We start from the raw sequence: 60,392 nt of genomic DNA on the forward strand, positions 1-60,392 counted from the left end.
CCCGGTGAGTGAGTTAATCATTCGATTGTGAGTGAAATAACCCCACAAGTAAGCGAAACCCCAGAATTTGACCAGTAGTCCAGACGCCACAAGAGCCGTACGAGCCATTTCCCCGACCGTGCGATGGAGCCTTTCGGCAGCTCCATTTTGCTCAGGTTCATAGGGCATCGAGTGCTGATGTTCAATACCCTTGTCCTGTAACCAAGCCAGGAAAGCTTTCGAAGTAAACTCGCCGCCGCCATCCGTCCGGAAACGCTTAAGTTTCTTCCCGGTTAATCGCTCCATTCGTTCGATGTACCTTTTGAAATTCAGACAGACTTCGCTTTTAGCCTTCAGTAAAAAACCTTCCGAGTAAGTGCTGGCTAAATCCCTGAAAACGACCAAGTACTTGACACCGTTGAATCCCTCAACAAATGGACCCAAAACATCAGAAACAATGGTGTCCATTGGTTGCAGTTTCTCCTCATCTGACAGGCGCTGACCCCGATTTCTCTTACTCTTGCTTACAAGACAATCCTCGCACACAAAGTCCTTATTAGTTAACTTGTCGGGTAGACCAGGCAAACTTCCCAAGCCGCACATGCGGATGATTCGCTTAAGGCTAACATGACCCAGACGGCGGTGCCACATGAGAGCGTCGGAGTTTTTGATCGAAACATCACAAACGGTAATTGCATTGGGTGGAGCAGACAAAACATCATGGCCTTCAGGGGCAGGGGGTACAAGGATGGTAGGAGAGGGAGATGGCCGAAAAATTACCGGGACTTGCCACCTTCGATGAATCGGAAGAGATCAAAAGTTGAAACCATTGGGAAAATGAACCGCTGTAATTCCGCGGCCAGAAACGCGCAGGGTACCGCCGCCGAGTCGCAGAGTTTCAGCTGACAGAAGAGTGCAAGTGGCGGAGGCGCTGTAATAGACATTGTTGAGAGTGATCAACCCCGAGGTGTTCTTAAGAGTCATCTTCCCAACTGCAGTGACGAATGATTGTGGGCCATGGGTTGCCACCGTTAGCGGAATGGGATTAGAGAGGAATTTGGGATCAGAGAGCAACAACAAGTCGTTGGTAAAAGTATGAGACGCGCACGAATCCAAGCCAAAAAGACGGCCGCCGTGCTTAAGGAAGTGATCAAGCTCCTCCTGCGTCACTTCTGGATTGAAGTCGTCCAAGGTGACCGACTGAGCGATGGGTTGTTCCACCAAGGTGCTGGGAGTCGCCGATTCATCAGCCTCGGCACTGTTGGCATGAAAACCTGTGCGAGGCGGGGCCGTCGCACTACGGAAGGGGTTGCTTGCGGCATTGGCGCCGCCCCGAAACGGATTGTTGTTGCCACCGGTCGCGCCACTGGTCGTAGTTGAGCGGTTGCAATCGATAGTATTGTGAGAGTTGGACTTGCAGCGGTGGCACCATTTGTTGGTACCCGAGGCACTGGTCTTCGATTGAGAGTTGGATTCAGGTTGGCCTGATCGGCCTCCGCGGTCATTGCGCTTGTCGCCGGTGCCTCTACGATTTTGACGAAAAAGAGTGAGCTCCGTCTTGGCGAGGCGGACCAGCTCCGTATTTTTGACCATGTCTTCCCCTCGGTCCATACGCTGATCGATTTGTCTCGCAACGTTAACGAAAGGAAACGATTCGAGATTCGGCAATGAGAGATGAAAGATGAGGCCCGTGAAGGACTCCTTCGTTAAGGTGAAACCGGACCTGAACAACTGATTCACCTTGTTCTCTATAAGACGGAAGTGCGCATCGAGATCGGCGGATCGGTCGTGGTGATTGAACTTCAGATCGAGCATATCCTTGACCAGTGCGATGTGTGCCGTGCGACTTCGCAAGGTGAAAGTCTCCGAGATAAGCTGTAGACCCGCCAAACCCGAGGACTCTTGAGCAATGCTGATCTTGATGTTATCGTCAACAGTGGCGAGGATGGCAGTCTTGAGGAGCATGTCCTCGCTGTCAACAAGGATAAGTTCGTCGTCCTCAAGATCAATCTTCTTTCCTACCGTTCCCTGGATAGCCTGTTGGAGCATTACTAGCCAGGTTTGGTAGTTGGCGCCGTTAACCTCGAGTTTAGGGACCATCGGTAGCCATTTATGCAAAGCGATGTTGAGTTCACGGAAAGATGGTTGGGGAGCTGCGGGAGCAGGAGTTGTGGAGGTGGAAGGCACCGCCGAAGCATCGATCGCGCGTTGGAGCTTGCTGAAGAAGACGAATTTACGAAGTGTATCGTCATCCAGCCTGAGGTTGTCGTCTACCAATCGGGATGAAGAATTTGACCCGCTTGCGGAAGATCAAGAAGGATTCGCAGAGGATTTTTTTGTCTTGGCCGACTGCTGAGGCGTACCCGGGTCGACCACGACGTCAGGTGCAGCAGATTTCCCTTTGTCTGCGGGAGCTGCACTGGTCGATGAGGAGGGGGGTTGTAGGTTGGGTGTGGCCTTGGATTGCTTCGCAAAGCGATCGAAAAGGGCCTCCATCTCTCGAGCCCCAGAAGATTTCGCTAGGCTATTCGCACCTGAACTAGCGGAAGGGTTTTGAGAGGGTAGGATAGGTTGAGAGGCGTGGCGACCTTGAGAGACCGATCTCACATTCAAGGCAGATCGGTTTTGATTCGAGTCTTGATGATGACTCTGTCGGCCGCGGTCGGAGTTGTCTGACATGATTGAAAAAGATGCGACGAGTAAAAAGGCGTCGATAGGTTGCAAGTGATAACGCTAGCAAGCGGACTCTAGAAAAATTTATTGCACCGTGGTTTGATTCAGCGAGAAAGAGGGCTCATAACCTCTTATGCTCTGGGGTGCCGGTGAATAGAAGGCGAAAAGGAGTATAAGATTTCGGTCAATAGAGAGCTAAAAGAGAACAAAAAGATAAGAGAAAAAAAGAAAAAGAAACAAGACTAGAAAGGAGAGATGAAAACATCAGGTGCTTACCTGGGGTGCCGGTGAATAGAAGGCGAAAAAGAGTGAAGAAAAAAAAGGTTCACCGGCACCACAGGAGGAGGCTTTTAGAGTGAGAGGGAAAACAGGATACAAGCATAATCTAAGTACATATGTCAATAGTGAGATATAACCATACTCCATAACAGTATTGAGGGGGGGGGGGGGGTCCTTGGGGTGCAGGTTGGGGAGATTCTTCTCTCAACGTTAAACGACAAAATTTGCCGCCTCAAAAAAGCAAGACCACCACGTGAGGCCCACTGGTCCTCACTGGATCTGCCGTCAATCTAAATCACCCCGGACGGATACCGGAGCTCCTATTTATGTCTTTCGAGGTCCTGTATTGTACGCATTTGTCATGGACGGGCCGGCTGGACATTTCTTCCGCTACATATGTACCCCAAAGTTCCCAAATGCAGTGCTCAGTTGTACGCATTTGTCATGGATGGGCCGGCTGGACATTTCTTCCGCTACATATGTACCCCAAAGTTCCCAAATGCAGTGCTCAGTTGCTCTAACAAAAAAAGTGATCAACAAAAGGCGTCTCGATAAAACAATATAACTTTCATGATTCTCCCCTACGTCGATCTTTTTCCTGCGGGCTGTGAAGTCTCGCAGGTTTCTGGAAAGCGGAGAATGCAAGAGAACTAAGTTGGGGTCTGTATTGCACGGCTCGGAGCCTCCTTTTATAGGCGAGGGGTTGGTAGCGAAGCATAGCAAAGGAGTAAGGAAGACTCGATAGGAAAGGGATATATCCCATCGGATGGGATGGTACAAGAAACGGGGTAAAGGACGGATAAAGGTAAAGAGGATGGCCGGACTTGGAGAAGTCCGGTCGCGGCTTAGGTCACTAATATACATGCTTTGGAGAGATAAGCTATAACAAGGCGAGAGCGCCGTTTATGGAGGTATAAGAGATATAGGAATATAGAGCCAAGGACGGCTGAGGATACAACATGAGTCAGAGAATCCGGTCTTGGATAAGACCAATGAGAAGACCTAGTAAGAGAGCAGCCGAGAGCGGCTGAGAAAAGGAGGAGAGCCCGAGAGCGGGCAGAAGAGATGCCTATAATGGGCATAAGGTAGCATACCGGGAAAGGGAAGACCGGTGAGTCTTCACATCATCCCCTCTGAAAATCAATCCTCCGGATTGTATCAGGCTTGTTGTCGGATGCAAGCATGTCGTGCTGCGCTGCTCTTACCTGACAAGAAGCCAGTGCTCTTGGTCACATTATTCTTGAAGAAGAGGTTGTTGGAGTTTCCATGATAGAGCTTCAGTCGATTGCCGTTAACCGTCCCTCGTAACATGTGCCCGTTTGGGGTTTTTAGTCTGAAACTACCGTTAGGGGACGCATATTGAATTACAAATGGACCATCCCATTTGGGATGCAGTTTGGATGGTCGGCCGTCGAACAGTCGCAGAACTGAGTCACCAGCCTTTAAGTTGCGCTCGGTGTATTTGTTTTCGTTCTTTGCGGCTCGGATAGTAGCTTTGTTGTTTAGCTTGTTGATTTGTTCTACTCGTTCAGAGACAAAATCATCTGATCTGATAGGTCGATCTTCGACCCGGTGTCCTTGACTGTTTACCGCTATGGTAGGTTCGAAGCCGTAGCACATAAAGAACGGAGATCGTTCAAGACCACTAGATCGGGACGTTCGGTATCCAAACAGGGCTAGACCCAAGTATAGATCCCAGTCAGCCTGCTTGTTGGGTACGCAGAGTTTTCTCAGGCTGTTCATTAGCGTACCATGGAACCTTTCTACCAGACCATTAGATTGCGGATGATAGGGAGAGATCCTGTTATGGATAATTTTGTTCTCACTAAGGAACCCTTGGTAGACGTGTGAGTCAAACTCCGCGCCGTTATCGCTAGTGATTGAGTGGGGGAAGCCGTGGTTCTTGATTATGGTTTTGACCAACTTGACAGCGGCAAGACCGGATCGTGCTCGCAAGGGAACTGCGTAGGCCCAACCAGTGCCGTAGTCAATAGCTGTCGCCAGGTATTGGTTGCCACGCTGCGTTTTGGGTAGGGGGCCCACGAAATCCATGCCCCACGTCACGAAAGGACCTTTCCGTTCAATCACCTGCAAGGGCATCTTATTCTTGTCAGTGTTGTTAGCGCAGAACTGACATGAAATGCAGTCGCGTACCGCATCCATCACGATCTTATTCATGCAGGGGAAATAACACTCGTTTCGAAGCTGGTGTAAGGTATCCTTAGCATTGCGATGACCAAGACGGATGTGAGTTTCTTTGGCAAATCGGGAGGCTTCATCCGTATCAGTGATGATCCTTACTTTTTTTCCGTGGTGGTTGGATTGATATAACCCACCATGTTCGAACACAAAACCCTTTCGTTGAAGTTCTTTGGGGTGGTTGATTTTGAGTTTCCTTAGTCGTTCGAAGAAGGATTTGACTACTGGCTTGATTAGAAACAGAGATTTGGCGACCTCAGGGGGCTCTTTCTCCAGTGGTTCGTCTGGTTTCCTGGATAAGGCGTCAGCCGCCATCTGTTCTTGACCGGGCCTATAAACTATGAACACATCAAAGAATTTGATCTTGTCGACAAACCTAGCCAATCGTCTGTTAACATGGCGTTGGGTCTTGAAGTATTTCAGCGATTCATGGTCCGTGCGAACCAGGATAGGTGAACCCTTGATGTAACCGCGGAAGTGTTTTAACGCGTGTACTATTGCCAGGAGTTCTCTCTCCTGTGCCGAGTAGTTTTGTTCGGTTTTCAAGAGCTTACGGGATTCGTATGCGATTGGTCGAAGATCCTTGGTTTTGATGGTCTTGCTGTATTTCTCCAGGGAGAAGTTCAGGTCTACCGGTTCGCCATCAGGGTTTTGTTGCAAGACGGCGCCGATGTTTTGGCCGGAGGCGTCTGTGTCGAGGACAAATGGAGCAAAAGGTTTCGGATGTTTTAGCGGTATCGTTACCGCTAACTGCCTCTTGAGCTCTTGGAAGGCTTGGTCCTGATCCCCCTCCCACGCTATCCTCGAGCGTCTTCTTGGCGATCCCTGTGTCAACTTGTACATTGGTGTAGCAATTTTGGAAAAGTCTTTTATAAATCTTTTGTAATAAGTGGCCAAGTTCAAGAAGCCTCTTACCTCCGTGATATCCTTCGGGACAGGCCAATTCAAAATCTTGTCGACTTTCTTTTGTTCCACCCGGATACCATCACCGCTGACTAAGTGTCCAAGGAATATTAAGTCAGATTTTCCCCAGACACATTTTTTTGTTGAAACAACCAAGTCATATCTTTTCAGCAGCTCGAAAATCTTACGTAGGTGATTGATATGTTCTTGCGGACTCTTTGAGTATACGATTACATCGTCCAAGTATACAAGTGCGAATTTGCCCAGTGCTTCCCTCAAGATGGTATTCATCATAGATTGAAAGGTCGCTGGCGCGTTGCACAGACCGAAGGGCATCACCAAAAATTCGTACGATCCATTTCAAGTTGCAAACACCGTCTTTGGGATAGAATCGGCTGTTAACTTTACTTGCCAAAATCCCGACTTCAGGTCGATGCTACTAAAGATTTCGGCCCGATAGTCTACGCAGACCCGATTTGAGCCATCCGCCTTTTTTACCAAGATTAAGGGTGCTGACCATGGTGACTTTGATGGCCGGATGATCCCGTCGTGTAGGGCTTCTTTGACAAACGCTTCGATTAATTGGTGTTCGTGTGGGGAGTAAGGACGACCGTGAACTTTAACAGGCGCATGGTTACCGGTATCTATGACATGTTCAAACTCTTTGTTGCTTGGGAGTCCCACGATTTCGCGGAAACACTCTGGTGCTGTTTCATATGCGACTTGGTGAAACTCATTTGTGAATTCCTTCCCGTCCACGATTAAAGAATTAAGGCCATTTCGGGGGCGGTTAGATGAGTTATAAGGTTGTACATAAACAGCTTTACCTTCATTGTCGATGAAACTGTAGCTCAGATCGTCATAGTCCGGAACCGCTTTGGTTAGACAGAGCCATGGCAAACCTAGGATCAAGTCCATCTCAGGAAGACAGATCAAGAAGGCCTCGACTTCAGTGCAGTTGTTGTCAATACACAATCAAAAACGACCTTTATATTTAACAGTATCCACGGTGCCGTTGGCCAACCAAACGTTCCGTGCTGGGATCTGAATCAACTCGATTTCCCGTCGTTCATGTAATTCAAGGGCAACTTGAAGGTCCAAATAAATCGCTCCGGCACCGGAATCAATAATTGTGTCGCAGATAATACCACCGATACCAAACTTGTAGCGGGGAAGAGATTTTTCAGGGCCAATGTTGTAGAGTGTTAAGTCAGAAGATACTGGTAATTCTGCCGGCGAGTCTCCCATCCAAATGATGCTGGATTTGTCGGATAAGGAGCTGACTTCACTTTTATAGGACTCTGAGTCGGAAAACAGCTGTAACCATTCGATGTATTCGACATCAGAACTTTTCAGTTTCTTCCGTGTTAAGTCCAGCGAGTCCACCATTTTCCGTTTCTTTGATGACCCAGGTAGTGCCTCGATATTGGCGTAGTTGAGTTCGAGTTCACGAGTTAGCCCATGCGCCTTAGCGCCTGGGATAAAGTATCGGGCTCGGGGGTTCAATTTGGATTCTAGTCTTTCAACAAGCAATTGGCTATCCTTTTCGCGTTCAACCGAGTCCCACAGGATTCGATTCATTTGGGCAATCGAGGCATCAAATTTCTTCTCAATGTTTCTGGCTATGGCATCCAAACCTTCCTTGATGTGATTCCGAGGTTTGGGGAAGGAGAGGCTAGGTGGCTCGATAAGGAATAACTCGTTCCGGGGCGACTCTTTGCTGGAGTCGTGCTCATCAAGGTCGATAAGATTGAGCATTGGTCGAGATTTGCCTTTGTCATTCTTATATTTTATTTTCCGGGGAGAAGGGCAGTCTTTAGAAAGGTGCCCTACCTTATTACAGTTATAACACCGAGCTTTACTCACATCTACAGCGTCCAAGTCCATAGGGACCGTTTGGTTCACCGCAGAACCTCGTCGGAACTGAGAGCTGGAGGCGGTACTTGCTGATCGCAAGTGGTTAGGGGTGAATGGTTTCTTGAAGGGAGAGAACGGGGCGGAGGAGCGGCTAGCAAAGCCTCCGTAGCTTGCGGGCCCATGGGAGCTGGTCCGCGTGATGCGCTCATTGTCCCTTAAGGACTTACATAGCTCCTCCAGGTTCTTGGTTTTCTCCATCATCACACATTGTTTCAGGAGGCCGGGTAGGTTTTGAGTAAACAGGTAGCTGATTTCGAATGGAGTGATTTTGTCGCAATGCAATTTAATAATCAGTCGTTTGAAGGTATCGATATATTGTTCAGGAGTGCGGTACCTAAGTTCATCGAGTTTTTGTCTGATATCCAGTTGCTTATAGGTATAATTATACTGGTCCAGGAGCTTCTCCTTGAATTGGCTCCAGGGGATGTCGCTGGTGCCTTGTTCTTGGATGAGTTGGAACCACCACAATTCCGCTTCGTCCTTCATGCACTCCGCTGCCGCCGAGGCCCATCGGTCTTCCGGGTAGCTTCGACTGTGGAGGGCGGTCTCGATTTTCGATATCCATATCTCGGGATCGTTCTTTCCGTTGAACTCGGGGAGCCTGGTGCTTATGGTTTCCACCCTGGGGGGAGCGGGGGGAGCTGGTGGCTGGTGGCGGTTAGCTTCAGCAACACTAACACGCATATTGAGGTTGTTTAACTGACCTCGCATCTCAGCGATGATTTGGTCTCGGGGGTCTGCGGCGTCCATGTTGACGTTGACGTCCATCCTTGTTATCACGGTATCGGAGGAGGATTCTTCGGAGCTAGCTTTGTAATAATAGTAAAGAAATTTTTCTTTAATAGAATATGATTCAGGTATTAGTTTTCGGTCCTATCGGATAGCTATAAGGATATGAGAGAAAAAGAGGATCCTAGGGGTAGAGAATCTTACCGGTTTGCGAGGCCGGCAAGGGGTAGTTGGGGTTAGATTTTAGAGTGGATGTTTTAAGGTTGGTACGGGAGTAGTTCTATAACTTTTTTACTAGTGAGTCAGTCTTTGATCTTACTGGGGCAGAGTAGGAGAGAAGATAAAAACTCACAGAAATATTTCTGTGAAGTCTCGCAGGTTTCTGGAAAGCGGAGAATGCAAGAGAACTAAGTTGGGGTCTGTATTGCACGGCTCGGAGCCTCCTTTTATAGGCGAGGGGTTGGTAGCAAAGCATAGCAAAGGAGTAAGGAAGACTCAATAGGAAAGGGATATATCCCATCGGATGGGATGGTACAAGAAACGGGGTAAAGGACGGATAAAGGTAAAGAGGATGACCGGACTTGGAGAAGTCCGGTCGCGGCTTAGGTCACTAATATACATGCTTCGGAGAGATAAGCTATAACAAGGCGAGAGCACCGTTTATGGAGGTATAAGACCATCCGCACCGGGCGCTAAGTTAGCCCGGATTAGGGCACTTAGTTCGACCCCGCACCCGCATCGGGTTGGATCAACCGGGGATCAACTTAGCCCAGAGCTCCGTTTGGAGCTAGTGGGGTCTAAATTTAGACCCCACTAATCCTGGGACTAATCCCAAAGTGAATATGCATCATGCTTGTTAGCATGAGCTTTATGTGTTTAGGTGCCAAACACATAACATATAGGCACCTAAACACATAACCTCCGACGGCCTCGGACTTGCTAATCCCCACCCATGCAGATGGCCAATCGGATTATCCTATTCCAATCGTAATCCAAGCTAGTTAGCCCAGGCTAATCTAGCCACGGATGCGGATGCTCTAAGAGATATAGGAATATAGAGCCGAGGACGGCTGAGGATACAACATGAGTCAGAGAATCCGGTCTTGGATAAGACCAATGAGAAGACCTAGTAAGAGAGCAGCCAAGAGCGGCTGAGAAAAGGAGGAGAGCCCGAGAGCGGGCAGAAGAGATGCCTATAATGGGCATAAGGTAGCATACCGGGAAAGGGAAGACCGGTGAGTCTTCACAGGGCTATACTGTCTGCATTTGCATGGTTGATGTGACTCTGGCTGGACTATTGCCCCCTTCCTCTGTGCTGCATTCCACAGAAATGCAGTGTTGCTCTCCCAAAAAAGGCGCTTCGCACTATCCTTTTCTTTTTACTCGTGCTAATGCTCTGGAATGTGGCTTCGCATGTACCAAATCCTTTGTTCCAATTCTCCTTTTTGGCATCGAAATCGAGCAAGATGTAAGTATCAACTCTTAAGATCACGAGAGGAAACGTCAAATGTGAGTTACGTCTGAAGGCTCTTCATTGAGGCTGAAAAGTCTGTCAACAGCTTATGTTCGTTTGCAGTATTTGCTTCAATCCCACTAATGAGGCAGTGGACACAATAGCATCGACTTGGATCACGCATATGATGAAGGATCAACCAGATCCTCAGACGAACCCGTCCACAAAGAATGCGGCTGGCCCTACGCTAAGTGACACATCCGAGACCAATGTGCCTCTCAGTGGTGTTGCAGCGGGCAAGAAGAGAATGAAAAAGAATTGAAATCTACTTAATATGGTAGCATTTGTGTTGTATTTTCCTTATCCGTCGTGCTTTTACTACCGTAGGATTGTACTTAGACAGATTAGACTCGTGTCCTTGTTTGAATTCTTTTGTGTAAACAACTCAAGACTCTATCCCAACATCACGACTTCATCAGGATTTGTCCATCAATTCCACAGCCTTCTCCTCTCTTTCTGTGTGTTAACATCCAATCTCAACTCAAACATTTAATACTCGATCAACAAAGCATCATTCCTATTCGCATACCATTGCTCGATATGCCGTACACTGGACCAGCGTGCTCATCCGAAAAGGAGAACAATGAAGGTTCATTACTATCTCGATGTATTCCTGATGGACCCCACCGTCTTGGAGCTTGTGATATGGTCTGCTTTCATTGTGGGGCCTTCCACTGGCCTGAGGAGCGAGCGATTATCGATGTAAACGGAAACAACAGCGTGTTCTCAATTTGTTGTCAAAAGGGAAAAGTCAAGTTGCCTGACGACTTGGTTCCTGGACCTGCATACCCGCCTCTACTCGAAAATTTACTGACTGGAGACTCAATAGGTATGGACTCTTTGTGACATCTGGAGGGGTCTCCCGCTGAGAGCGCTTGAAATTGTTTGTAGATGCGAAGAACTTCCAGAAATATATCAGGACATACAATAATGCTATATCCTTTACTTCACTCGGATTTACCCTGAGTGATCAAGCGTCAAAGATACCAGGAGCTCATGTTTTTACAATTCAAGGAGGCCTTTCTCACGATATTGGTCCAGTTCAACCAATGAAGCCATCAGAAGCTCATTTTTCCCAAATCTTTGTCGTCGGCGATGGAGGTTTAGATGAGGCGAAGCATTGCAAAACCTGCACTCTTGGTTCTTTTGCAAGTAACGCGACACGTGATGGTGTTGATGTGAAAACAATCATGAAGCTTCAAAATTTTATGTACAACCATAATCCGTACGCCAAATTATATAGAATGGCTGGAGATATTATAAAACGCGGCAGCCACATCTCGATGATACTGAAAACTGTTGAAAACGCGCATAATGATCCTAGACGTTACAATGCCCCTACAGTACAAGAGGTAGGAATTATCATTGAGGGAGAGGGGATTCCCAAAGCGCCACGTCAAATTGTCTTACATCAAATAGGCGGGAGGTTGCAGCGTATTTCCGACTTGCACTCGAGTTATTTTCCATTGCGCTATCCAATATTTTTTCCCTATGGTGGTCAACAATGGAAACCCACATATTGTGTTTTGGCAAAAGATGGTGTGTAGTTTTCTTGATCATGATTAAGATTGAAATTGACATGAATAGAAATATAGGTAAATCTCGGGGCGTCAGTCAACTAGAATGGATGGCTTAGTTATTGTTTGCGAGAGAACTCCGTTTCTCACCAATTCTCGCAGGCAAATCTCTGTTTCAAGAGTTGATCGTCGATATGTATGCCTGTGTCGAGAGCTCGAGGTTAAATTGGTTCAAGCACAATCAGGATACACTGAAGGTACAGATGTACGCGGGTTTAGTTGAAGCTCTCGGCCAAAATTCAGAACCAACAGGGCGAAAGATTGTGTTACCTTCGTCGTTTATTGGAGGTCCGCGTGCGATGAACCAGCTGTACCAAGATGCGATGGCGTTGGTGGCAGAATTTGGTCCCCCCGACTACTTTATAACAGTAACGGCGAATCCGGGTTGGCCGGAGATAGCCAAAATGCTGAGGCCGGGTGAAGAACCCTCCAATCAGGCGACGATCATAGCCCGAGTTTTTAAACTGAAGTTGAAACATCTAATGAAACTATTGGTCAAGAAGCAGAGGCTTGGCAAAGTCATATGTTATGTCTCATCCCAAATCATTTCTGGTGGGACCCTACAATCAACGATTGGAAACCACGAAAGAAGGCAATGGCAACAATTGGTCGAATCTATTTTGCTTCAATCCATCAAGGGGAAAGGTATTATATCCGTCTATTGTTGTTGCATAAGAAAAACATTCATTCCTTTGAGCACCTGCGGACCGTTAATGGAGTCGTATGTGACACGTTTCGTGAAGCTGCGGATCTGATGGGGCTTTTACTCAATGATAACCAATACGATAATGCTATGATTGAGGCAGCGTCGTTTAAAACCGGGTATCAGTTGCGATTGATGTTTTGCATCATTTTAGTTCACAGTCCGCCCGCTGGACCAATGTCTCTGTTCAACAGGCATTGTATAGCTCTCAGTGACGATTTAAGATACATGTTGAATAACATTTACGGCGTGGACAATCCGACTGAAGAGGAACTTAAAGCCTTTACTTTATATTACTTAGAAAGGACACTTGCATCAATGGGCTCATCGCTTGTGGCCGTGGGGTTGAGAGTCGATTTGAATCAGCATCAATTTTTGGCTCAACTACAGTCCAGAGGTGTCAAGATTGTTATGACTGTTGATATTGTAGATCGTTGGTGCCTCAATGTTGAACTTCTGAACCCGGCGCAGATGGATTTTTATGATTGTGTCACAAACTCGATTGAAGCCGGCGATGAAGGGGGAATGTTCTATCTTGATGGTCCCGGCGGCACAGGCAAAAAATTCGTGTTAAATACGCTCATTGATTACTTTTCGATGCACGGCTTGAATCCTGTAGTGGTCGCGGCGACTGGAGTGGCAGCATTGTTATTGAATGGGGAGCAAACGGCACATTCCAGCTTCAAGATCCCTCTCAAGTTCACAGACGTTACTACATGTAACTTTACCTCAAAGGATAGCGTCGGAGGGAGGTTGATTGGAGCGAGAGTCATTGTTTGGGACGAGGCCGTAGCAATGCACCGGCAAGCAATCGAGACGGTAGATAGATCAATTCGTGATCTCACAGGAGATCAGCGACCGTTTGGTGGAAAGTTCGTGGTCTTTGCTGGTGACTTTAGGCAAACTTTGCCCGTTGTCAAGGACGGTGTCTTTCCTAGATTTGAATTTGCCACCCTCAAAAGCTCACTGCTATGGAATACAATAAGGACGTTTTCATTGAAAGAAAATGTCAGGTTGGGGCTAGGCACTGGACAGGGTTCGGAAGATAATAGAAGATTTGCGGCTGAGCTCCTGCGGATAGGGGAGGGACTCTTACAAGATTCTGATTCTGCCCAAATAGGTTTAACTGGCATCATGTTAGAATCATTTACCTCTCCGGCAATCTGTGAAAAGAGGGCGATGGAATGGTGTTTCCAAGAAATCAGGTCGAAGGGGAGAGGTGATATTGCCACATACACAAATTACCTATCTGAGCGCTGTATTTTGACACCACTGAATTCGGACTCGAAGGTTATCAATGATCAGATTCTGAAGGCGATTCCTGGGGAGCAGGTGGAATCGATTTCAATTGATAAACCAAACGACGAAGCAATGGAAACCACATTTCAGCCAGAGGCGTTGAGCAAGATCAACTTCCCTGGCTTTCCCGACCACGTTTTAAGACTCAAGGCAGGAGTTCCGGTCGTGTTGTTGAGGAACTTGAGCATTGATGATGGGCTTTGCAACGGCACAAGGTTGGTGTTGCTCAAGGTGACAAAAAATACAATATGCGGCCGGATTGTCACGGGACCTCATAAAGGAAAAGAGGTGACAATTCCAAAAATTACCCTTTTGCACGAGGGTGATTCTTATGTAAAGGTATCATTCTATAGATACCAATTTCCTGTGGCATTGGCGTTTGCTATGACCATTAATAAGTGTCAGGGTCAAAGTATGAAATGCATTGCTTTAGTCCTCAGGAATCAAGTCTTTAGTCATGGGCAATTGTACGTGGGGCTTTCCCGGGTCCGGGATGTCTCAAATGTATTAGTAGTTCAATTGGCGGAAAAAGATGAAAGAGGAGTAGTTAATGTTGTAAAAAAAATTGTATTTAAGTAGTTGTACATGAACAATAATATTAAAACTTGTGAGCTGGAACAAAACTTGAGGCAGGGCGGCGTAGCCGCCCCTGGACTCTAGTTGTGAACTTACACTACATAAAGTGACCCCTGCAGCGGCGCAGCCGCCTTGGCCTCTAGTATGCTGTAGAGACCTCAGGGAAATGCGCGCAGAAAGCAGATGATTTTTTATTTCTGTCTAAGCCATGGATATATAAGCTATTACAATTGAGGGGCCACATTGTGGGACAGAAGGCAAACTTTGCATATGCAATCTGGAGGGAGAGAAAGGAGTGACAGTGAAGGGAAAAGGGAGAAAAGAGAGACCAGAGAAGATGGAATTTCAACAGCCATTCAAAACAAATTGCACAGAAAAATGACCTTAAAAATCAAGAATAAAAGAAGAGGACCAGAATCAGTGGAATTTACTATAAAAATTTGCAAAGTTTTTTCTTGATGTGTTTTTTTGAAGTTTTTTCTTGAAGTTTTTTTGTATGTTTTTTTGTATGGTTTTTGCCTATGTTTTTCATGTTTCTTATTTATTTTCTGGATTGAGATAAGAGTAATTTTATTCATGATTTTGATTGTTAAAATGTTGAAGAACAGAAAATTTAAACCTTTTAATCAAGAAATCAGGAAACAAAGAAATGTGTATTGAAAGATCTTTTCAATTGAAATAGGTGAGATAAAGCCAGATGAGATGGGTTTTCCTCAAAATTTAATGGTCTTGAACTTCTCTCTTTCAAAACAATCATCAAACCCAAGAATTTTTCATACTTTCTCCAATCAACCTGAAACAGGTTTAGTGCTGCTAGCACCTGTTAGATGTAGATTAGTAGAAGTAAAACATAAATTTGAGGGGAAAAGATATTTCCATACTCACAGTTAACAGGTGCTAATGTGACTTTTTCTTAGAGGCCCATCCCTTAATTTCACGGAGACTAGTCATGACATGAGAGTGCTGGATTCTCTGCCTTCTAATTTTTTCTTTCAAGTTCTTAAATTGGACTTGATAGTCTTGTTTACAGAACTTTTGCTCATTTGCCCTCTCATCCAAAATTTTCACATATTCATTTTGAAAATTGGAGTGTTTTAGGATATATGAAATTAGATCAAGTTCTTTAAGAGGTTTTACTGGTGGTTTGACTCCATTTATTTCCTTTAGAGGAAATCCATCATCCAAGTATTTGGAAATATTATCTAGTTCTGAATGGGCCTTAGTCCCAAAGTTCATCATCTTGATTCTATGCCTCACTTCTGTATTTGCAAACTTTGTGTGAAGCATTTTTATTATTGGTGGTTCGTCTGGCTTCAATTCAACTGGAATAAAGTTTTCATCAATATATTCCAGGAGGTTGTTCATGGCTCTTAAATCACCATGGGTTTTCCAGTCACCTTGCCAACTACCATTGTCCAAAAAGAAATCAATGAATTCATCAAGATTTTTTGTCACAACATCAGAATTCATCTCTCCTCTTAAGCACCCAAGAAGCTTATTATCTGGAAAAAAGAAGCTATTCCAATTTTTGATGTGTTTCCTGAGCATATGATTACCAGTTGAATATTCTTCAAGGTCAAGTTTAATAAAAAGGTGTAAAATGTTTATTTTTGATTCAGGATCCACTTTCAACAGAAAATAAAAAATCAAGCAATGTCAACCACCCAACCTGGTAATATTAAAGGGAGAAAGAATGGCTGTGATTTGTAACATACCTTGGAACATATTCAAAAAAGGTGATTGATGCCAGCTTGTCAATAGAGTCTTCCTATTTCTAAAAACACTTTGTTTGGTTTGTTCACCAAGGTAGGAAAAATGGTGGAACATGTTATGAGGTGTATGTATGCCAAATTGGCTTCCATTGTATCTGCACCACTTCTGAAAATATTTATTGAATTGATTATCATCCAACAAACCATGTTTGTAAACTTGTTCAATGGTTTGTATAAAAATCCTTTTGGTTTCTGTTACCAGTGGGTTTGCATTATTGTGAGAGTTTCCCAATTTATCCACTAAGTGGGATGATATATTTTCAAGTTTTTCTCTGGGGAAACAAGAATGGAGAGTTCTTATGCCAACTCTGGATACTGATTCTCCTGAACCAACAGAAGGAGATCTAATTTTTGAACAAGAATTGGGGATAATACGTCAGCATATCTGGGCAGTACTCTTTTTTTGAAACTGAAATTGACTGCTTGGTTAGCCCTGGTAAAATATTTTTTTGGACAGAATATGTCCAAGTAGTTTTGAGATATATTTTGTCTGATAATTTCTGCAATATTCTGAGTCCATTATATTGCAGAAGTTTTGGGCAAGCTCTGTCTTGAAGCAGCCTCCCACAGAAATTGTTTTACACAGTGTGGAAATAATTGGACAAAGAGAGTCCAAAAAGACTGCCAACTTGGCCTTTCAAAGAAGTCTAAGAAAACTAGTAATCAAAAAATCACACAACGTACGCCTTGTTTGAGTTTTGTTTTATATTGTCTGCATGGATCAAATCACATTTAAGACTCTTCTCATTTGCCCAATTCATAACCCAACCCTTGATGTAATCGGATAAGCAGTTGTGAATAAACTCCAAATCACTTGAGACAAGCTCAGCCAGAAATTTTGTTGTTTTTTGGATAGGTTCGGTAGCATCCAGGTAGTTTTTAGATTTCATTGTGGTTTGAAATTTCTTTTCAAGACAAGAACAATCTTGGGCCAACTTGTGAAAGTCCTCCCACATGTATTTTACTTGTATGAGCGCCCAGTATGAATGATCAACTGGGTGCACTCTGGAGGAGCTTGGGGTTTCACTCTTTTCAATTGAAACAACATAGTCCAAATCTATTGAAAGAAGATATGAATTCATTTGGGATTTATATTTTCCAAGAATGTAAATCAATGGCTTACGATCTTTGTGTTTTCCAGGAATTGGATTTCTAATTGGCCTAACAGAGTTGGAATATTTTGAAGCAATCTTTTCCAGTTCAGTTTCCTTGATGGTTGATGGCAGAGGTACACCAAGATGATTGAATGTCAGATCTCTCTCTTCAGGCTCTGCTCTTTGCATTCCTACAATTCCTGGTTGGCATAATTTATTTGTGTTAGATGGCTGATAAAGATATATCATTTATTTGGTTTTAGAAGATGAAGAGGGATAACAAACTTTCTCCCCCAGGATTTGTGATCAGAACCTCTTGTGCACTCTTTGTAGATTCAAACATACATTGAGTTTTTTGGAAGTAATATGAAGCAAGAACAAATAATTTCAACATCTTGTGTCCAGAGAACACTGTCATCCTGAATGGAAATCTTGAAATCAAAAGAGAATTATTGTGATATTTAGCTCAACTATGCAAAGTGAAGCAAGAAGATGCTAATATGACTTCTCTATAAAAGAGATCCTAGACAGGGAAACTGATGAGTGTGGTAATACTCCAGAATTTGACAGTCAACCTATCAGAGGAGGTGGATAAGTACAAAAACCTGTTGTGACACGTAGATAGCTCTCGAATGCAAAAACTGTCACAGATATATTTGTACATAGTATTTAGTTGAGATTCTATACTATGTAATAGAGTCATTCATTCCTGTAAGTTCTCACTCCAACAAAGCCAACCTAAACAAACTGAATGTGTTATGGGGATATCAATCATGTATAAGCTTCAGAATGTGTAAATGTTTCATCAGTTGGTTCATCAAGATATGTAAATGCATAAATCAGCTTGCTTTTAGTCAATCTGCAGTTAATTTGCATGTTAGAGTAGATCATCTAGATTCTACATATGAAAAAACTGTAGCTTGACAAGTTGACTATGTGCTGAGAATTTGTCTACATAGTTTCTAACACAGGTAGTGACAGGTAGAAAACCTAAGCCTGTCACTTCCAAGTGTTGGAGAGTGAGCTTGGGAGAATCAATACTGAAACTGTCACAGATATAGTATTTAGTTGAGACTAGAGGATAAAGCGGCTGCGCCGCTGCAGAGCCCAGGTGCCCAGCTCAACTCTTTTAATCTGTTGCAGCAGCTCATGTGTGTATGCTTTTTAAGTTTGAATATACAGAGTGTTTTTAGATATTTACCATCCAGGTTGACTTATATGTGGTGCACAAAACAATACCTTAAGTACAGTGACAAACTTCAATTATCTAAAATTCCCAAGCATCATGTTGAGTTATTGTGTTCAGGTTTATCTCTGCTTTACATATTTCATTTATGTATGTAGTATAGCTGGGCCCAGCGAATGTAGAAGGACTCTTTCCTCATCCTTCCACTACCATCACCACTTGAACCGCAACATTTCCGCTGGTCTCAGTTATCAGCTTAGTTCATCTTATCACATCATTTTTCTAGTAGGGGGGGGGGGTTCACAACAATCAAAATTTGCAAAAATTTAGGGCCCATTTTTGTTGAGGAAGCTCACAAAAATAATGATTTTGTTACCATGCATCAAATCAAAGTTCTGTGTGTGAGATTGTATTTTATTAATTGCAACATCCCAAGTGAATCTTTTGTCAATTTCCCTGAATTAGTCAGGCACTGGGGCGGTGGGTGGTTTGAGAGGGCCTACATGTAGCCATACACCTACCCAGCCAGACCAATATCCCAGAAGATAGAAAAAACAGAAAGCAGTGAGATATACATGGCTGATTTGGGTAACTAAGCAGGCCACTGAAGTATGAGGATGCAGAAAAACTTGCTACAATTCATTGAGAGAAAATGGGCCCTCACTGGTTTGCAGGGAGGTTTCCATTTTCACCCAAAGCTGTGGGTTTATTTTTGAGGATTCCTGGACAATTCTCCAATGGCCTAATACCCCCCTGCAGCGGCAAAGCTGCCTTGGCCTCCAGTCAAGTACTTATCTCAGAAACTTCTTTGACAGTCATCTCAGTCACAAACTACATCCATGGCACAACAGCTTTAAAGTTTAAATTTATAATTTGCCTAGATTTATCAGCAATACTCAATCATGGAGGAACTTGGAGGACTTGCCAAATTTTAAAATTTTGTTGATCAAAGGGTGATAGCACAGTAGTGTGAGCCATTGCCCCACTTGGAATTGCTGGGGCCGGGCATGATGACAATGGAGGAAGGGGACCAGACAAGTGCAGTGAGAGGGAGCAAGACTTTGTGCTTGTGGAGCAAAGATTCAGAAGGTGCTGGTGAGCAACTGGCGGTGAATTTATATTGGCGAGGCTGAGCTGCTGCCTGCGCCCTTTGTTCTTTCTGCATAGGGGCTCAGCAGCTCGGTCTTGGGCCCGTTGACTCTGAGGCCGTCTCGGCACACCATGTACACCCTCAACTTCAAGTGATCACATTCCGCAATGACAACGCATGTAGTTGTGCAAGCTCAATCCACGCGCGCAATTGGGTACATCATTTACACATAAAGTACTACAAGCTGTACGCTCGGCATATTCTCAGTTGGACGAGTTGACCATCTCCAAATCATCATTGCAAGAACATGGCAGACTTGATGCAATTGCGCCAGCCGCAAGTTTCACTTGGGAACAGTCGTTCATGGGGCTCAGACTTCTCAACGTACACACACTCGATCATGGAATGGACCCAAGCGGTATACTGATTGGGGGTGCTTGAATGATGTGGTTGAATGGAATATGTACATTATCGAGATGTCAAAAAGTAAAATATTGTTGCAATGAAATACAAGTGGAAAGAAAAATGATCCAAGCATTGGGGAAAGTCCCCTCGGCCAAATGAATAAATAAATAAAAATTGCTCCGGCCAGCCCGTCAAGAGATCACGTGAATGAGTTAATCTGAGGAGAACCCAGAGATGAAATTAGTAGGGAAGAAAAAGCGCTTGTCTAGTAAAATAGCATTGGAACTTACCTCTGTCAAGTTTTGACTTTCAGCCTTGCTTGCCAATGGAGGTGAGAGGGGAGGGTATTTGAAAGAGGAGCTTTTTGGGGACGAATTATCTCTCAGTGGGGAATCGTTGAGTGGGTTACTCATGAGAAGTTTAAAGCTCAGACTCGATACTTTATTTCAAATGTGAGGAGCAAACTTAAGAAGACAAATAGAGAGCCCCCTCAACAAGATCCAAAGGGGGCCTAGACAAGTGACAGGACATGAAAGAACAGGTGACAGGACAGAACAGGGGACAGGACAGAACAGGGGACAGGACAGAACAGGGGACAGGACAGAACAGGGAACAGGACAGAACAGGGTACTGGACAGGCAACTGAACAGGTGACAGGGACAGGACAGGGGACAGGATAGAACAGGGTACTGGACAGGCAACTGAACAGGTGACAGGGACAGGACAGGGGACAGGATAGAACAGGGTACTGGACAAACTGAACAGGTGACATGGACAGGACAGGACAGGGAACAGGAAAGAGACTGTGAGCGGAGACAGAAACTAGAATTCTGACAACCTCTTCGGAGAGCAGATCAGACCGTTAATTCATCCCGGGAGGTTTGCGAGCGGGGGGAGGGTAGAGTGGAGCTTGTTGCTTTGGCAAAGACACATTTCACTGCGGGAATAGGCCGCCGCCCACGCTCCGCCGACTGTTGCCAACAGTCTTGGGCTTCTCAGGCCCGCTCTTGATGGCCATCGGGTTTGGATGCTGGACACGAGTGGGAAGCGCGGCTTTGATCTATTTTAGCAGAGACGAGGCTTACTGTTTAAAAGCAAGGAGGAATCTCTCCTTATCAGGCATAGTGGCGACCTTGGGGGGCAAACGTTCGATGACTGAGGGGACCCAAGACGCCAATTGGGTGGGATAAAATTCGGCCAAAAGCCTGAAGAGGATGATGATGGTGGAGAGAAAGTCTTCGGGGAAGTCAATGAGGGTTCTCTCGAGCAAGACGTCGGAGAGAAAGTATCCGTTCTGTGTGCCGAGTTGATTGATCGACTGTGCAAACAGATTGTAGCCTGCCGGAGCGACCGGAATAGACATCTGATTCGAGCCAGGAGCAGCAATATACCTTGTCGCCGACCTATTCTGGTCTGCGCCATTCTCCTTGTTCTGGAACAGTAAAATGAAGAGCAATTCCATGGAGGCAGGTTTGTCAGCTGCCGCTTCAAAATATTTTAGTCGCAAGACCAGAAACTCAAATCAAAACTCACGTTGTCCTTATTAGCTACTTGTCCATTGGCTTGTTTGGCAGCTCCGGCGTCAGCTTCTTTTGCCTTCTGAAAGAGGTCGAACGACAGTATTAGTGTCAGGGTACATTGTACAGTCGCGCAGGCGGAAAGTAGACAAGCTCACACTGCCGGCATCCTGGTCTCGGGCCACAAGCCCCAAAGAGCGTTCCTGGTGTTGAGCCAAGCCCATGGATTCGTGGGATGAAGCAGCGAAGTGCGCATCATTTGGAGCGCCATTGAGGTGGTTAGGAATTGGTGTTCCGAGCGCTACATTCGCGAAGGCCAAGACGACAATCAGAGCAGACACAGATATACATTTAAAAGGCATGTTGGCTTCTTCCTCATCGTCGCGCTGCCTACCGTTGTCTTGGGCACGGTTGTCCTAGGCGCCAACGGCGGTGGGTGGGGGCGGTTGAGTTCAGGTTTTCTGGGGCGGGGAGAGGCTTCTTTTGTTGGTCAACGGTTTTCCAGGTATTTTAGTAGCAGTCAAAGATGCATCAGCGGCGTGGCGGTGGCATCGTCGCCAAGGATATGTACTTAGCATGCAGGGCCAAGGTGAGGAAGCCAATGCGAGCTTGCTGGGGGAACTGGAACGGGTATAAAAAGAGGTGCCCTTGAGTTTGGATAATCCCCAGGGCGTCCTCTGCCGCTGTACATCCAGCGTGCGGTTTGGCCTCACCCCCTCCGCTGTTGCACTTGCGCAGTTTGAGGGGCTAAACTCGTTGGCCCCCCTTTGCATAATGCCTTCAATGCGGCGCGCTGGGGGTCATCCTCTCACTGTTTTTTAACCCTGCTAGACAGGGATGGACAGTGGGCCACGGTGCGTCAGCTTGCTGATGTTAGGTGGCTGGTTGCAGGTTATAGTTGTAAAATTATGTTTTTTTGTTGTTTTGGCATTTGTAGAGGGAAAACCCTTTATGTTTTTTTTCCGGAAGTTATAGAGGGGAAACCCATGATTCTTTTATGAAATTTTTGGATATTTGTAGGGGAAACCCTTGAATTTTTGTTTTGTGATTCAGAGGCTTTAATAAACTTGGATGATGCCACAATTATACTCCTAGCCTAAGTCTGAAAATTGAAATCCTCTTCCCCAGGATATACACACATACTTTGGAAAGAGATTAATTGATTGTAGACATTGATCTGACCAGAGTACTGTTTTCAAAGTTTTATATAATCCACAAGGAGGTGGAATATATTTCTATGATTGAGATCCCCAAGTTCTCTCAGACTGGTCTTTAGGCTGTACAGTTGCACACAGAATTCCACTGTACAAGGTTTTTGGCTGGTCCCAAATTTTGGGGCCCAAAACCTGAAAAATACAGTTTTTTCACGTTTTTTTGGGCGGCTGGGACATGGTATGGTGTCCTAGCTATGGTTTTAGACCCACCAGACACTCCTGAAAGCACTGCATGACAGTTTCTGCCTCTATGTGTGGGTTTAGTGCCCAACCAGAAGGCATAAGTATGGGTTTAGGAGCCCATACATATGTACTTATGCGTATCTGAGAGGTGGGTCCCAAAATATGGGCCTTGAACAAACAAAAAAAAACAAAATTGGCTGGACCAAATTGGTTGCCACTTTAGATTTGGAATCTAAACACTCTGTAGACTCCAAAAATATACTCTGTTAGAGTGCTGGACCCCCAACCCAGTTGGGGTTTCAAGTTTTGCGGGTAGCTCTGTACAGTAGAATGCCGGGCGCAACTGTAGATGTACCTTTGAATTGATGTCAAATTATTCTCTGAATTAACAATAGAATGAGCCTAAATGTACTCCAAACTTGTACTAATTTTTGGCTTTGGGGGGGGGGGGGGGGGGGGGGTGGGTTAGGAAGGTGGTCCTCCAAAAAATCTGGAGGGCCTATTTTACTCTTAACTCCATGTTTGTTGGAGCACATGCCTAGGCACTCCAAAATACACCAAAATGGGATGCACCCCACCCTGATTTTGGCTTTGCACTCCAGTGTGCAAATATGAACTGGAGTAGTCATCAAGCAGGGCACACCCCACTTGATGACCCGCTAATGTGCAACTCTCTCAATGAGCAGTACAGACCAGTCATTGAGCGGTGTGCAATCCGTCAATGGCTGGTACAGATCAGTCTTTGGGAGGTGTGAGACCCCTTAATGGCCGGTCCGACTGGTCATTGCGAGGTGAGAGATCAATGGCCGGCACAGGCCGGCACCAACGGGCCATCGAGAGCTATGAGACCCCTTGATGGCCGGTCCAACCGGTCATCGAGAGGTGTGAGGCCCCTTGATGACCGGTACAGACCGGCCATTGAGAGGTGTGAGATCCCTCAATGACCGGTACCGACCAGCCATCGAGAGGTGTGAGACCCCTCAATGGCTGGTCCGACCGCTCATTGGGAGGTGAGGGACCCCTCAACGGCCGGCACCAATTGGTCATCAAGGTGTAGTACTGTACTGCGGAGTCCCCTTGGGGCCTCGATGACCGGTACCGACCGGCCATCAAGAGGTATGAGACCCCTCGATGGCCGGTCCAACCATTCATCAAGAGGTGTGTGACCCCTTGATGGCCGGTCCAACCGGTCTTTGGGAGGTGAGAGACCCCTCGATGACCAGTTGGACCGGCCATTGACGGGTAATATACTGCGGAGTCCCCTTGATGACCGGTACAGAGCGGCCATCAAGAGGTACAAATCTCCTCGATGCCAGGCTGTTCCGGTCATCAAGAGGTGTTACCTCCCTTGATGACCGCACATACCGGTCATCAAGAGCTATGACTCCCCTCAATGACCGGCACAGACCAGTCATCGCAGAGGAGTGAATCTGCTCAATGCCGGTCTGTACCGGTTGTTGAGAGGTGTGAGCCCAATACCACTACAGACTGGCATTAAGACAAGATGGAGACCTCGGGGAGGATGCCTCCCCGGCAAGTGAGGACACAATTACAGTTGCGAGGGGCATATTACTGTATGGCCTCGCCCGCAAAATCAGATCTGAAACGCGGGCCAAATTAAGCCCATGCATATGTGCTTAATATAACATGTAAATGATAGTTTTGGGCCTTTTGGAGGCTGTAGATTCTAGTTCTATCCGGGCTAAGATTTCTGACCAGCCAGTTTTTTTTTTGGCCCCTACATTACGAACCCAATGCTAAGTACATGCCATAAACCCATAATTATGGGTTTATAGCCTGTAAGTCAATGACTAAGGATCTCATAAACCCATAGCCATGGGGTCCAAGCCTGTCCAAGCACTCATCAGCCCATAGCTACAGAGTCCGAGTGCCCTCTTCACCTCTCAGCACCCTTCACACAATTTTGATCCACACACGGCCGTCGCCGACTGCTTCTCTTCAAGACTCAAGACCATCCAAGAGGTTGTTCATTCAGAAAATCAGTGTCAGATCCTGCCAAATTAGGCTGAATCTCCTGTTTTATTTTTTCCTCCCAGATCCCAAAATTCCGAACCAGGGACCCCCGGGGGTTTAATCTGTACAGTAATATGCCCCTCGCAACTGTACTGTCACACGGCACTTGGTACAGGCAGGCGGGTGGGCACTTTGAAGAAGGAAGATAAGTAATTTCTTACTTCGGAGGTTTTAAGCTTTGGATAACTTGAGTTCTTTAAGTCAGAACACTAGAAGGGATTCGAAGTGACAAAGTTTGCAGAAGGCAAATTCTTAAGGTGCTAACAACAATAATCTTATTTTGATGAGGGGAAGAAATCATACAACTCGCGGCAGTACATATAGTAGACGCGCGCACAAGCGGGTAAAGCATAATGAAACAAGGGAGATGGCATAAGGTGTTTAGATGACAGCGGTGCCTGTCGAGTCGTGCGAGTTTTGATGAGTATGGGCTGCTAACTAATCAGGAGCAAAGGAGAGGTTAAGTGCTACAAGATTATGCGCCAAAAGGTTATGTGACGATGAGTTGAATCTCAAAGAACTAGAAAGAGATGGTTGGGACTCGATCCTATCTTCCCTATCCTGATCGCACTAGTCGAAGATTTGGGTACGTGACTAGTTGCAATTAATGGTTGGCTATAGCGAGTCGGAAGCGTCAATTCAAAGATGTTTTGAAAACGCTGACTGAAGATGTTGTGCGAATGGCCGAGAAAGGTTATTGGCCAACACACTGGAGCCAATCCATTCTGTCGTATGACATGTACTCACAGCCACCTGACTGATCATCTTGAGGATTAAAGCTCTCAAGCTGACCTTTAAACACTCGGATGAGTGTGTACAGGCCTGTACAGGCCGCAGGGCCCTGAAAACCAAGTTGTTAAGTTTTGGTTTGAAGGATGTCAGGGCCCAGTGTGTGTGAGTTTGGTCGTATACTTAAAGGGCTGGGGGGGAAGCTGTTTGTCCCCCCAGGGGATCTGGTTTTGTCCACCCCCTCCCTGAAGGCCCCCTATTTCATTTGAGTAGGCCCCTTCTTGATTTCGAAAAACAAAAATGCCAAACCCAAACAAAACTTTAACAATTTAAACTTTAAACTCACAAAAAACAAGAAAATTTAAACTTTGAACTCACACAACACAAAAACATTTAAACTTGGAACTCACAAAAAACAAAAACATTTGAACACAATCAAAACACACAAAAACAATGATTTAAACTCAAACAAACCATAAACTCTGCACTGAAAAAAAAACTTAAACTTTTTAAACTTAAGGAACACAGATTTCAAACTTTTAATTTCTTCTGCCTGCAATTTCAATGAAATGCAGCATGAACCCATGAAGTCAGTTTCTGTGAAACCGTGGTTTTAATAAACTTGGATATCAATCATGTATTATAAGCTTCAGAATGTGTAAATATTTCTTCAGTTGGTCCATCAAGCTATGTACATACACTGGAGGCCAAGGCGGCTTTGCCGCTGTACTCAGAAGGGATGAAGTCCTGCAGAAGCCCACATCATGATCCAAGTTTATTAAATCCACAAAAATGTGGCAAAAAAGATCTAGGTTTTAGTGTGCAGCCACATGATGGCCACTGTTGAATAGATTACCCCCGAACACTATGTGCCATGGATGGACCCTTCAGCTTGTGACAGTGCAACAAGCAAAAAAGGGCCAGCATTTTTTATTCTCAAGCAGGGGCCTATCCAAGCAAAGTAGGGGGCCTGCAGGGAGGGGCCAGGATGAAACCGGAACCCCTGGGGGGACAATTGACAGCAGCCCCCTCCTTAAATATTCAAGCTCAGCCATCCAAGAGCGGTGAGTTGTGACTCTTGCCCCATCCAGCGCCATGACCACCCTATCCTCTCCAACACTACGCCATCCAGTCCCACCCAACCAAAACCTTCCACACATGTTGCAATCCAACTGTTGTTACCGCCACGCACACGCCTCATGCTTGCCTTGACGCCTTTCTTCCCCCAATCAGGCCAAGAACAGGCGCCAGAACGGCCCTCTGAGTACACAGCGGGGCAGATTGGGAAAAGCCAATGCGTCCAGCTGGCGTCCCAGCACTCCATGCACCACGGTGGCGTGACAGGGACCCAGGGCCGTACAGGCGCCACTCTGTCATGCTAGGGGGCGTCACCGGGACTGTGGGAATAGGTGGCGCCACTGATATGCCACCAACCTGGGCGCCAGATGGCCGCCCCAGTGAGATGCCAGCGTGACGCACCGGTAGGGGAGGCGTCACCGCCGGCAACACTGGGTAGTTACGATATGATACGTTATTGAGTGTTTTTTCATATTGTAAATAGTCCCGTTACTGTAAACCATTGTTACGGTAATTATTAACGACAGGAATCCTTAGCATTCCATATTGTATCACAATCTTATAGTTTTATTTATTTATTTCTGGGTACCGTAGCGCCACTAACGCGCCATAACGCCCAGTATTGTGCTTTACCCTGGGGAAGTGTTCTACATACCGCTGAGTGTCAGCTTACCCCTGCATTCTTCTATCTGAAATGTTTCGGGCACAGTACCCACACAGTTGTACTGTTGGATTCCGCGGAATCCAACAGTACAACTGACTGTGTTGGGCCTTGGCGCTTCTAATCCCAGCAACTCCCCCCTGTCATTGAAGCTTAGAAATTTTTGAAATCGCGCTCCCCTGTTGCTTGCCAATCACCAGTAAATCCAAACACTCTTGGTTTTGTGAAACTTTGCTATCAGCTTTATCTTCTTAACTGCATCCAAGATGAACCCCAGAACTCAGTCAGAGAAAGGTACCGAAGACCTGGATGCTAGTGGATACGCAACTGACCAGTCTCAACTCCGCCGTTCAAAAAGAGCATCATTGGTGGTTGCGGAGCCAAACATGATTCCAACAGTCTCAGATTCTTGTGTCAGTTTAACGAAATCAGCCAAAACGCCGGCAGCCCCCGGTTCGGAATCTGCTCAGTCAACGGGCCCATCCAAATCAAAAGATAAGCCCAAGAAAAAGCAAATCATTGAAGACGAGTCCTCTACAACTGAAGTGGCGCCTGCTATTGTCAGAAAAAAGAAGACGAAGCCAAAGAAACCAAGCAAAAAGGCATCTAGGCGTGTGAATATGATTTCCATTGATTAAAAGATTGGGTGATTAAAGCTTTTGTGATTGATTTGTCTTGAATGTTTTGATTAGGCGAACACGACTGTTGAAGACTATGACTATAGTCAGGAATCAGATGAATCTATCAAAATTCAGCCTCGCGAAGCTAAGAGGAAAATAGAAAAGGAGTTTGATCATATCCTTGATTTTTATGACAAACCTTTTTGGAAAAAAAATGACAAGCCCAACACTCAGATTAACTACCGCTGCAAATGGTGTCAAACCGTTGTCCGTGCGCACCCGACCTCAAATGGCAACTTGAAGGTCCATCGGGACGGTTCCACTCAGTCGGAAAACAAAAGTGTTGGCTGCGTCAACCAATCAAAAGCCAAGGAAGCTGGTGCAAAATTACCACCCTCCGTTGCCTAACGCAATCTCGCTGAAGCTAAGGTTGGGGGTGATCCGAAGCAAACCGTAATTAGTGGATTTCTTCAGGTCAAGCCATCATTTGTTAACCGGGTTCTCAACCAGTTGATTATGATATGGCAGATTCGCCAGGCGCTGCCATCAACAGTGCAAGAGCTACGCTACAAAAAGCGGCAGCGTAGCGAAAGCGTAGCGGTTTTAGCCTTGCTTCGCTAAGCTTTTTGTAGCGGACTTGGCGCTTCGCTATTCGCTACATTTTTTAAGGGGAAAAAATTAAAGAAAATAGCACGCTTTTTTTAGCGCAGAGTAGCGGCAATTCGCTACGCTGCTCGCTATAGTAGCGGAAAAAACGCTACTGTAGCGATTTTGCTGTGCTACCATAGCACCATTCAAACAACAATACTGCACATCATAAAATGATGGAGGATTGATGTTTGTGTACTATTTCTGGCATTTTCCACCAGAAGGCAGACATTCCCGCTACGCTTTTGGCGCTAAAAAGCGCTATTAGCGCCAAAAAGCATCAATTTTTCCGCTGCGCTATACTGTAGCAAAGCGGCAAAAAAAAGCGCTTCGCTACGCGCAGGCCAAAACTGCAGTAGCGGTTCTGGCGCTTCGCTACCGCTCAAAGTAGCGATTTTCCGCTAGCGCTAACGCTACTCTGGATCCAGAGTAGCGTGTTTCCGCTTCGCTACGCAAAAGCGCCGCTTTTCTTAGCGAAGCGTAGCTCTTGCAGTGTTGCTGCCATGGACACGGATTGAAGATCCGTACCTTCGTGCAGCTTTTCTGTATGCAAACAACAAGGCCATTCTGTTTGTACGGCGTTGGTCGGCCAATGAGTCAAAGAGACTCTACTCAATGTTGAAAAAAAATGTGTTTGATCATTTAAATGTACGCTACATGTGCTTGCTATTCATTAAATTTTGCTTTTTGATACTGATTGGTAGCATGTAATTTTCTATGAAGAACCTTGATACAAAGTTCACCCTTATCCATGACATATGGACAACAAAGGGGAACAGATTTGCATTCATTGGGGCCGCGGTGGCTTACATCAATTCGGACTGGGAGTACACAGTCCAACATTTAACTCTCAAGATGATTCCATGGAAGCATCATGGACATTTACTTGCACGGCCGATTGCTAGCCTCCTCAACAAAAAAAAACTGTTCCAAAAAATGTTGGCACAGACTACTGATTCCGGTTCAAACAACAACACTATGGCCAGCGAGATGTATAGCTTGATATACGCCAACAAACCACCGGAGACCAGCTCGTGGGATCTGATGACCATGCATTTCCGCTGCTTCTGTCAAAAGCTAGCGCTGATTGTGAATGCCGGCCTGGCCTCTTTATCACTGAAAACGCTTCCCCCAGCAAAAGCCAAGGAGTTGGTCCTTGGATTTTTCCCCGTTCTAGGGAGACTTGTTGAGGAAGACAAGGATGCAGTTGAAACTTTATGCTTGGAGTTGTCTGGTTCAGCCTTGGGCGTTCATTTGGACCCAATGGCCACAACAAGTCTGATTGAAGACGATTGCGCTTCTCAAAGCGACTACGGTAATGCTGATGATGAGCTGTCTGATACCAATGTGGCTCCCACTCCCACTCCAGCTTCCGAAATTGATCCTGACGATGAACCAGTCACAGAAAAACATGCAAATACAACCATGCTTCAAGCACTTACGACAAAGTTGGATGTTGTGATCAAACAAATCACCCGGTCTGCAGCTCAGCAAGCAAGTTTCAATCGCATGGCCAACAAGATGGGTGTTAAGGTGGCGCCATTGATTGCGGGTTACGGGATCCGCTGGAATGTGAAATACGATGTGGTAGACGGAAAAGTGAAAAAATCAAAAGTATTTCCTCATACATATATTTACTCACCCTAGGCCTCAAGATACCACCAAATGGACCTCAGAAATGGATTCTACGGCCAATTTTACCCCTAGTCACCCTGCTGGATTGGAAGTTACACCCTCTTGGACCCTCATGGACACGGCCAGCCCCAGTCAACAACCTGTCACAACCCTCAAGTCACCTTTCCCAGGTATACACATACTCAGACCCAGCCAAACACATACTCTTTTCCATCCCTCTTATCTCCACTGCTTATGCAGGGGACCAACCCCATTTCTTCTGTATTTGACATGTCCCCGCCTCATTTATGCACCCCTTGCAGCTGCATGCAGTCTTCTGACCCCATTTTTGCACTCCTTGCATTAGTCTGACACCACTTGTACGCAGCCCACCAGCTAAAATCCCTCATCCAGGGTCCCCCTTGTAGCTAAAATTGTGAGGATCCGGACTTAGACCCCGCGCCCAAGAGGCAAAGAGGGCTCCAGATGAAACCTAACTCATCCAAGGAGATAGGTCAGTGACCTCTCCCCAGGCGCATGCATATGCATGCTGCCCAGACGGATGGATAAAGCTAACAGCTGACTCCTTCGTCCCAAACAGCCACGTCATCAGACGAAGAGCCGATACAGACCAAGCACTGCGAACGATCTTCAAGGTACGTATTGCAGGCTGGTCCAGGTGTAGCTGAGGCATGATAACTGATAGAAGTGTAAACTCTTCAGTACAAACAGCGCCGAAGCACACCCAAGCCAAAACGGCCCCAGCCTCAGAGAGCGAATAACCCCGGCATCGACCGCAGGTGAGTAGCTCCTTCTGCAGAGCCCATGCACCAGAATAGACGGTGCTGACATGAACGTGTATGCTCTATTGCAGACCACAGTTCTTCTGCCCGTCTATCCCGACGCATTGCCGACAGTGTAGGCTCGTAGCCCAACAAGGCAAATTAGCGTAAGAGCGACTTAGCTTGAGTCCGCTCCAGTCTTCCATGACCAGATACTGATGCCATGCGCAGTTATCCCCCAGCTTACTCAACCCGACAGTACACGCTCCGCGTGATCTCAGATACTACTCAGTATCCACTCAGGAACCTGTTTTAGCTAGAGAAGGACTACAATCCGCTCTTAGGTAAAAACCATTTCCCACAGTTTATAATTAGCAAATATACAAGAATTGTATCTAGTTTAAGCAGAGTCTAACTAGCAATATAACAACTCTTAGTTGCTCCATTTCTTTCAAAAATCCCTCACATTTGTCTATATAAGGAGCTCTCTCCCCCCCCCAGTTGTTTTTCCCTCAGCTCAGTACTCCCCAGTTATTTACATACCACCCTTCACACTTTCCATCACCACCACACATCACTACAACCCTTATATTTGCAAATAACTACTGAACTCACTCTCAACTCTCACATACCTGTCATCGAACAACTTCATCTGGAACTAGACCAGACCTATCACTTGATTAAAACTTGCCAAGCTTAGCTTGGTGGGTCTTGTTATCTGATAGTATAGAAGGGCAGAGTTTGCACCTCCATCATCCCCTTCTCCATTCAGCAAAAGGGTTTCACAACCACTTTTGAGTCTTACAACGAGAGCCACCGCAAAGCACTTGAAGCCCAAGAAGTAATTGACGCACTTCTCAAGGAAGATCAAGCCCAGGAAGAAACCGGGGTATTTGACAACGTGCATTTTTCTCCTTGGGATTGGGTTTGGATTGACAAATTAAACCGCGAGCTTGAGGTGTGTATTCTCAATTGAGTTACACAACTTGACTGCCACTGATCATACAACCATTGACAGGTTTTTGTTACGCTTACCGCACAAATGGAAGGGAATCAGCCCACCGGGGCGCACGTGATTCCTAAATATTTGGAGCTTCAGGAGCAGCTATCCGGAAAGCTTGATTGCGCCGAAGAGAAGGACCCATTGTATCCAATGTACTATGCCATGCTCAAGCGGGTTGAAAAGTACTTGGCGGAGGCGATGGACTGTGAGACGCTGATACTTGCCACTCTTATTCATCCATGCTTTCGGATCCATGTTTTGGAGCTGGTCTTTGGAGCCAAAAGCAAAGAGGTCAAGGATTGTCTTGAACTTCTCAACCGTCGGTTCCTGGACTTCAAGCAAAAACCAGTCTGAAGCTCAACCTTGGCCGACCCATCTGAGATCACATGTTTAGAAAATACAACAGCACTGTATTCAGACTCCCTCATGTCACAGTGTGGTAGACGGAAAAGTGAAAAATCAAAAGTTTTTTCTCATACATATATTTACTCAACCTAGGCCTCAAGATACCACCAAATGGACCTCAGAAATGTATTCTACGGCAAATTTTACCCCTAGTCACCACTGGAAGTGTCACTGGAACCCCGCTGGATTGGAAGTTACACCCTCTTGGACCCTCATGGGCACGGCCAGCCTCAGTCATTAACCTGTCACACCCCTCAAGTCACCTTTCCCAGGTATACACATACTCAGACACAGCCAAACACATAATCTTTTCCATCCTTCTTATCTCCACTGCTTATGCAGGGGACCAACCCCATTTCCTCTGTATTTGACATGTCCCCGCCTCATTTAAGCACCCCTTGCAGCTGCATGCAGTCTTCTGACCCCATTTCTCCACTCCTTGCATTAGTCTGACACCACTCATGCACCCCTTGCATGAGGTACCCCTGTATTTGACATTTCCCCGCTTTGTTTATGCACTCCTTGCATAGTATGACCTCATCTTTCATTTCTCACCCCACTTTTTGTCTGTATTTAGTATCTTCTGACACCACTTGTATGCAGCCCACCAGCTAAAATCCCTCATCCAGGGTCCCCCTTGTAGCTAAAATCCCTCACATTTGTCTATATAAGGAGCTCTCTCCCCCCCCCCCCCAGTTGTTTTTCCTCAGTTCAGTACCCACCAGTTATACAGATATCACCCATTAGCCATTATCATCACCCTTACACTTTTATAACATACCATATCATCCCTCTTATCTGCAATAACCACTGAGCTCACTCTCATATTCTCATACTCTCATATCACTGGTTGTATATCACACACCTGTCACGAGTTACCCGGTTCCTGGTTCAACTCGCAACTAAGACATATACCCTCCTCAGTCCAGACACTCTTCTCAACTTCTTATATCACCCTCTCAAGGACCTGTGTTCAACCCCCACCAGAAACATCAAGTCAACTTTCACCCTTTCCATCATCATAAACCCTCTCAACTCTCACATACCTGTCATCGAACAACTTCATCTGGAACTAGACCAGACCTATCACTTGATTAAAACTTTCCAAGCTTAGCTTGGTGGGTCTTGTTATCTGATAGTATAGAAGGGCAGAGTTTTGCACCTCCATCATCCCCTTCTCCATTTAGCAAAAGGGTTTCACAACTGCTTTTGAGTCTTACACCGGTCAAAGAGATATGTACACCTGCTTGACCAGAGGGATATCTCTTGTCAAAGAGATGTACATAGCTCTTTGACAGGAATCACTCTGGCCAAGGGGTTATGCCTCCTCAGCCAGAGGGATTCCTCCAGCCAAATAGGCAGTACACCTTTTTGACCGGAGGAATCCCTATGTACAATTGAGGAGGCAACCTGTGATTGGAGGCATTCCTCCAGTCAGAGCTGTGTAATTGTTGGAATTCCTCCAACCAGAGCCTCAGAGGTCAATTTGACTTGCAGCAGGGCAGTTGTACTGTTGTATTATAAGGTGTAATCCAACAGTAAAAAGGTGGTGCAAACAAGACAACTCACGGGTCACAGGGGTATGGCAAGTACTTGTATCAAATACTTGCATGTTGTTCAACCCAAGATCCCAGAACGTGCACCTGCACCTGGCACCTGTAGATGAGTGGTTGTTGTGAGCCTGAAAGTACTCCCCTATGGGTGCAGAGTACTTGCCAAGGATTAATTTGTGTAATATCTATGGCTAAGCATGAATTGCACTGCTGCAACAAATGGCATGTTTGATAGTTACAGAGGAAAATATGGAAGTATCTCAATTGCCACATCATCATGCTGTGATGTTAACTTACCAGATTATACAAGCATGACTAAAGCAGAGATTGATATCAGTTGAACATAACATCAAGTTAGCACATGACTGAGTTAAAGCTGAGGCACAACTCACATCTGGCAGCCTTTCTGAAAGAAGTTACCATCTGGCACTTTCTGGAGAGTGCAACCATTCCCCCCCTGGTGATACTGCCCAAGGCAGTGAGAACGGGTGTATGGTTGGCGGTGGCGGATGATTGGGGGGCAGCAACAGCAGGGCATTGGAGACAAGCTGGGATGTGGCTGGTGGCAAGTGCTTCACCAGGAACATGCTCCACGGACCCTGCGGTGTCAAATCCAACTGCTGGAAGGATGAAAGATGTAAATACAAGTTCCCAAAGGCATTCCGACCAACAACGCATATCCTGACTATTGGAGGACTGCCTTTACCAAGACATTCTGAAGTACTTTACCTGGACAGAAAATAAGCAATGGAAACCCAGAGTCATTGCCTCTGAAGCTGTGGGAAGGATTTACTTTGCAAAAATTTCTCAAGGAAAGCAATATTATCTGAGACTTCTGCTTCTCCACGTGAGAGGACCAAAGAGCACTCAAGATCTCCAAACTGTTCATGGAACAACCAACACAAAGTTCCGCGCCGCTGCCGAATCCTTAGGACTTCTAGCTTCAGATGAACATTATGAAACTTGTATTGAGGAAGCCTCATTGTGGATGTTGGGTGACGGGTTGCAAGCCCTTTTCTGCCTCATTCTTGTTTACAGTCCACAGGAAAAACCTCAATGGCTCTTGGACAAATATATAGATTTACTAGGCAATGATTTTAAATACAGTCTCTGCAACAGCCCTTCCAGTAGTGAGCCTACTCCGGATAACTGTATTGCGTTAACATCATTCAGAATTGAGTCTCAGCTGGCAAAGAACTCAAAGTCTCTCAAGGACGAGGGTTTAACCTGCCCTGGGCGTAATTCATGGCCAGACTTTGCTCCAACTTTGTAATTGCAGACTCAACTGAGCTACATTTTTGCTGAAAGGTACCAAGAGAATTATGAGCAACTGATCCAAGACCAGCAGGTAATCGTCAACGGTATCATCAAAGAATTTCAAAGACACGGACCTTACCTAGCATATATAGATGGCCCTGGCGGAACTGGGAAGACTTTTTTCATGACCCCTTTGATCAACCACTATACTGCAAAAGGACTCCGGTTAGCTGCCATTGTTTCCTCAGGTATTGCTTCTCTGGTATTACATAACACAACCATAGCACATGCGAAGTTCAAAATTCCCTTGAAAGTCAACTCTACCTCAGTATGCACATGGGAACCTCGATCATAAGAGAGCTAAGACTTTATTTCTAAGAACCAAAACCAGAACTAAAGAAGATTTTTGTAAGACAATGAATCAACAGGATAAAAGCATAAAAACAAGAAATGAAAACCAACCCGGCACTAGAATTTAGGGAATAAGTTGAGGACAACAGGAGACTGGATGTAGGAAGAAGGGATGAGACTGTACGGTGAATTGGTGTTGATTAGTTGGCAAGCGGAATGCGAGGAGAGAAGATTAACAAAGAAAGAAAACAAACCCTAGGGATTTAGGTAACAAGCTGTAAGAGAGAGGTAATGAGAACAGACACGATCTAGAACAATAGGACTATAAGAAAGAAATGAGTTAGTATCGATGACCGAGTTATTGAGGGAAAGTCGAGACAAGATTGAGAATGCAATGGATCAATTATTCACCAAGTTGGAAGCCAGAAAGACTGTCCAAGTTAAGGCTTCGCCAATACTTGATGCGCGCAAGCGAGGGGAAGAGTTCAACTGAAAGAGTCGATGATGGTGTCTTGATCGTGGGATTGAATCTTGATGATTGATTGTGGGTTTGGAGATCAATGAGGAAAGGAATACAGGCGAGTTGCGAGTTGTTAAGTCAATAAGCCAAGTTAGGTCTGAATTGATGAGAGAAACCGGTTGATGGATTGCTGCGCGTTGAGTTGCGAGATGCGCTAGTTGCGCTCGAGTTTCAACAGATCAGCTCTGCGCCAGGACCTGGATCAAATAGACTTGATTGTGTGGGACAAGATTTCAATGCAGAATTGACTCTTGTTAGAAGCAGTGGATAGGTCTTTTTGTGATTTGAAGGGGTGGGATGTTCCGTTTGGCAGTGTCAAGGTCATCTTTGGTGGAGATTTTTGAAAAACTTTACCTGTTTTTAAGTTGGGGGACATGTTCTCACAATCTAAATTATGCATGTTAAATTCTTCATTGTGGAACAAAGTCCGGAAATACCACTTACGTTGCAATGTTTGATTATTGGGCCCTCGGGCTGGCTTAGTCCCAAATGGAGCTGTCCAGTTCAACAAATGGCAGCTTAATGTTGGTGAAGGTACAATTCAGAGGGAATTGGTAGATCAAATCCAGTTGCCTTTTGGGTCTCTATTCAGGAACAGTTCAATCAAAGTCCTGTCCTCCAACATAATCAAATTTGTATATGGTGATTTGGCCACAGCTGGACAAGACTTTTCAGAAGAGTTTTGGACAGGGTATTAAAAATCACGAGAAATAATTACACCTTTAAACAAATATGTGAAATTGATTAACAAACAGTGCCTGAGGCTATTACCATCAAAACTCCACATCTCAGCCGCAATTGATCAGATAACTGATTCCTCTGAAAAAGCTCAGCCTGAAGAAATACCTAACAAGATTGACATACCCAATTTTCCTGAATACAGCCTGGAATTGAAAGTTGGGCAGCCTTTAGTATTACTGCAAAACCTCTGTTTAGAAGATGGGCTAGCGAATGGAACAAAGCTTCTCCTCCTTGACATTGAACATACAGTGCCGGACACCTCTTCTGTGTAAGGCCACGCCTGCAAAATTACAATTTTTTTTTGATTGCTATCAACATTTACACATATCATGTACAAGTCATGAACATGACATTTTTGAGCTCTACAGACCTTGGCAAGTTGATAAATATCTTGCCGGGTCTGTGGGATCACTCAAAAAAAAGTTTCACTTTTTCCAAGGCCCAATTTTGGGACCCATGGGCTTACAGGGAATTTCATGGCTTTGTGGGGGTGGATTATGCACATAGCATACTTGAATATGCATAATATGCATATACAGCAGCTGCAGAGCACATGTACATACATACATACGAGACTGACCAAGTCACAGTGCCTTGGTCCTCGGCAGACTCACGAGGTTCGGAGATAAAGAGGAAAGATACATTCTCATCTTCCTGAAATCACGTCAACATCTATCAGCACATTCTTTGGAATGTGCCAATGAGACTTATACTTTTTCATAGCTCTTTGGGCTGCGTGGGCATCAAGGCCAAGTTCGTAGGCAGATTGTTGTCGATCCACATGTTGGAAGTATTTTCGGATCATTTTGATAGGGCATGCACAACGAGCTCTTTCAAAGAGTGCCTGACATTCTTTCCAAGTGCCACAGTTGTGGCTGCTCCTTTGACAAACTAAATATTATTAAGTGTCAGCGTCTGTGAGCAAAGGAGAGGTGTTTAGACTTTGAAACATACAGTTTTTGATGTACGACCATAAGAGTTCAATCAGGTTCAACTCGCAGTGGAACTTGGGAAGAAATAAACAGACATGCCCAGCGTCCTCAATTATCATCTGCAGTAGTGGTCGCTCCGAAGCAAAATCACAGCAGCAGTTCAGCATTTGTTGAGTTTCATTTGCAAGATCAAGTTCTTGGTAGCTTTCCAGGAGTGGTGAAGCTAATAAGACCGAGTCGTTACCATCGGGAATCTCGATGGATGGAGGTTGAACCAGATTTTTTGATTGGTGTTTACATGGATTTGAGGCCAATTTTTGTCGAACAGAAGCTTCAAGTCTTTTTCTTTTCATCTGGCCGCGGCGGGCCTTTGTCATTGGGGCCATTTGAGCGAATGGGCTTCTTGAGAGTAAGTACTCTTCAACGGTGAGCGTGCTTCAAGGCTCACATCCCCTCTCCCCGACCCCTATTTTCCCCTAAACCCCGGGGGATTCGGGGAATCCTTCTGATTTTTCCAAGCCTCAACATTTGGGACCCCCCCAGGGGCCTAACACAGAAGAGGTGTCCGGCACTGTACCGTTTTGTGTGTCAAAGTTTTGACAGGTACTGGAGCAGGCAAAATTAAAGCATTGCCTCAAATAACTCTCAAATACAAACCATATATGGAGTTCACCTGTACCTTTACTCGATTCCAGTCTCCGGTTGCCAGCGCTTTTGCAATGACTATCAATAAATGTCAAGGCCAGTTGTTGGATTATGTTGGGGTTTTTTTGCCAAGGCCTGTTTTTGCTCATGGGAAATTATATGTCACCATCTCCAGGGCTGCATGTGTAGCAGGGTTAGGAATTGCCTATGTTCCCAAGCAAGACACTGAAGTGACCACCAATGTTGTGAACAACAGTTTGCTCTCATCACATCTCAAATCATAATTTTCAACTGTGCCCATAACATGTCATTATGTTTTAATTCACAATAGTTGTGTTTCTATAATTATATGTTCAATGTTCCTCCAATGGATTTGTTATATATATGTTTTTTCTGAAGTAACAATCATTGGCATGTTCCGCGGCGCAGCCGCGATTTCCCTAGTATGTAGTGGAGGACTTCCCGTTGAGTCTGGGAGCCTCCCAGATCTCAATTTACACACCCAAATTCTTAATTTTTGACAAAAAGAGAAGTGTTTTCCCAACCCTACAGTTTGTTGATTTCATGTGCACTGGTTGATTTTTTGATAGGTGTCTTAATTTAGGATTTAGAGGGGCATCTAGAGCTCTCTAAATGACGATGGGAAGTCATCCAGTATTGGCCAATACCAATCACTATATGTAGTATTGGCCAATACCAATCCGGTGTGTTGTTTCACCCTTGCTTGCCGTGGCTTTGCTGGTTTGGCCTCTAGTTATTCTACAGTCATTTTACACACCTATTAGGGGGGTTCACAATTGAATTTTATAAAACATTGGAGGCCAATTTAAGGCCTTTATGAACATAATTTTCCAATTTTGGCAAGATGTCCAGAAAAAGGTGTGACTGATCAATCAGTGCAATTTATCAACTTTTTAAAAATATGTTCTTAAACAGGTTAAAATGGGTCCTAAAGTTTTACAAATTTCAATTGTGAACCCCCCTATTGTGCAATCCTCATGACTTGAAGTCTGTTGAATGATATGTATCTGTCAAGTGGCTGAACATAACACCGACAACCCCATGCAGTATCTTTGAACAGAGTTAAAGTTTGACGGAGCCTGCCAACTCTTCCCGAACTGCAGTCGCCGATCGCCCGCAGCAACAAGTGGTGACGCAGAGTCCAGACAGAGCAAACCCCAGCAGAAGCCCAAACGAACCGATTAAGAACAGCTCGGACAACAACCAGAACACAAACAAACAAACGAACAAACAAACGAACAAACAAACGAACGAACAACCATGGACAACATCGACAAGGAGCAAGACTCATTCACATTCGACTACAACAACCAGCTCTCCTTCTTCGACTTCCCAAACAACCCCAGCCTGCTCAGACCGCCGCCCCCGCCCCAGGAACCCTACTACAACAGCCTCCTGCCCATCTCCCCTACCTCATTCGCCACCCACCAGAACCCACTGCCGTTCCTAGACATCGACATCCAGCAGCTCGGCTCAGTCGATCCCCTCCAAACGATCACCTCCCAACTCAGCAACTATCCAGACTTGACACCCAGGACTAGCAGTGAGGCTGACGTTTTCAACACTGCAACCCAACCACCGACCAGTCATATTGCTCATCCTCCTACCAATCATCTCCCATCAAATAGCCTCCAGGTCCTCTTCCCGCCCATCTCCCCCCTCACAAGCTTGCCCGAGCATCATGACCCCAGTCCATTCACCATGGCCACCACCACCACTAGTAGTAGCCACCAGATCACTTTCCAGCCTAACAATCCTCTGGCAAGCTTGATCGCTAGACCCAAGTCTCCCAAATCGAAACCGATGACTCACATGCTCTCACAAGACTTCAAGCGAAGGAAGGACTGGCACAAGCGGCTGGTCGAAGATGTCATGGACGTCCTCCAAGTCATCGGCCCAACGGGCGAGCTCCTCTTCGTCAGCGAAAGCATGGCCCGCCTGACCGGCTTCCCCACCTCAGAACTCCTCGGCAATCAGATCTCGAATTGGTGCTTCGAGGAAGAGGACCGCTTGAATCTCGAGCGAGAAATCAAACACTGCTTCAGCCCTGGCTCATCCGGGATAATCAACTTTTATTGCCGGTTCAAGAAGAAAGACTCTCCCGGCTGTATGATCTTTGAGATTTCGTAAGCGCCCCCTCTTCTCTATTCCTACATATATCAGATCTCAAATTGAAACCATGTTGTTGTTTGTTTTTCTCTAGGGGACATCTGATTAATGTCAAGACGAATCCAGGGGTTCTGCGAGGAGAGACGAAGAGCGAGAAGCAAGTGATCATCATCAATGCACGGCCGTATCCGACAAGCTGTGGCCGACTGACGGACGAGTTCCTGGAACTGATGCTAGAGAACGAGGCGATGATGCGGGTGATGAACAGTCGAGTAGGAGTCGGAACGATGAGAGGGGACGAGGGTGTGGAGAGCAGCAGCAGCGGACAAGCCTTGGAGCGCGCAAACGGGGCGACGACGACGACGACGATGACGGGGAAGAACGAGGCTGAGAATCAGGGCGAGGGAAAGAAGAAGAATAATAATAATAATAAGAACGAAGAGCCGGACGAGGCGGCCGAGGATGACGGGCAGCATCTCGCCAAAGAGAGCGAGCTTGAAGACGAGCTCCATCTCCCCTTCCCCGCCCCTCCCCCGCCCCCTCCTCTTCCTCCTGTGGACCCCTCCGAGCCTGCCCCTCGTCCCCGCGCTCGGGGCCCCAACAAACGCGATCGCGCCGACTTCCTCTGTCTCGATTGCGGCGTCACCCAGTCACCCGAATGGAGGAAAGGACCGATGGGCCGTCAGTCTCTCTCTCTCTCTCTTTTATCCGCCTGCTGGGTCTTATTGATATTTATCCGTTTCTCATATTAGGTAAAACTCTGTGTAACGCATGCGGATTAAGATATGCTAAAAAAGCCAAGTAATCACTTCCCTCTTCGTCATTCTCATCTTCGTCCTCTTCGAAAAAAAAAGCATTACTGCTACTCGTGCTGAGCGCAGTATATAAATTTCCATCATATTTATCGCTCCCAGTTTTCCAGTTACAATATGTACGTGATCTAGAGTCTACGAGCCTCATCAATCCCCACTCCACCTCTCCATCCTCTTTTCCAAAAAGAAAAAAGAAAAGAAACAACAAATAACCAAACCGAAGATTCGAGTAGATTGTATCACTTACTCTTTCCCTAGAACAAAAATCCTCCCACATCATAGAAGGTTGATTCTGCAGGGGATAACAGGGACCGACTTTCTGTTTGTAGATTATCTGTCCATCTTTTCTTTCTTTGATTCTCTCTCTCTTAATGTTTGTAGCTAGACATGAACATGCACACTACAAGAACAAGCCGCTCAGCTGGCCCCAGTTGATATGTATTTCAAGCTTCAATGCCCATTTTCTGTGCAGACAGCCTCACCATGTGGTTATGCTGGAGTATCTTCAACACTGCAAGAGCTATGCTATGTGTAGCTGCAAGTGTAGCAATTTTGGCCCCACTTTGCTACACTTTTAGTAGGGGCGCTTTGCTTCTCAATATTATTTTAAGGGGGAAAAAAACTATAATAATAGCGGGCTATCTTCAGGGGCAAGTAGCAGCATTCCACTGTGCTTCAGACTTTCAGTGGCACTACTTTGACAATTTTGCTGCACTTTTGTAGTAACAATGCAAACTCAATCCTCAACACAATAGCCCGGTTCAAAAATGATAAATTTTAATGATAAAATGGATAAAAATGGCCTTAAAAATCCAATGTGAACCGGGCCAATCAAGTGATGGCCAAGATCAATGATTAAATTTTCCTCTGTGAGATTCCCCACAGAAAGGCGGCCATGCACGCCCCGCTTATGGCCCCAAAGCAGCCCGATTCGCTACGCTCTTGCATGCGCCACAGAGCACTCGCAGTCCCAAAGAGCACCACTTCCGCCGCTCCGCTAGACTATAGCAAAATAAAAAATAAAAATGGTGCACTACGCGCAGGTCAAATCTACAGCTGGCGCTTTGCTACCGCACCAAGTAGCGGTTCTCTGCACGCGCTAATGCTGCTTGTGATCCAGAGCAGTGGTTTCCCGCTTTTCTGTGCAAATTTCAGTGCCACTTTTTGCAGCAAAATTTAGCTGTTGCAGCGTTGCCTGTGACTTGGTGGCAGGTGAGGCCTGTTGAGCGATTTTTTCTTGGAGTGTTCAGTTACACTTTGGGGTGAGTTGTTGTGGCTAACAATAGAAGCCCTAGTGAAAGCTAGGGGGGGAGGACTTTGGCACTTCTTAAAGTGTAATGAGTTAATTGACTGGGGATGTTTATGGCCAAAGTTGTAATTTGACTATGGAAAATTGTGGATTCCTAATTCTTGTCTTGACTTGCTGTCTTTTGAGTCTAATGGGCAGCCAATTTTGCTGTAGACCATGGCGCAGTACTTGTGCTTATCAGTCCCAAACTCAATCAGGTCTTTGGCAAACCCTATATGATTACAGCTGAGCAGCTCATTTTCCAAGTGATTGATATTTTTGGTAAGTTGATTTGGCCCAATATTTCCTTTCGAGACCCAAGGGCTGTTGCTCGCTTGAGATGGTGTTAAGTGTCTGCCTGTAGTGAGGCTGAAGGTGTTATGTGTTGTTCCTAGGGAGAAGTGTTCTTTTGGCGACCGACGCCCGCTGTTGTTGCTGTGGTTGCCATTCCAGTCGCCGGCCTCGCTCAGACCCCCGCCCACCCTCTGCTCTTCAAAAACCACCCCCAGGCCGACTCCAGTCTCCCACACACCCAAAGTTAATCTTCTCCCCAACATCTTCACCATGTTCGTCAGACTCTTCTCTCATCGCATATGTTGGTTGCTCTAGCTGACTTCTCTCCTCCTGGAATGTAGGCCAGAACCACCCAAGATCACCACATCCTTGGCCGACCGGATCGCACGGCTCAATGCTACCCAGGCCCACTCGCTCGACCGGAACCATGCCCAGGTGCAGCAACAGGTGGGCGAGATCAAGTCCAAGATATCCAAGTACGAGGCAACCGGCCAGCACGAGGCGCCCTTGATACCCAAAGGCTCGTTTGGACTCGGCGCCCCACTCACCAAGCCCGATCGAGGCCTCGACCGGATCAGGATCGCCAGCCTCGGCGTCAGCGGCGGCACCACCGTCTCCATCAAATCCCCCAGCTCACTCTCCGCCTCCACCGGCCCATCCAGGTCAGTCTCGCTGGGCAGACCAGACACCAGGAGGCTCTCCAACCTCTCCTCAGACCACCACTCCCAGCCATCCCCAACTCACTCCCCCTCTCAGCACACATCCGACCTACTGCCCACCCCTCCCCATGAATCCGCCGACCCTCTAGCCGAACAAGCCCCGCCAAGCTCCTCCCCCGCCGCCAAGCAGCAGGACCCCCAGGATGATCCGGCAAACGACGAGCCCGCCCAGGAGGCCAACCGGTCCTTCGACTCCGCCGACGCCTACGACGGCATCCTCGACGGCTACCCCACCACGCCCGCAGACGAAGACTGTCCGCCGATGGTCACCTGCTCAAACTGCTCCCAATCCGTCGAGCTCGAGCTTCTTGGCGAGCACGTCTGTGAGCCACCGTCGAGCCCCCCCAGCAGGGCCAAGTCTCCCACGGAGGACCAGCCAGCCGAAGGCGCCAGGCAGCCGCCCGTCGACGTCCCCGTCGACGTCCCCGTCGAATCCCCTGCCCTCGTCATCTCCCAGGAACGTAAAGACCCATCCCCTCCATCGCCCTCCTCCATCTGCTCCTCATCCAAGCGCACCCACGATCCAAGCACAACAGCAAACACCCACCTCTCGCCGACCGCCGGGCCCGCCGAGCCGCTCCGCCCGCCCACCCCCGTCATCAAAGAGACAGACGCCCAGCCTGCGCCCGAGCTCAGCCCGAAAGACCCCCACAAGAACAGACTCAGCGACTCCTCCCACTCCACTAACACCACCCGGCTCAGCACAGGGCCTGTCCCTCCCCTCTCCGCATCCGCTGCCCGGAGGAGCTGGTACGACGACGACGACGACCCCGACTATTATGACTCCGGAAACGCCCCCACCGGATTCGTCACCATCGTCAGGTCCAGCAAACGCAGCTAGCCTCTCCTCTCTAAAAGACGCTCTCCCCTTCTCCCTCCCCCCTCTATTCTGGAAAGTACACTTTTTTTACTATTTAATATTCCTCTATGCTTCGTTGTAAGATCGTTGAACTAGCCATAGAATCAGTAAGGATTGCAGAGAACATGCAACGGAAGGAGCAATTTGTCATCTTTTTTCTTCTCTCTGTGTTCGTTAGCTATTGTGTCATTGTGTATGTTTTTATATATTGTTGGTGTTGTGAGTGAGCTCATAGATCTTGGCTCCACCTGTCCGTCCACCTTTTCCCAGCAAACATATATACGTCTAAGTACTTGTGTGGCCTTTTGTTTTGTGCTGCAGGCGTTTGTCTTTTTTATTCTTTTGTGTGATTGGAACATCATCTTCTGTTTTCATCAACCAAAAAAGGCAGAATCATTCACAAGATCACCCCAAGTCTTGGAACAAGAGCACATTAGCATTTTTTTTCTTTTTCATTCTGTGTTGCAATACATACTAGCTTAACTAAGCCTTTCGAACGAAGGGTCCCCGAAGGGACCCCGCGTCCCCGCGGGACGCTCTCGGGCGCCCGCGCTGCTCGGGCGCTCGAGGCCTAGCCGCTTGCCCTAGGGTATCTCAGAGTGAACTTATTCAAAGAGGTATAACATACAGAGAGCCACGTACGGGATATGACTCATAAGTAAGCTCTGGGGAGACTACATGGTGGCAATGATGGGCCAACTCAATGGACTTTTGCCTCCAAGCAAGGTTCAACCCTTCCCTTTAGGAACAATTTTGGATAATAGGATTAGGAAGCCCACCACTCTTTCATCCTTCAGGAGTGGAAACATGCCAATTTCATTATGGCCAAATTTGGTTTATACTGGATCACAGGCAATGCTGTAGCATGCCGTAGCACTGCTGCCCCAAACGACAACATGTTTGACGACTCGTACTTAGCTTATCGGAACCGGTCGCCAGGTGGTCCAGTCCTCCGGTTGTCTGCCATTTATTTCCCTCAACTTCACCTGGTAACCGTGCACTCCAGCAATTCCAAGGTTATAAATTAAGGATCATACACGCACAACACGTTCATTGCAGCGTTTCTCCCCCATCCCCAATCCATCGCATACTTTTCTCCACGATCTCCAAACCTTTTAGACCAGAAATTCTGCGTAAAGTTGCTTTTATCTTCAAAATCATCCTCCCTTTTGCCAGAGCTATCATGCGGCTCCACCACTCAATTCCAGTATTGCTGCTGGTAGCTTGTTCTGCGGCGACTGCCGCAGACCCCAAGTGTACAACCGAATCGCCCCTCTTTTGCCTCTCTGCCACAGAGTTGACGGGTCCAGATACCGGTAAGTTGACACCAATTGGTCAAGATAAAATTATCTAATCTGATACTAATTTCCTGGAGTATGTGTGATGTGTTTCTGGTTGATAGAACTTGTGAATCTCTACAAAGCATCTATTGGCTTTGCTCCAACAATCAAAGTGGCTTCAGACAATTGCAAAAATCTAGTTTTCCGGAATTCTGGTCAGACTCGAAGAGACGGAGTAGGACGCTGTTGTTCTGAGAAAAAGCTAAATAATGGTTCCCAGGTGTGTATTCAAACCACACCCACTACAAATCACTTCTGTATCTAATGATTTAAAATTGGATGTCCACCTGGTTGGGACTCAATAGGTGAAAAAACCATCAATTCAAGTAAGAAAAGCAGTAGCCCAGGATGCTTGTGCCAAGCTCTGAGCACAAACCAAATGAATGCCCATGTGGAAAACAATTATAATCTTTATTTTGATTGATTTATCAGTCAAATTTTGACACTAAACAATTGTTCCATATAATTTTTACCTTGAATTATACTGTTTTGCTTGCTATGGAATTGTTTGGATAATAATTACCTGTATCTATTGTGGGTAGTTACAATAACCATGAATCCTCTTCTTTGGTCTTCAATATTGAACAAGTGAAAAGAAAGGTCCAAGGGAAGTGGGTGTTGAACCCACAACCCAGCATTCATGAGTGATGCTCTAACCATTGAGCTAAGTACACATTGCTATGATGCAGTTGAATACAGTAGATGTATGCTTATGATGATGTGTGGTGTTGCCTCCAATGGTGATTGGATGTGTGAGCAACAATGTGTTAAGCAGTGCTAGATTGACACTTCAATATTCAACTTAAGATTAGGAACCAAATAAAATATTCTGTCAGCTAGATCAAGAATTCAGAGCTCTCCTCTAAAAATTGGTGAAAGATTTTTCCATTTTTGCCAAAAGAATGAATTGATATCCCTTATTCCGTGTCAAATTTTGCAGTTACTAGTAACTAAAACCAGTAACTAAAAACTGGAAGTGTAATCAAGTATATACAGTCAGTCTTTTTACAAAAATGGAAAATTATTTCACCAATTATTAGAGTAGAGCTATGACTTCTTGATCTAGCTGAAAAAAATCATTATGTGGTTCTGAATTTTAAATTAAAGACCAAAGGAGAAAAAAAAACTGATAGTAACTGTTATTGTAACTACCCACCCTTGCAGGCTGTATCAAAATCATGTGACTGGCACAGGTAATTATTAAAAAACCTGTATTATGTTAATACTAGATTCTACCTGCAATTAATCCCATGAAGTAAATATGAAAAGAACAGAACAGTTCCACTGATCCTGAGTACTTTATGCAATTGAACATCTTTAACTTATTTAAGATAATTTAACCTTGTCAGGGGGCCAGGGCTAAGCAATGGTCCTGTGAAACATGGAGGAATTTGTTTTCATACTGATATTAGTGAAAGAGGTACTTGGGGCTGAACGATTCTGGGACTGGTTAGTTACTTTTTACCATATAAAATTAGGGCCTGTACCATAGACATCATTTTTTTCAAATCAAAAATATGGGATTTCAGTTTCCCAAAAAAGGTGTACCAAGTGTTTCTCATTATGAAGATGATCACTACTGGCTTCAGCAATACTGAAGGTGTGAATTTCATCTTTTGAAGATACAGCAATGTCAGAAAAGCTTGCCACATTTTGTGGCTGAAATGATTTCTGCATTTCAGCCACAGGTCTATACAGCTTCACTGTACAGGCAGTCAAAACCCATTCAGGCGGCTGGTTTCACTTGACATGGGTGCCGGGCTGGGCAAGGGGCAAGGGAGGCAGGAGCGGCAAGGGCCAGATCAAGGTAAAATCACTCCAGGAATCCAATGGCGGGACCCTTGAGGCCCCAAAGTGGAAAACAAAGAAACTAGTTTTTTTCTTCTGATGGCATTCCTGACGTACAGGAGCCATACAGGCTTTGAGGCTGAAATCAGCAGTCCAAAAGCTGGCCGCAAGCTTTTCTGGCATTGCTGTATTGAAATTGAAATTGAAATCCAAAATTAGAATTTGTTGCTTATATGGTACAGGCTCTTAGTTGGCCATTTGGGTGGTTCTGAGATCTGAGAAGGCTACTGCACTGCAAGAAAAAGTCAGGTGACATGAGGCATTCTCCTGTGTAACTTCCATTCTAGCTCCACTCAAGCAGACATTGGTTTTTTTGGCACATTCACTGTGCATCATGCACAGTGGATGTGGATTGAAGCTTGGTCAAAGGCAGACTATGACAAAGGCTGAAGTTCCATCACCAGATTCCTCAGAGCTCTCACATGTCAACTGGTGGCACTTGCTTGACTTTCTCTTGTAGTGCTATAGTCTATTATGCAAGAAATATTTACATACAGTCAGACACATTATTTTAGTGACTTTGACCTGCCTTTGAATGTTGACAATTCCTTTCAAGTTTGTAGTTGCACTTTCCACTGCTTCTTTGTAGTCCATTGGAAGTGGATTTCATCGGAGGTGGATTTGATGATGTGAAAAAATTAAAGTCTCTGGAGCCGCATACATATATGTACATATGTATTTATGTATTTGTACAAGTTCTGCATCATGAGCTAATATTTACATGTATTTATGCGGTTATGTACTTAACTTGCTCCAGACTTCAGTCTCGCCAAATCCACCTGCGAAGCCCCTTTGATTGACTGCTCACGTCTTCCTTTACCCCTCAACACAGGCCCATCGTCGTTTCAACTTGGGTGGATACCTTCTCTTTGTTCCTAGATATTTATACAAGATGGTAAGCCTCATCGGTTTGTGCAGATTGGCTAACCTGGCGGGAGAGCTGGACTTACATACATCCTGGCACTGCTAACTTTGCCTCTGTATGATGGGCTAGTTTGGCGAGGAAGACAGCGAAAGTCCCCGGCGCCCCTCGCCTTGGCTTCCCTCTCCTGGAAAATCAAACCTGTCAGCCTGTGCCACTCCTGAAGATGGCCCCTCAAAGGCCGAACCAAAGCTTCCTGACTGGCCCGATGAGCTGGAGCCCGAATTGGACGAATTGGGTCATATCGAGTACAAAGTATGGAAACCTCTCTCTCGTCGTGCTTGATCTAGGCCATGTTGCAGACAACATCATCTTCACATGGTCGTCGGTTATTTCCATTGGGATTGATTTGTCTGATTTGTGAAAACTCTGTGCCCTTCGTTAGTTGAAAATCTTGAGTCCTACTCCAAATCGATTCGAAAAACTCAAGACACAGTTGAAATGGCGTTTACTTGAAGGGGGTGGTACGGCATTATATGAACTTGGAGTACTCGATGACGGAACTCTCGTAGGTCTTTCGCGTAACGAGATGGACGAAAGTCTGGCGAATCTTGCTCGGATGGCTCGAGAGTTGGATTGTGAACTTGAATTGCTTAGGGTGGTCGAGATACCTGAGATAATCGTGAATACCGGACCGTCTTCGAGACCGCCGACCAAACTACCCCCGAGCCTAAGGTTTCCAGGTGGAACGGATCGGAAGGAAAAGGCTAAATTGAAGAAGAAAAAGAAGAAATCTCGAGCTAAACCGGCCATGGGACTGAACTCCGGAGGGCTCTCTAGACCACCGACAGGTAAACTACGAATCGAACCAGGTGACGCCGTTGTTTCTTCACCCAGTGAGCCGTCCAGCCCCAAGGAGCCAGCCCTTCAAGAGAAACCAGCTATCGTAGTCACATCGCCTCGTCACTCTTCAAAAGGCTCAGCCCACTCTCTCCGGACTCTTCTGGATGGTTTACATCTACATCCACGTCGTCCACCAGCCAACTCGAGTTTTATCGATCAGATCTGTCTCCTAACTCCAGAAGAAAGAAGTGTGATCAGGCGGGCGCGGAGGAACGAAAGAAGAGCGGCTCAAGCAGCTGAAACTCGTCGATCTAAATCACGTGTTGAACCAACCGAGGCACCCCCTGAATCTAATGAGGACACAAACAAAACTCGATTCCCCGATCTCCTTGACGCAGAATTTGGTGGTTGGAAACGAGGAGCTGAAGATAAGGATAGTATCAAGTATGTGGTCGAAGTCTGTGTGGCAAAAGAAGCGCATGCGAAAGATGAACGATTTTTGGATTTCGAAGGATTTGGAATTTCTGATTCGTCATAGTTGATCTGGCCTGTGCCCCTAAATACTTCGATCTCTTTAGAATAATAGAACAACTTGCCCATCTTAATACCTTAGAGAGACTACTTAGTGGTAGCAAGCTTGACCGTCAATTTGTATCAACACTTGCCTGTTACACTCCAGTATATTCTTTCTGCATTACGAAAACAAAACTGTGGGAGGTAGTTTTATATACATTCTCTCTTACTGCACCCACCAACCCTGTTATCCACGTGGCCACATTGTATTCAGTTTTTTTGTACATTTTTCTCCTTGTTGTAAACTTTTGTTGTTTTTGTTTTAGATGTTAGGATGCTGAGGAATCAAAAATTCAGGTAAAAAAATTTGGTGCTGGAGGATCTGATTCGCACGCGTTAATTGAGCTAACTTAACACGTCCCCCCTGGTGGCAGGCTCGCTGTGGCTGGCCGCGAACGGCCCTTCCCCCACCTACGGAGAGCCCTCCACGCGGGGTACCCCGGACCCTCCCACCGTTCGAGAGGAGTTCAGCTATATGCACGAGGATTGTTCGAAAGAAAACCCTCACCTCAAAGGTCATCCCGCGAAATAGTTTAAGAGTGCGTCCGTCGTGAGGCAACATCAAGGCGTGTTGCTGATGCCTGAGACTTGAGTACACACACTATGGCGAGTTGTGCAAACAAACCTCAGTCGAGCGGGTTCGCGTCTGAGGAGGTCCTGAGGCTGAAGTGGCGTTAAAAAGCACTTATGTTTGAGTCTGACTGAGTGACTGTAAAAAGCACCCAAAAGCTCAACCGTGGTGCTATCAACTTTCCTCTCAGCTCCTCTCCTATACATATTTATTCAGCACTTGCCACATCCATCACGACTATCACGACTCTTCCCCTTCCCTTCAGATCTCTTCGAATATTGGTGGTCCTTTTGACCTCCTCTACCAGAAAGCTACCGGCAACCCTACCATCTCAACGCTCGACCTTCCCCAGTCCATCCGTTCAGTCTCTCAACACAGGCAGCCATCCCAATCTCATATGTATTCACATTCTCCGCATAACATCAAGAAGCAAAACGAAATGGTCTCGCCGGTGATCAAAGCAGCGCGCAGGAGAATTAGTCAGTAATCCCATTCATTTCTATGTTTCTGGTATATCAAGCGACACCAGCCCTGATATTTAGGATTGGCCATTTTATTGTTTTAGTATTCAAAGTCCTAGACAAAGCTTTTAAAAAGCCATCGAAACGTCGGCGTCGTCGACATACCACTCAAAACCCGAGACCGACACACATCGACCGACACCAGAAGCAGAAATCTCACATAGAGCTGATGATTCAAGAGCAGTTTGGACACCCGAGGGCCCGTCATCCAAGGGTTTTGACCGTGATAAGCCAGGAACAACTTGACTTTCCCGCTTTGCGTGGTACTTCTCCAAGGATCAGCGACGATTCGCAAGGCCGATTCCATAGAAGACCCCGGTCACATCACCAGAGGAATCACCCCAATCATCAAAACACCTCTCGTTCTTTTGTAGTCACTCTAAGCGATATGGATATAGTATATGACGATAGGAGCGATGGAAACCCCCAATTCGAAGATGCCCCATCCGATTCCCTGTAACTCTTTCCTACCTTGAAGAATAGATATAAGTAGTACAAATGAGTTTGTGCGCTCTGATCTTGTATAATTTTTCTGTTTTCGATTGCAGAAGCTTGAAATTTGGTGAACCACAATTGAGCCAGGCTCTAGGATCACTGGCCCTTAAAGCGAGAACATTTTTTGTGCCTGGAAAATTAGATTTATTTTTTATTTTAATTTTTTAATGGCAGTTCGATTTAATATTGCGCACTTTAAAGTACTAGTAACGGGGAAAGCAACAAGCTAACTAAAGAAAGGCAGCCTTGTAGGCTACAAGGTATTCCGACATTAAGTACAAAGGAAAATTAGATGGTGATGCAGAAAGAGTGCAAAAGACATAAATATTTACATAAACACATACCTCAATTTACCCAACCATGCTCAAAATTATTCTGAAATATTTTCACGGTTTAACGCATGGTTTTCAATAAAAGATCACTCATTGATTACCATCTGATGGCCAGATTACTTCATTCAATTTCAACCCTGAGACACGCTCAAATTTCTGAATTACTAACTGACCTACATAAGTGGGAATTAATTTAGGTAGCTTGCCACTGTGTTAAGGGGATTCTGCAGAGCTGCAGATGATGCCCATCAAGTGGTGTGACTTCTGTGTGAGCAAGGAAGATGGAAGTTGGAACTGAGATCATGCAAATTATTTCCAGTTTTGTTGTTTTGAACCATGAATGCATCTGGCGCAGAGATTTCACCATTCACTCGGTAGGAGTCTGAGGGAGGCCTACCCCTTATACAGTTGCCCGCGTACACCACGGGTGCGGTCGGGTGACCCAAAGACGGAGCCAAGAAAAGTGTCTCAAAGTGTCTAAAGTGATTTTTAAATGAGTACCAACCATCACATCAGGCTGACTGTTAGTCTGTTGTGATGGCTGGTCAGTCTCCGGGATGGCACTGGCAAAAAAAGCACCCGAGGGATGTGATGATTATTCCAATGTACGCCGATGAAAACACGGAGCCAAGAAATCTGGCAATAAATGAGGAAGGAGGTCTTCTAGAACTGAAAACCCATAAAGCCACAACAAAATTCAAAATTTAGTACATTAGCCCGGCCCGGCCCGTTAGCTAACCTTGTGGGATTCCCCAGGATGGCCAGTGGGCGGCCCAAATCCGTCCAATAGCTACCCTTGTTTGAGGCTGACAACTTTTCAATTTGTGGGAACAACTGTTTGTCTGTAGTGTGAGGTTGTGAGTTCAACTCTCACCAGACACACCTTCACTTTACTCTCTCTACAATTTCGTGTCTTAAAGATGGAAAAATTTACACTCAAATTGGTCAATATGTACAGTACATGCAGGTGAAGTTTTGATGGACTGGAACATCTTTTGAGATTTTCTCTTCTGATATTGAAATGCAGGGGAAATACAGGATTAAGAAGATTCTGGTGGAGTAAATTTTTGCCAACAAAGAAAATAAGAAGAAGCAAAAGTGTCAGGCAAAACTTGGAAATAGGGTGTATTTCCCTCATTTGGAGGGTCCGTGTGGGAAAATTGGATGCATCCTTGATCCTGGATGCTACATGTTAGTTTACAGGTGCCAGTCTACTAGCTTCAAATAGGGTCTTTGTCAGCCTTAGTGATGCCAAGAACTTTGTTCTTCTAGCAAGAATGGGTGATGAGCATAAGAAAAGGATGGTAAGGTGGGATTTGAGGATGTATTTTTGTCAGCTGGCTACACAGCACAAGCCATCCTGACAAAATTATAACATACAATTACAGGCCTGTAAATAAATAATTGAGAGATTATTACAAAACATGTTGAATATATTTGAGAAATTATTACATCAATAATTAAAAGATTAAAAATAGAGTCTTGGAAAAACAAATCCCAAACTTGGGAAAACAACTCCCAAAAAAAGGGAAATGGGAGAAACAGTGCCAAATGGGCCACATCGCCACTGGTAGGCCCCTTTTGGGGCCTTTTGGGAAAGTGGTAGGGGAAACCCATGATCCCAATGTGGTGATTTATATTGACAAGCATGGTAGAATGTCCACTCAGAAATAGTGCAGGTGGGAATGCACAAGTGGCTGAGCTCAGAGTGCATTGGCTGAGATAAGCACTGAGGACAATGTCAGAAATTCGCAACCAGAAAAGCTTATAGAAAGCATGTATTGCGGACCACAGAGTTTGGATTGGGTGGCAGACCAGGGCAAAGGGCAAGAGCTGGACTGCGGCGGACCAAATGCGGGGACTGATAGCAGCGGCGCGTCAGAAGGTGAGCCAGGGCAGCTGAAGCGGGTTCCACCAGCGGGTGGAGCTGGGGTGGAGGCACTGGTGAGAGACTGACTGACAGGGCCTAGACAGAGGACGTGGGAGGTCAAGCGTTGGAGAGGAGTGGAGCCTGGGAATGTGACGTGCGGAAGTTGGGAGGAGATTGCAGACTAGTGCGGGATCAGGTGGGAACAGAGACGTACGTGCGTGGAGGGAAGGCTCACGGTTTCTCTTCTCTTTTCCTTTTCACCAACGTCTGACTACTCATCATTGTACTTACACTTATGGATGTAATAGAGTATTAGAAGAGTTTTATGTGAGCCTTATTTTACTTACTTGCTACATTGCTACTGCAGAATTGTTCTTGCGGACTCCGGAGTGCGGAGATTTATCACTTGCGGATTATTACACTATAGATCAGGCTCATTGCGGAGCGCTGAAGGCTAGCAGAATGTAGCAGTGCGGAGCCAAGACATTGATAATCACTCAGCCTGGATATACATTCTTGAAGAAGGCAGAAATGGTCATTTTTACATCCTACCCAACCTTTATTTCTACAAAGATTTCCAAAAAAGTGTGGATTTGATATAACTAGATTAGTCCATAGAATGAATGACTACACTTTAAATAGAAGTACCATTATAATTTTGATGACAGGGGATTGAACTCAGGGACTTGTGTGTGTTAAAGAAATCCCTAATCATTGGTTTATGTGACTCGTGATTGTTCATCGGGTTCGTGAATTTTACAAAACTTGTTTCACAAGGCTTATGACTTGTGAACCATATGGGTTGGAATTTTACACAAAGTATGGTGTAAAACATAATTTTACAGGGATTTTGGACTTTTCTTGGCCCTTGTAAAGTATACGTTGTAACACATACACTGTAAACATACTATGTACAGGGGACTTATGTAATATTACACTGCATGTTTCACAAACCTTGTGACACCACATCTGTAATTTCAACATTCCAACTCAGATATATATTTTTCCGGCGTACAGGTTACAAGCCTGTATTTGGCTGGAAAAATGTATCCCCTCACGATCATGGTTGAATTTTGCACGCCTCAACAGTTTCATTACGATGGATGCCCAGCCACTTATAGGTTTGTCCCTCCCACTCGTTTGTTCCTCCACCTCTGTGTTTCCCGCATTGGCTGATTTATCCATCCTTCCGGCAGCTCTAACAAGACAAGATTCAAGGCGGCTTACTATTTTCACCTCTCTGAGTCCGTGATTATTCCAGCCATGTCGGACAGCGGTAGCAATCACAAACATTTATCCCAGCCCAATTCTCCCAAAGACCCTGACAACAGGACGGTACGTCAACCTCTTGCAGGCTTCACGGCCGGAAATCGACTAGACCTATGCTCACGCATCTCTCATCCAATGCAAACGTGTAGGGGAAATGTTCACCCGCAAAGACATACAATACGATCTGATGAGCAACATTTTGTAAGTCCCCAGACGCCGTCCCCAGAATCGGGATCTGAAGAAGGATGAAGAAGATCTGACGTCGACGCTCAATTGCTTGTGGCGATCAAGCAACGACCGCACTTTTCAGTTCACGAGTCCCCTCGATTGACGGGCCATATCCTTCAAGGAACTCTACGTCGAAACCCTATCCAGATTCAGTAAGGCTGCCAAAAGTACGGTCAGGCAGCTAGACAACAACCCGCAAGTGAGTCTGTCTGCCTGCCTTTTTGCTCATCTCAGAAAGATCTGCTTTTTCCCCTGCCTGCTATCTAACTGACTCATCTACCGACAATCCGAGCTAGTGGGCGACAAACTTTTGCATCGCGTCATTCCTCATCAATATTGGCCGAATCAATACTACCGTGGCGTGTGAGTCGCCTGGCTTGATCACTCGTGCTGGCTCAAAAGCTGATGGAAATACTGACTTCTATCGGCGCAGTCTATCCCGAGCTCAGGGCCTACATGAGGACTTACCATCCTGTCCCGTGTCTCCAGAAGGATGAATACTGCCGAACAAATCTACAAGATGCCCCAAGGATCAAGACCATGCTGAAATCCTGCCAACTACCTTCCGAGTTCAACAACAAACCCAAATCATTACCAGATATTGCAAAGAGAAGCGTCAGTCTTGGAGAGTCTCAACCAATTACTGATCTGTCAGGCTTACTTCTTATGTTGTTGCTTGATATCACCACAGGCCCTTGGGTATAGACCTCCAACAACTTTTGTCAATCTGATTTTTGAACTATTTGGCGTCGAACCTGTGAGTCTCTGCAATCGACTGTTAAGCCTGAAACTGACAATGCTGACATACACATTGAGCTGGTCGCAGTATGTTAGCATGAAGTATTTTCCCGAGGGCTTTGTGCTGCACGACCTCTTCTCACCCAACACGTAGGCCGTTTTACCCATCCGTTTACCTTCATCGTGCACATGAAATACTCTCAATCTTACAGCCCCCAACTTGACATACACACCTTCCAGGATCCCGACGAAAATAAGGGCATACGCATTCCTTTGGCTAATGCATCATTTCCTGGAAGACCCCTCAGCAATAACCAATTTCCAACACGAGTCAAAGATCGAGGCGTTCCAGATTGCCCGACTGGAAGATATCCAGCCCGACTCGTCCCTTGGCGATAGCCCTGAAAACGTGGACACCCCAGAAGAGATCAAGTGGGGCAAAGATATGCAAAACTATCGGAGGGAGTTCTTGAAGAAGTGGAGGGGCACATAGCCCAAATATAGCCGGCTATGTATCCCCAAAAGCATAAAGATGGATGGACAAGTTTAAGTTATCGGTCGGTGCATCGATTGGCGACCTGATCAATCCATGATGCCAGCCATATTCCGCTTCTGCGCAGCCGAAGTGCTGAGTTTTCTTGTGATCACACTAGCCTCTCCCACTCGGAAACTGGCACCCATCGCATCTCATATTTGGGTGTTTTAGGAGAGGGATGGTGGGCAGTTATCTATGGTTTCTTATTGTTTTTTTTTGTTTCCTGCTTTGCAATTTGTCACTTGCAAAATTTTATATGGCTCGTAAAATTCTGGTTTCCTTTGGCCTGATGAGAATTTTGCAACCATTGTGAGGACAAAGATGTATCCCTTGTAAGTGAAGCCTTGTGAATTTGAAGCTTTTTAGCCCCACGAGCTTTTTTGCAAGGCTTATTCATTACGAGGGAGATCCTTGTAAGAGAATCACTTGTGAAATTACATTTCAGTCCCTTTGACAAAAAAATTGCAAGGTATCTTTTACAGTGCTTGTTTCACAATGGTGGAAAATATGGGAGGAGGCGTGGAAAATTATGAATGCCTCCCGGCTTGTCGTAATTTCACAATGGATGCAGTTTACAAGGCTTATGCCTTGTAAAAAAAGGGTTGTAAAATTCTACCCCCCCATTGTTCATTGTGGACACATGGAATAGTCTCTCAGTGTCTGAAAGAAATCCCGGAAAATTGGACCCATTGCCGTACTAGTCATGCAAATGAAATCATTTAGTGCTGCCAAAGTAGCACAACTCAAAATATCATGCACAGCTTCACAGTGCCCCAAATAAAACTTATCAATACCCTGGCTGGTTAGATCCAAGAGTATTTACCAATAGGGGGTCCACATTGCCCCAAAAACAAAGGCTTTTAAGGTATGGCTTGAATGCTAAGAAAGCCCTTCAGCAATGCTCCTAGCTTAACTAAGCCTCTTGAACGGAGGGTCCGGGGGACCCCGCCCGGAGGGCTCTCCGCAGGAGAGGCTTATGAGTTATGTCTTGATTTAAGCAGGAGCAGAAAGGATCTGCTACACTAAAAATCCCAACCAATATAGAAAAACTGAATACACAGAGCTGTAGGTTCTGTTCTTGCAATCAATTTGAGCCACTTATCTATCTTGTAGCCAGAAAAACAACTCCTGGATTCCCAAACAAGTGGAGCCTCATTTGGAAGACTTGTGCATTTTTGATCTTTTGAAAAGGTCAACAGATTGAGATAGAAAAAATCTGAGTAGACCAAAATGTAGAGAAAGAAAAGTAGCATAGGGTACAGATAGGGCATATTGGTGGAGAGGCTGGGGGAGGAGCTATAAAAATTTTAAAAACCTCTCAGCCAAATGAACTTTCTGCTCCCGCGTAAAATTTGGGATAATGCACAAGTCCCTCCCTGCGGGAGGGGCGGCTTCGCCGCCAGCCACAGCGCTCCCACCAGGGGGGACTTGTGTTAAGTTAGGCAATGCTCCATCTGCAAAGGCTTTGCTGAGAAATTTACAAGTTCTCACCTGCGCAAGTGGAAAAATCTAGGCCCAGGCAATGTGAGCCCCCCTTGGTGTTTTTCCTTGCTGATGCCAAACCAATTGCTGCATATTTCTCGCATTCATCCCTTGATTTTTAAGCAAGGTTTCATAAGCAATTTCAAAATCAGCCTTAGGTGAGCCCCCCTAGTAGCTATAGTTGGAGGACAGCGTCCAAGATATTCTATGCTTCAAATTGTGAAACTCCATAAAATATTATGTGTCCTATGGGAGTTGAACCCATGTCTCTTATATCCATGTCAAGTGTACTAACCACTGTACTAAGGACGCTTGGATATGAACAGCTGCAGGTGGGTGAATGAACATCCACTGGTGTCACATGAAGATCCCTAATTGAGGGTAAGACCTGTAAATGACAGGTCATGAATGAGTGACACCAGCAGGTATGATAAAGCTAAGAGTAGCAGAACCACAACCTGACACAAATATTGTGAGGATTTAAGTTCTGATTGGAGGACTTCCTATTGCCTAAATGGCTTGATTTAGAGGGGTCTGCTAAACCTTGGGTGCTCGTGAAACCCCGATCTCAATCAACTTTCACCAGCCAGTAAAGTTTAGCCTATCACTCTGGATTAACCATTTTAGCCGACAGGAAGTCATCCATTTAATAAGAGGCAGGGCTTTTCAGAATGGAAATTACCTCAGAAGTTTTCAAAAAAAGAACATATGGGTCCAAAAGCTTGACAGTATATTATCCTTCCAGAGACCGAAAGTACCAACCATCTCGAATGGACAAAAGATATCCGCTACATCCAGAAAAGGGAATAATGTCTAATTGAAGATCAAGAAGTTCACGTACTAAGACGAACTACTTCAACGTCGTGTAACTTGAGAGTCGATTGAGTGGGGCTGCTTGTCAGTTGATGCATTTCGACATCTTTTCTTTGGAAATTGTCCAATTTACGAGCCATCTGTAAGAGAATATATAGATGTTCAGAAAATCAAAGATTCAGCTGACTTAGCCTTTCTTCAATAGGATTGAATCTTGAAGAAGTCAAATCAAAATATTCACTGACCGCAACGAGTAGAGTAAAACAAGCCGAGAATACTGCCAATGTGCTTCCAACGGTGACTGAAACGAGATTTGGAACGGTCTGCCATTCTTTGGTTGTGTTCGTACATAAGTAGTTGACTCCGATCTGTTTGTCATTGATTCCACCAAGGTCCCTATTCGCGGCACCCATCAAGCCTCTATTCATCGAGAGTGACTCGTTGAAAACTTCTGCCCAGGCTTTCGGCATTCCAGTCAGATTATACACTTGGCCGAGGGGTTTAACCACCCCAATATCCTTCACGTCAGTTTCAAAACCAGAGGACTCCTCCACTCCATCGGTAGCTTTGAAAGCCTCAAAAAATGTATCGACAACCGTGGAGTTATGGATCACAATCTTCTCCTTGGATGATCCGTCGGCAGGTGGTGGTATCAAACTTATATTACCAAGCCAAGACCTTAATTGAGTAACTTGACGCCATTCGATTGAAGTATTTAAGTCTGGTTGTTCCTCGTTGTAACCTGGAGGGAATGCTGATCGCGGTAGGGAATGGGGTGGGATACTCATGCTGCGGTAGATCCGATCGAGTGTTTGACTATTCCGGTAAGTCGACCGCTTAGATTTTCAGTTGCATCCATGTGACATTTGATAATGTTATCTAAAGATGATTATTGAGAAATGTGCTCACAAGCCAAGATCTGGCTGGTTGTTGTAGAAAAGCCGGGCAAACTTGGGCAACCTGTATAGCATAAATGCAGGCATGTCAATTCACAAAAAGAACGCAACGGGATTTAAAGGTTACTGATAATACATAGAGAGAGATAGTCACTTTGGAGTAGCAGAATCATACATAGTGCATATCTTTATCGTGAAGTTGGTGCTTAATAAGCAACTAGCACAAGAACTACCAGCGTGCACAAAGGCGTCAGTAAATAAGGCACGGACATAGGTGCATGTGGGCCGAATAATTTACGTATGCACTCACTTGAACTTAAAATTTCCAGTTTCGTAGGTATAAGTATGGTGTGCATAAACACTCTGGAGAAGAATCGGAAAATATGAAGTCAGATAATGCAAATCCGATTGGCAATGAAGATGATAAAATAATGGACTGCGACCAGGATACTGACGGTACAATTCAATTTTTCGCCGGAGTAAAGGAAGCCTGTTGTAGTGTTCCCAGACGTCGGCCCGCCCGGAGGGATCACAGCATAGATCGTCCATTGGTATCCCTGAGTGCTAACGGAAACTCGTGGGGCATCCTTGGCCGGAACTACGGTAAAAAAGCTTTCGCTGAGCTTCATCGGAGCTGGCTGACAGGTGACATTGTCACCATTTGGAAACATTGTTCCGTTGAAAAATTGTGACG

General features: G+C 45.6%; 6 protein-coding genes across 6 annotated transcripts in view; 4 read left to right on the forward strand and 2 right to left on the reverse strand.

Annotated features, from left to right (window-relative positions):
• Positions 1 to 20,975: 20,975 nt before the first annotated feature.
• Positions 20,976 to 21,773, reverse strand: PtA15_11A536 (uncharacterized protein; the record flags this gene model as incomplete). Its single annotated transcript, XM_053161454.1, has 3 exons — positions 20,976 to 21,326; positions 21,428 to 21,493; positions 21,570 to 21,773. 3 exons carry the CDS (start codon positions 21,771 to 21,773, stop codon positions 20,976 to 20,978), a joined length of 621 nt encoding a protein of 206 aa, XP_053025399.1.
• An 18,329-nt stretch (positions 21,774 to 40,102) lies between these two features.
• PtA15_11A537 (uncharacterized protein) lies at positions 40,103 to 44,478 on the forward strand (the record flags this gene model as incomplete). Its single annotated transcript, XM_053161455.1, has 6 exons — positions 40,103 to 40,527; positions 40,605 to 40,782; positions 43,064 to 43,176; positions 43,246 to 44,158; positions 44,231 to 44,335; positions 44,446 to 44,478. The coding sequence occupies 6 exons, from the start codon at positions 40,103 to 40,105 to the stop codon at positions 44,476 to 44,478; spliced, it is 1,767 nt and encodes a 588-aa protein (XP_053025400.1).
• A 4,084-nt stretch (positions 44,479 to 48,562) lies between these two features.
• On the forward strand, positions 48,563 to 49,913 carry PtA15_11A538 (uncharacterized protein; the record flags this gene model as incomplete). The annotated part of the gene is made up of 3 exons (XM_053161456.1): positions 48,563 to 48,565; positions 48,665 to 48,847; positions 48,978 to 49,913. 3 exons carry the CDS (start codon positions 48,563 to 48,565, stop codon positions 49,911 to 49,913), a joined length of 1,122 nt encoding a protein of 373 aa, XP_053025401.1.
• Positions 49,914 to 50,916: 1,003 nt separating this feature from the next.
• PtA15_11A539 (uncharacterized protein) lies at positions 50,917 to 51,500 on the forward strand (the record flags this gene model as incomplete). Its single annotated transcript, XM_053161457.1, has 2 exons — positions 50,917 to 50,998; positions 51,085 to 51,500. The coding sequence occupies 2 exons, from the start codon at positions 50,917 to 50,919 to the stop codon at positions 51,498 to 51,500; spliced, it is 498 nt and encodes a 165-aa protein (XP_053025402.1).
• Positions 51,501 to 55,160: 3,660 nt separating this feature from the next.
• PtA15_11A540 (uncharacterized protein) lies at positions 55,161 to 56,465 on the forward strand (the record flags this gene model as incomplete). Its single annotated transcript, XM_053161459.1, has 7 exons — positions 55,161 to 55,207; positions 55,382 to 55,433; positions 55,531 to 55,597; positions 55,668 to 55,849; positions 55,926 to 55,991; positions 56,061 to 56,122; positions 56,213 to 56,465. The coding sequence occupies 7 exons, from the start codon at positions 55,161 to 55,163 to the stop codon at positions 56,463 to 56,465; spliced, it is 729 nt and encodes a 242-aa protein (XP_053025403.1).
• Positions 56,466 to 58,822: 2,357 nt separating this feature from the next.
• The window catches only part of PtA15_11A541 (uncharacterized protein), a gene marked incomplete at both ends in the record, with an annotated part of 2,092 nt that continues 522 nt past the window's right edge, over positions 58,823 to 60,392 (reverse strand). The window contains 6 exons of the mRNA XM_053161460.1: positions 58,823 to 58,942; positions 59,048 to 59,618; positions 59,712 to 59,762; positions 59,853 to 59,927; positions 60,009 to 60,061; positions 60,154 to 60,392. The exon at positions 60,154 to 60,392 is cut by the window's right edge and continues 11 nt beyond it. Of these exons, the coding sequence (XP_053025404.1) occupies positions 58,823 to 58,942; positions 59,048 to 59,618; positions 59,712 to 59,762; positions 59,853 to 59,927; positions 60,009 to 60,061; positions 60,154 to 60,392 (1,109 nt within the window). The remainder of the gene's footprint in view (positions 58,943 to 59,047; positions 59,619 to 59,711; positions 59,763 to 59,852; positions 59,928 to 60,008; positions 60,062 to 60,153) is intronic.

The sequence above is a fragment of the Puccinia triticina genome, chromosome 11A (genome assembly GCF_026914185.1).
Source record: "Puccinia triticina chromosome 11A, complete sequence".
NCBI lineage: Eukaryota > Fungi > Basidiomycota > Pucciniomycetes > Pucciniales > Pucciniaceae > Puccinia > Puccinia triticina.